At 37.1% G+C, this 72,089-nt stretch overlaps 2 long non-coding RNA genes across 3 annotated transcripts; both read left to right on the top strand.

The window, feature by feature from the left end:
- The first annotated feature begins 25,416 nt into the window (after positions 1-25,416).
- LOC116270281 lies at positions 25,417-34,731 on the top strand. Its single transcript, XR_004178263.1, has 3 exons — positions 25,417-26,856; positions 28,495-28,658; positions 33,819-34,731. It is a non-coding gene; the product is annotated as an uncharacterized LOC116270281 (long non-coding RNA).
- A 2,014-nt stretch (positions 34,732-36,745) lies between these two features.
- On the top strand, positions 36,746-63,019 carry LOC103876970. 2 transcript variants are annotated; one of them, XR_002516658.2, is made up of 5 exons: positions 36,746-37,202; positions 52,485-52,558; positions 54,924-55,092; positions 58,766-58,825; positions 58,934-63,019. It is a non-coding gene; the product is annotated as an uncharacterized LOC103876970 (long non-coding RNA). The 2 variants fall into 2 exon arrangements; XR_002516657.2 differs by lacking the exon at positions 36,746-37,202 and having other exon boundaries at positions 48,488-52,558.
- The last annotated feature ends 9,070 nt before the right edge of the window (positions 63,020-72,089 follow it).

Here is a 72,089-nt window from a genome sequence, read left to right as displayed (position 1 = left end):
GAGGGCAGGTGCCTCCTGCCAGAGGCTGCAATTTAATATCCTGCTATAAAAGCAATAGGAGGCTCCTGTTCATCTGAAACCTAGAACCTATAATAAAAACAGTGAACAATTCAAAATTGGCACATTACTCCTACTGGCTGTTCATGTGCCAGGATTTTCCACCATGCCAGAGTTGCAAACTGTGTACAGTCTGTGGAAACAACTAAGCTCTTCTTATTTGTGAGGTAGAATTGTGAGTAGTGACGGATTTACTATATAGGAAATTTTATTTTCTTTGTTTTAAGAAAATGAGTGTAATATATGTCCCAATGGTTATTTGGGAAACTCACTTATTGTGAGTTTATTAAATGGCTGAAGTACATGATTTCAGAGAAATAGGACTTCAGCAGCTAACAGCCTGAGGCACAGAAATGGAAAAGGTAAGCCAGAACTTATAAACATTCATTTCATCCAGGTGTACCTCACTTTAAACAATAAACACATCCCAGGAGTGATGTGAAAATAAAATACTTATACATTGGATCATATTTTAAATTAACTAGGGATACAGTTACTTAAAGGAAGCCTCAGCTAGTTCTTTGGTAATGTGGATGACCAATTTGCAATTTATCAGTTTCTGAAATACGAATTTTCAGATATCAAATTTTAAAGCGGAGTATAGATACATGTATTTATATATGTGTCTAACATAGAAGTATATGTATTTATAAATATTCTAAAAGTCATACAATTAAGATCAAAATACGTTAAAGGCATTACTGTTTAGCTTGATCCACATGGATTTTCTGGGTTTAAAGGAATATATGAAATATTTGCTCAAATAATGATGTATTAGAAAATAAAAAACCAAGGTTTACATGATTGCAGTTAGCTGTCTGTGAAGTAGGAGTGCCAAGCAGTAAAACTCCGTGTCCACTTGGCTGCAACAATTAATATGGAGCTATTTTCAAGGTGGGATTATGGGCACTGGAACCTCTAGGGATGGAATGTTTTGCCCATGCGTTAAATCCTCATTTTGTGTGAACTTAATGAAAAGATTGCAATATGTTCTGTCAATGGTTCCCAGAGCATGGAGGAGATACTTCTTTCTTTTACCCCTGAGAAAATGTAGTGAGATTTCTGCTGTATTTTATGGATGGAAATATAAAGAAAGTATGTGCTTTTTACTTTGTTTAGAACTCCTGAAGATAGGCTTAAAATTATGTAGGGAAATGCAGTTACTCTAAGGCTGTAGTATTAACTGGATGCACAGTGTATTTGTAAACTTTGCTGTATGGGGGGAAAACCTCTAACATAAAATACCAAGAAGAAAGAATCAAATTTTTCTATAGCATTTTAAATTAGGCAGTAGCTATTTTCAACAGAAGCTTGTTGGTCTGCTCTAAAAAAATTTTTTTATTTATTATTCTAATTTGGGCTCACAAGTAAAGTGTGCTCCAGTCAGAAAAAGGACTTGCTTTGCACAGACATGTTCACGTGCTGTAATACAGTCACATGTATGCTATTTACTTTTAATAAAAGAGAGGCTCTTTGAGTATAGCAAATAAATGTGCAATACTGATAAGTTAAAAAAAAAAAAAAAGCCCAGGGTGGAGTGGACAGGGGCAGAAACCAACAGATCACTCATGCTTAGTTAGCATTCCAGTAGGTGCTCAGTCAGGCTGCCCTCAGGCAGCCCTAGAATACTCCTAAGCCCTATGCCCCAGGCATACCAGTGAGGGAGCTCTCCTTGGAGGATGAACTGATGCTTGGACATCTGCAAGAAACCAACATAGTCAGCTCCTCTCCCTCCTCCATTCATGGCTTAGATGGAACCAAACTTGTTTTTTCTCAGAAGTGTTGAAGAGCACATCACCTTGGGAGTCCTGGGACCACCGAATATGCAGGGTCCAAGCAAACAACTCAGAGAGGCTCTTCATAATTAGCACCAGTGACCCAGTTACCTTAACCCTTGAATTCTGTCCTTTTGTGGAACCCAGACCTCAGAAACTTTGAAATCTAAGCAGGTCAGGTTTGAGGTATTTGTTTCTTTGTTTTTAGCATCACAGAATTCTTTGGTTGGAACGAGATTCTCAAGATAATTTAGTCAAACCCCTTCACTTTAAAGTTAAGAAAGCTGGCCAGGCACGGTGGGTCACGCCTGTAATCACAGCCTGTTGGGAGGCCGAGACAGGTGGATTACTTGAGGTTAGGAGTTTGAGACCAGCCTGACCAACATGGCCAAACTCCATCTCTACTAAAAATACAAAGATTAGCCAGGTGTGGTGGCATGTGCTAGATACTCAGGAGGCTGAGGCAGAAGAATCACTTGAACGTGGGAGGCAAAAGCTGCAGTGAACTGAGATTGCACCACTACACTCCACCCTGGGTGACAGAGCTAGACTCCACCCCAAAATAATAATAAGAAGAAGAAAGTTAAGGCCCAGAAAAATTGACATGGTTTGATAGACAGCTGGTTAGTGGCTAAGTCATAGGTGGAATCTCACTCCAAGGATAAGAAAATAACATTTATTAAGTTACGTATGAGGTGCTGTACCTAGGCTACCTCATTTAATCCTCATACACTCCCTATCATCCCCATTCACAGAGTAAAGCAAGTGAGATTTAGAACAATTTACCAAACTTACTACAAATCATACACTTTTAGGTCAATTTGATAAAAATCCATTCATCAAATGGCCAATTTGCCAAATAATAAAGTTGAAGAATGGCCAACTTGCTGAATTTACCAAGAAATTATTTCTTTAAATTATGTCCAACTTTTGTAGCAATTAATATTATTCATAGTAATTAAAGCTTCTGAAGATTATTTCTAGTTTTAGTTGACTGGTTTTTATTTTATCTTCATGGCAACAATTTTTAGGAATTTAAATTCACTTTGTATTGGTAATTAGTGTATATCAAATTTGAGGTCTCAATTACATGGTCCATTATAAAATCCCTTCTGGCACTCCAGCTTATTTTCTACCACTTACAATGGTATTGTCTTTCATCTCAAATCTTCCTATAAACCAGTACCAAGTTAACATACCAAAGAGACAGAAGCCATAAACTTTCTGCATTTTATAAAATTTCTAGCAAATTGCATGGGATGGTTCAATACCCTTAATGATATTTTGAATATTTAGTTTAATTGTGTTTAGTCCTAGTTTTAGTTTACTTTTAAATTTTGCCCTAGCCATTTCAGCCCAGCAATTCTGTAGCACATTTGTCAGTCCAAATCAGCTAAATGTCATTTCCTATATGTTTCATATTTCAGGCATATGTTTACAATATATTACAAGTAATCCATTTGATTCATTCAGTTAGCAAATCTGTGAATCAAAAATGTATAAACAACAATAGGTCAGATTAAAAATGAGTTAGATGATGGGAACTCACCTTATCCTTATGATTTAAGAAGTCTTTGATTTTAAGACAACACAACACTATGATTTGAAATACATAAGCTATAATGTAAAATGGCTGCAGCTCTAAGAAGAAATAAAACCAAACTGAACTAAACTAAAACTCTAAATTAACTCCCAAAGCTGATACAATCACCTTATACAGCAGGATTTGCTACAAACTTTAAGAAACCTAATAGAAGGAAAGTTTTTATAAAGCAGTGATTTGGCAAATTGATCATTCCATGAATTGTTCAGTAGGGGAATTGGATTTCGGTGAATTGACTTTCTGAGAAGTAATTTTTGGAGAAATACAATTCAAGGTAATTATCCTTCAGAAAGCTGTTTTTGGTGAAGTGACCTGCTTTTAATCACCAAATGGTGACGCATGAAAACCTGTCTGCTGATTCTAAAATTCACATACTAGCCTCCATACTTTTCTTTCCAATTAATCACATCACCATTGATGTAAAGTAATCAGGAAAGATTTATGAAGGTCCCCAAAAATGTGGACTGAAAATTTTAGACTACTGAAGCTACCTTTCAAAGTATCCAAATAAGAGAATTGAATAAAATCTCATAGTTGACTTCAATGCAAAACCCATACTATATGTCCCAGCAGAGGAATGAGATACAGTGATTCTGACTTGCCTAGTGAGAAAGCACTTTCCTTGATACCAAGAACCTTAATTCGAGCAAAACTTAAACATTTATATTCATATCATGTGGATCTGTCTGGCCACAGTTAATTTGAGCCTATCACTTTATTCCCTGTACAGAATATCTAAAGCTTTAAGGCAGATTCAGGGAGCCTTTTCTTCCTGAAACACAAACACTTACACTACGCTCTCATTAACTGGAACTTTCACATCTGCACTGCAGTGAAAATAGAACCGAAAGCTCTGTCCTACCTACTGTATGTCAAATAACACAGATTAGAAAGGGTGTATTTGACAATGGCATTTTATTCAAGCTTTAGAGGGAAAGAGTTGGACAAGTCATAAACTTGCATAACCATTAAATAAAAATAACTGCAGGGATGTTTAAGAGACATACTAAAATAAAAAAAATTTAAATACTTGATAAAGGCAAAATTTTACCTGTTATTCATTTTACTTTATCCCAATTTGACACAATTATTAAAAAACTTCAGGCCAGGCGCAGTGTCTTATGCCTGTAATCCCAGCACTTTGGGAGGCTGAGGTGGGCGGATCACCTGAGGTCAGGAGTTTGAGAGTTTGAGACCAGCCTGGTCAACATGGTGAAACTCCGTCTCTACTAAAAATACAAAAATTAGCCGGGCATGATGGCATGCACCTGAAATCCCAGCTACTGAGGAGGCTGAGGCAGAAGAATTGCTTGAAACCGACAGGCAGAGGTTGCAGTGAGCCGAGAGCTCACCATCGCACTCCAGCCTGGGCAACAAGAGCGAAACTCGGTCTCAAAAAAAAAAAAACAAACATTTTCCTCTACAACTTAAAAGCTAAAATCACTTCCAAGGCTTCTGGAGCCCCAAATGGAGTGAGTTTCCAGGGTAGAAGATGGGAGTGAGTTTCTAGGGTTGAAGAGAAAGGTAATTATTTGGTGACATCTTCAGGTTTAAATAATCTAGGCCAGCTTTTTTCACAGAAATACAATGTGAGTCACATATATAATTTTAATTTTCACGTTAAAAAAGTGAAAAGAAACAGGTAAAATGGATTTTAATATATTTTTACCCCAATGTTTCCAAAATATTATCAATTCAGCATGTCATTGATATAAAAAATTGAGATGTTTTGCATTGTTTTAGTAAGTCTTCCAAATCTGGTATGCATTTTACACTTAGAGCACCATTCAATTTAGACTAACCACATTTCAAGAGTTCAACAGCCACATGTGGCTAGTAGTTACCATACTGGACAATGCTTCTTTAGACTTACAGTCTCATTTGAAAAAGAAAGGTACTTCGAACATAATGGATGATTCTGTCTGGATTGAACCGGACTGCTGTTTGCTTATTGTTGATTGTGAATGCTAGACGTTCTGAGGATTTAGACGGGGAAAGCACAATGACAAGATCTCCAAACCCTGTACTGTAGGCCGGGCATGGTGGCTCACGCCTGTAATCCCAGCACTTTGAGGGGCTGAGATAGGTGGATCACCTGAGGTTGGGAGTTTGAGACCAGCCTGACCAACATGGAGAAACCCCATCTCTACTAAAACAAAATACAAAATTAGCTGGGCACAGTGTCACATGCCTGTAATCCCAGCTACTCGGGAGGCTGAGGCAGGAGAATTGCTTGAACCCAGGAGGCAGAGGTTACGGTGAGCCAAGATCATGCCATTGCACTCCAGCCTGGGCGACAGAGCGAGACTCTATCTCAAAATAAATAAATAAATACATAAATACATAAAATAATAATAATAATAATTCTGGACTATAAGGCATTTCTCAGTTCACATGCAATTAATACTGATATTTCCAAGTTGTAAAATGTTTGGGCTGTTCCTTAGTTTTCTAAATATTTTCCTTTACATCTAAATCCAGGTGGATAAGAAACACAGGAGCCCTGTTCTCTTTCTTGCACCCCACCTCCACCCATACTTCTACTGGATTCTCAAGAGTAGCCACTCTGAAGTGTAGTTTTCCTTCTATTTTGATGCACAAGGTATCTTTGAGTCTTTGCCTAGGCCCCTGTCTCTTCTTAAAGCGCCCTTTGAACAGTGCTGCCTGCATCCCTCATCTCTACCATCTGGCTGGCTCCTAATAGCTATCCGAAGTCAGCTTTGCCCTTCAAACCCCAAGACCACCCAAAGACCCAAACCCAGTGTTCTTTCTTCACATTCCCACGGCAAACATTGTGGGCTCTTATGGCAAACCACTGTTTCCATTGTGGTTCTAACTCCACGTATTATATCTGTTTATGATTCCTCTTCTCCAACTAGATAGTGACCTCCTAGAAAATATCTCATTTACCTTTGTAGTTACAATGCCTAGTGCAAAATAAGGATACTTAAAGTATGCAATAAAGACTCATAAAGATGAAACACGGAACAGTATATGGAAAGTATAATAAAGTTCATCTATTCAAAGAATAAATGTTTTAAAGTACATGTCTAACATCTTTTGTAGTAAAAATGCATTTAAAATGTACATGTCCCAGGCATTGTGCTAGATGTTGAGGATACAGAGATAAATGAGATTCTAACCTATAAGAGATGACAGTTAAGCAATGGTAAAGATGAACACTTCTCAAAAGTATGTGAATTCCAGTCTCCTGGGGAAGTCGCTGAAAACAGATTCTGATTCAGGGGATCAGGGCTAGGGCTTAAAATTCTGCATTTCTAATAAGTTCCCAAGTGACACTGCTGGTCCTAGGACTATACTTTAAGTAAGGAAGGACTATGGCCCGTAAGTTAGGAGACCTGAAATTTAGCCCTGACTCCTGTTGTATGAGTCATTTCTCTTAATATTGCCAGATCTGCTTGCTCAGCTCGTAAACTGTCTCAGAGAGGAGAGTAGATGATTTCTACATTATCTATAAGCTCTATAATCCATGATATCCATATTCTATCAGCCTTCAGAGGACAATAGGGACCAGACCCCTGGTTTTTAGTTTTGACTGCTCTTTAGAATCACCTAGGGCTAATTTCAAAATTCAGATGCCCAGAACACAGCCCAGCCCGTCTCTGCAGGTGGGGCTCAGGCATCAGTATTTTTAAACTCCCAGGGTTGAGTAATCCAAGCAGTATGTATTGATTGTTAACTCAATTGATGGGTGTTAATGAGGTCGGAGATAACAAAGGATGCTCCCCCTGCCAGATAACTTTGTCCTATTCTGCTGGCAGTACTACAATACCTGTTGGTCCAAAGAGCCTGATTAAAGGCACTGTGAAGTACTATTTCCAACACTGAAAAAGCACCCCAAAGCGCAGGCTCTGAGGTATAAAATTATGCATAAAGGAAAAGCTATGCTGATACCATAATAATTAGCCATGCTTCCCAACCTTTTGCAGGCCTCCCACTTGACAAAGGAGATCAAAATGAAAATGGGGCATTTATTTTTTCCCCCATTGACGAATGGAAACACCAGCATCCAAGACGCCATTAGATATATATGCTTTGCAAGTAAAGTCATATCCTAGATTCTTTTAAAATTAGTTTTGGAAATTTGAAAATTTTAAATAAAAAAGTACAAATGCTTTTTAAGGACGTTTCAGCAGTTTTCAAAATGGAACAGGACTTTGTCATCCTCACTACATCTCTTAGGTCTAGGTTAAGAATAGAGGAGAAACATCCAAACTTGTTCATACTTTTTAAGATATCTTAGTTTTAAACTTGTTGGTTTCTTCAACTTTAAAAAATTGCTTTGCTGAAGTAAGAAAAAAGAGAATTAGATTATTTTATCATTTAACTCAAGTAATGAATTGCTTTGTAGTGCAACAGTAGCACATCACTGAAATACTGATTATTTTTCCTTTATTAGTTTTCATTTTGAAATATACTGTGCACACTTTCCCAAAACAGATTACTTGTGTCTGACAAATATATCAACAAATAGCTAAAGAGTACATACTACAATCAAAATATTCTAGAATTTGAGAGGTAAGAGAGTATGATATTCTGTTATCTTCAAAGACCTTAGAACCTGTCTGAGGTGATTAAACTTTCATTCTATGAAAAGATAGCTAAAATTATGAACACAAAATAATAAAAGCTAAAATAGTAGTTTTAAAGCTGTCAGAGAAGAGAGATACCTCACTTCCAGCTGGGATGGGCTAATGGAAGGCTAAATAAAGAAGGGAAAGGTTTCACCCAAACCTTCAAGGATGGTAGGTATTAGATCATTAGCCCAGAAAAAGAAACTCTATGATCAAGAGTAAGAGGAAAGGAAATCATACGCTGGGCTCAAAAACAGTGATAAGACAAGTAATGAGACAAGAATGTCTCACCTGGGCCAGGTGAAAAGTTCCATATCAGCCAGGCTGAGATCTGAAGACTTAAGGACTATGAACAAAACAAAAGTACAGTTAGGCAAATTGCATTAGTACTTCCTGTCTCCAGGGACAAGGTAAAGTTGATATATATAGGACAGTATAAGCATAAGAGTTGACAAAGATAAGGTATTACGGGGCTAGAATGGAAGTAACTGAGGGCTCACTAGGCTGAAGACTTCTCTTCTTACATTTTCCTACAGCTAATGAGAAATCAGTGGAGACTTTTGTTTGCTTGTTTAAGTAATACTCTAAAAGCCATATTTTTCAGGAAGACAAATTTTGAGCCATATATAGCACAAATTAGAGTGGAATAGATCAGATTAGTAGACTGATGCAGAAAGGCTGATCTCAATTGTAGTGCTAGAAAGAGGGAAGTGCAAAGAAATTATGTAGGAATAATAAAACATAAGACTTATTGAATAATTAAATCTGGGGAGTGGGGTAGCAGAGCCATGGGTGCCCCACACATAAACTCCAAGCACTCATTTCTTCACACTGAAAGCTGCTTGCTGTGCACACCTATAATCTTTGCTTGAGGTATTCAGCCTGGCTGGGGGAATATGCTTGGCCCACATGCAAGACAAGCCAGCAGTGCCAGAGAGATAACACCTTTAGAACAGCTCAAACCAATAAAAACAGAGATTTGGAGGACAAATGCCACAAACTCCTCACTGCTCCTTTAGAATAACTCTTAGTCCTACACTAACTCTCAGAATACCCCAGTGGTAAGTTGCTTGCTAATACACCTTATCTTGTATTTCTTTAATTTCCTGTCTTTTCTCTCTACTCCCTTATCAGCATTTTTTGGTGTCACTCCCAAAGAAACTTGTATTTTTAAACTTTAAAGGCATTGGGATCCTTGCTTTGGCCACTGCTTCTAGAGTTACCTAAACTAACACAGTTAAGAAGAAACCAGAATTAAAGATTAGGCAGAATAATAGGGCAACAAAGGTATTCACATCCTAATCCTTGAAACCTGTGAATATGAAACTTTCTGTGGCAAAAGGGACTCCGCAAATGTGATTAAGGTTAAAGACTTTGAGAGAAGAAGACTATCCTGGACTATCCGGGTACACCTAATCAAGTCACATGGATGCTTAAAAGCAGGAAACCTTTCTCAACTGTAGTTAGAGGGAAACGTGACTATGGAAGAGTGGTCAGAAACATTCAACATTGCTGACTTTGAAGATGGAGGAAGGGGACTGTGAGCCAAGGAATATGGGTGGCCTCTAGAAGCTGGAAAAGATAAGAAAATGGATTGTCCTCAGGAGCCTTCAGAAAAAAACTATGGCCCTGGTGATATCATGATTTTAGTCAAAATGTGTATCAGAGTTCTGACCTACAGAATTGTCAGATAATAAATTTGTATTGTCTTAAGCCACAAAGGTTGTAGTAATTATTTTATGACAGCAATAGAAAACTAATATATTGTCCTCAATTTGTAGACTACTGAAAATTTAAGGTAGTCATAACAAGTCAAATTAAACAGAAAAAAGATTGATTTTTCAGATGTTGGTCTGAATTTTTAATATGTTGAGTTCTGTCTGTGTTCTTGATTGAGTGATATTCTTAGAGATTCATAGAGCCTCTTGTATATATGGAACATCATTCTTTAATTACGAGATAGTAAAGATGTTTGATATTTGTTGTTTTGTTTCAGCCAGAAAGTTATTGTCATTTAATCAACTCTGTTAAATCTTATGTGATGTCCTCAGAAAGATACAATTAAAGAAATGTGTTGTTATAGTGGAAACTATAGCAATTAATAATAGAATGTCATTGTCAAACTCACTGTCTCTTTCCAGTGCTCAGTTTCACCTGGACTATATTTAGAATCTTTCATTTGGAAAGGATGGTTATGTGTCAAATGTGTTGTATGAGAATATTCCCGAATTTTAAAATTTCATTGAGTTGTGACACACACAAGGGCTTGATATAGGAATTTTGACATAATTAAGAGTAAGTTAAAGTTAACTTTCAGTGCATTGTTGAAAATACATAATCTTGGACCCATGATTTTATTTGAGCATATGGTTGTTGTTTTCAGATACTGTACTTCTGGAATATTATATTATAAATGTTTAATTATAGTTAATTCTGCAGTCTCATTGGGTTATTTCATTTTATCAGTCCCCATCGTTTTCCACCCTGTTTATCCAATCTTTGCAGCCATACTCAGTCTTCACCTCTTTCCATAAAACATGCACAGTGGGGACATAATAGAACATTAAAAATCTAATCCATTGGTGGAAATGGATTTGGCAAGAGGGGTTGGGTCTGCTGCCCCTAAACAAAGGGTTCTAGAGTGAGAGCAAAGTCCAAATACCCACACTTCTCCTAATCTCCACATGAAGTCTACCTAGCTCTCTGAGACATCTTCTACCTGGTTCCTAGCTTGTATTCTGGTAGTAATGGAGCCCAGGTGCAACCAAGACTGGGACTTTGGCATCTCAGTGAAGTTCAGCCAGCCTCCTCCTCCAACAAAGTTCTGCTTCCACTAGCTCTGGTACTAACTGGCACAGAGCTCTCTGATTTATGTATCTGAAAACCCAGTGATGACAAGAGCTGCTGCTCCTTTGAAACACTGTCTACCCTGTTTTCCCTTGATGCAGATTCTGCTGATTTGAGTTGGCCTAGCTCTGTGGTCATGGTTGTTGATATTGCTGTTTTGCCTGAGATGGGCAGGAGTGAAGATTTGGGTTGAAAGGGAATGTTTTGCTGCCCCACTTTGTTTTTCACAGCCTGTGACTCATAGCCCTTGCTGGTCTCCCATTCCTGCTCCAAGCACACAGCATACCACAAAGCCACCTTAATTAAGCCAAATTCTTATTAAAAAAAAAAAAAAAAAAAAAAAAAAAAAAGATCTACAGATTGCCGTCAAATAAAAGCCAAATGTTTTGCTTTTACGTCTCCCTGTCCTACATATACCTATACATAAGCTCTTGCCAGATAAATTTAAAATAACTCACTTTATATTTACACATTATAAGTTTAAAACCTACAATGTTTTTATGTATTACAGCTTCAGTTCAGTCCCTGAAGGGGCAGGACAGACAATAAACATTGCTCTCTCTCTCTGGTGGGCTGTGTAGTCAGGTGTTTCAGAAAGGGATCTGCTGACAGCACATCCTCTAATTCTAAAGATACGATACCAGATGCACCAGCACCCTTAAAAGGAAAAAAACTTGCCCTAAATACCAAGATAATTTGTTGAAAGGCTATATGGTTACAAAAGCAGTTTGGCAAGGCTTAAGGAAATGAAATAAGGGAGAAAGCAAGTGCAAAGGACATGGAATTTCAAGTAAGAATGGGCTCAAACACTTTAAAACAAAAAATAATCTGTGTACCCTAGGGCTTGGAGACTTGTACTCAGCAGATCACAATTCTTCAGCCATGTGTCCCTGAACGACTAAAGAAGATGATTCAAGAGGATTACCTGTTGGTACAGGGTTTTAATGTCGACAATGTGGCTAGTTTTGAAGGCAGGTGCCTTCCTCAGCTTTTATTTGCTCTAGAGTTTTTAATGTACTTAATACTTTTTAAATTTAGTTTCTACAAGACACTATTTTCTCTGAGACTGGCATTGTGAACTGAGGATTTGCCAATTACAGTACCTTTCAAGAACATCATCCTGGGATATTCAAATGGAATATTATCTATCATAGCTTTCTCACCATCTTCTTCTTTACCCTCCCACAATCTTGCTCTCTGATTTATACCCTCAGTCAATGCCCATCATAAGGTTATCAATGATCTCCTCTTTGACAAATTCAGTGGCCTCTCATGATTTGGGGAACCATTCCTTTGTTATTGATACTACCAGGCTTCCTCAACACACTTCTTCATCTTGATTTCAGAGGCAGAAAAATATCCCAATTCTCCTTATATTTTTCCATAGACTAATTCTTAGGTTTCATTACATTTTTATTTTTGCTTGAATTTCAATAAATGTTTACCAAGTAATAGATCCAAAAAACCCTACCAGAAATTGTTACTTTGGGGCCTAGCTGACACAAGAACAGATTGAGTTTAGAATGACGTTCCATGTGGAACCATCTAGGCAACTCTTAATCTATTATATGATTAGGAGTATAAATCTTGCAAGCTCCTTAAGCAGTTTTCCCAGCATTATTGACATACTGATTACCAAATGGTGAGACTAGAGCGTACTTACTGATGACACCCAGACTACTAGGACTGTAATTACCTTGAAATGCTCTAGAAACTTCAGGAAAACCAGGAAAGAAGAAATACTTCATGGATGTAATAACGCAGTCTAGAGATTGATTTCTAGCTTAAACTGATCACAAATATCTGCTTCACTGGAGCCTACATTTTACACTTCCTAGCAGACAAGGTCTAGACTTTGACTATTCTACACAACAATTTCCAAAAACTAGCATTGGAGGTTTAAATATCATACATTAAATTTGTCTGTCATTCAAAGGCACACACAAGAGTAAGAGGATGCTAGCTACCAATGAGAAGGATGTACATTCGAATTCCTTAATATGTATATATATTATACATATTTTTACATTTGGAGATGGTGTTTCTAACGATATATTTGTGTATTTTGCAAAATTCTTTCATCCCATATTTTGCATCCCAAATTCATATACAGTTACGGTATTAAATTTTCTTTTCTCTATAGAAAGACTTATTTAACTAACCTCCTCAGTTTAAAGAAAAATAGGCCATTATGAATATTGATTGACCTTGGGAACCAAAAAGTAAACATAAAAACAATTTCTTACTCTAAGATCAGGCTTAACAATGTGCTAATAGCCCATAATGAAGATAGCAGCCATGAGTTAATCAACCCATTAAGATGGGATCAGAAGTGTCAACTCAAGTGCAGTCTACTAATTTACTGACCCTTAATGGGTCAGCAAGATCTATAACCCATAGGCTGATCTTTCTACTTCTGTTAAAGTCATTGTGGAAGCCAATTCACTTTCTTCCATGATTATGATCTCTGAACTGATATGGACAGGGAGTCAACATAAAATCTATTTATGAGAATGTGCCTGGGGTCACTGAGTAATGGAATCTCAAGCTAACTGGTGAGTTAAGTGTCTGGGTAGAAGCTCTTTATGAAACCACCAGCTTTGTGTTTCTCATGTCCACACAACTGAAAATACACATGTGCAATCTTCACTGAAAGTTTCTGACTCCAGTAAGTCCTGAGTTCTTGAGTTAGCTAAGACTCGCTACCCACTCCCATTTCTATTCTGCTCTCTGAAGATAAACCTTACTTTTTAAACTGTCAATGGGTCAAAAAGAACTGAGTAGTGGGATGGTAAGGTGATGGGCTATACCTGCCAGATAGTAATTGTGAAATAAGTTTTGCTTTACTAAAGATGTAGTGAGTTGGATAGAAAGTTGCTTTGGTGATTAAGCAAAAAATAGATATAATTTGCTGTAATCTAACAAATGAAAACCAATCACCAAGTGTTTGCCACTTTCAAGGGGAAGAAGAGAAACAGTAGGTGCAATATCTTCTTCCAGATGGGCCTTCCACAGGGTATAATAAAAATTATGAATCAAGAATTCGCTTGAATCCTTTTTTGTATACAACATATGATTGCTATGTAATGCAAAAGATTGTTTTTAATGTCAGCATTTTCTTTCTCAGGTAATAAAGCAATTCACTGTACGATTTACAATGGTGCATTAGCAAAACAGCAGCAGTATGATGTCAGAGCCTCAAAAAGGCGAGAGAAGCAACTGGGCCTGGTTCTGTTGCCCTGGTCCCCAGTCAAGGCTGCTTAAATGTCACCACCTCCAGTCCCGCTCTGTTCCACAGCTAGTCCTGGCTGTGATTTTCTCCCAAATAGGACACAGATATTAACTAAGGTTCTGGAAAGAGGAAGCAAGAGAAAAAGAAAAAACAAACTACTGAATGCATTAAACATTTTTTTAAAGTTTTATTGAAAGGGAAATAGAGGTTAACTTGAAGGACCTAAGGATTTTTCTCTGTACAAAGGAAATATGTCAGTTGCATGCCGATGATGCTGGAAGGATTCCGCAAAGGAAACCATCTTTTCTGGGAACACAGAGAGCCCCCTCTGTTGTTGGTGACATTGCCCTCTCTTTTTCCCCCTATTTGTTGCCTTTGTTTTCCTCCCCTGTCATTACCTAACCTCCTAGTACTGCTGTGCCAACCGCAGCACAAAGACACGCGTCTAAAAAGCCTCTGTAGGAGAAAGAGAGTTCCACCCTACGGAAAAAAGTGAACCCTCGGGCCACAAAGATGAGGAAATAGTCAATCTTTGCAAAAGCTCTCACAGACGTGGGTGGCTTTGGCAAGGTCAGCCTTTGGAAGGTCACGTGACCTCTTGAGCAGGTTCTCAACCTTAATGACGGTCTGAGAAAAGCAATGAGGGGTGTAGAAAAGAACGGGGAGAAGAGAGAGAGAGAAAAGGGTCGGGGAATGGAAGGTAGGATAAAGAGGGGCTACAGGTAGGGGACAGCGAAGGCGGCGGCCCCTCCTGGGATTACATCTTTCGTTAACCACCCCCGCCCTCCGCACTGGCACTTTGCGCGGGGTCACTGCCCGGCCCCACCTCCTGGGCTGAGTGGCGCGCTCTGCCTGGGTCCCGGAGGCAGTGGCGCAAGGCGAGCGCGCACCGTGGCCGTCCGCTGGGCTGGCCCAGCCGGGGAGGTCCTGACCCCAAGAGGCAACAAACGAGTGAAGGGGCACTGCTCTCCACACTGCTCTGCCGCCCCCACCCCAACTCTCCCCACCCCTTCCCCCTGGCTGCAGCAGCGGCGGCGGCGGCAGCAGCAGCAGCAGCAGCAACAGCAGCAGCAAACGAACAGAGCCACAGCGTCACCGAAATCCAAGCGGAGCCCAGCTGCGCCGGGGGCAAGAGGAGGGGGCTGGGGCGATCCGGTGGGGGAGGGGGCAGGGGACGGTGGGGGGGCTTCGGGGCCGCCGGGGGCGGGGAGGCAGCGGGGGTGGCGCGCGCGGCAGCCGCGCCCCGGGCCCGCGGCCGGCGTCACTTACCCGGCTAGGGCGCGGGAGCAGCTCGGCCGACTCCTCGGGGCCCGCGGCGGCTTGGGGCCGGCGGTCGGCGCAGCCCGGGCGCTGCCAAATGTAAACAATCCGCCATGATTTCTTTGTTTAGCTAATTGAACCTGCCGCCGTCTCGAGTCCCAGGCGCTCCCTCTCCCTTCTCTCCCCTTCCCCCCTCGCACTCTCTTTTATTTATTTATTTGTCTCTCCCCCCACCCCGCCCTTAGTCTTTCCCTCTCTTTAGTCTTAGTAGCTGCTTTTAATGGAAGTCGAGGCAGTTGGGTAGTTGGTGCAGGGAGTGCGGTGGTGGTTTTTATAAATACAGGTAAAATAATACCCAAATCTCAGGCTGAGGTGCAGTTTCTGGAAGAGGAGGACGGTGTTCCTCTCCTTCCCTCCCTCTTCCCCCCTCCCCCGTTTATTAGAGTATCCTCGGTGGAAAGTGCCAGAAAAATGCGGTGTATCTCTGAGTCACCTTTTCTTCCCGCCGAACTCTCTAGCACCCAAGTTCGCTGGCGGATTTTGGACTCTGCCAAAGTGCTGAGTTCGTCGTTTACTTTGAAAGCCTGAAATATAACTGATGTCCAACAGCAGGAGGGTGCACGGAATCGCCAGCACCATCCCGGAGGCGAATCACCGCCCTGCAGCCGTCTCCTCAGGGGAGTGACCTCTTGGTGTCAACTCAACTCCTTCGGGGAAATACCCGGTTTTTCCGCGCGCGCGCGCGTGCGCGCGCACGCACACTTACGATCCAAACTAGCACCAACACAGTGGAAAGCTCCCAGAGGAGCCCAACTGTTAGCCTCATATTTGCATAAATTATTGGTCCCAATAAAATAGCTGCAGAAATATTGGGGAAGGAGTATATTCTGCGCCTTGAGTTTCAAACTTCCAGGAAATATTTAGGTCCTGGTGAAAAGAAGGGCTCAGCATTCCTTCACCTGGGTTTCTGTGGGCAGAAATGCATTTGATCACCAGTTTTGACTATGGTTAATGCAGGCATCATTTAAATCCTGTTCTAGGTGAACTTGTGATGAGTTTCAGGGTAATCCGTGGCAGAAAATTCTAAGGTTATGGCTTCATTTATTTAAAAAACTACTCCCTCAGTCTCACTTCTATTTATAACCACCATGTTGATGACCAAAAATGATTCAATATTTTAATTCATAAGGAGGTTTGAAAGTCATCTACATCTTGCAGTAAAACTGCCTTTTAAGTTATCATCGGGATTAATCTCATTAAAAGAAGTTATTTCCTTACCTATGCTTATTTCTCTGTGGGGAGAGCACTATTGAATAGAGTAATGTCACCCTTAGAAGTTTGGACAAACCATTTATGCGTCACATAATGTATTGATCGTATGGGTAAAAGGGTCATCTGATCCAATCAAGAGAACTGAACTAATGAGTATTTACACTAAGCCCAGTCACTGTGGTCGTCTTACCCACTGGGTCAATTAATAAATAGGTGTTCAAACATTCTGATTAAATATAAAAGAAAGGAATTGTATTGCCAAGCAATCAAAATGACCCCAATCAAATCACCTATTTACACTTAGGTCTAGTCTATTCCCTCATGCAAGTTTAACAGAGGTTATTATCATATTATTTTCCACACTTTTGATTTTTTGTTTGTTTTTTAAGGCAGAGTTTCGCTCTTGTTGCCCAGGCTGGAGTGCAATGGCTTGATCTCAGCTCACCGCAACCTCCGCCTCCTGGGTTCAAGTGATTCTCCTGCCTCAGCCTCCCGAGTAGCTGGGATTACAGGCATTTGCCACCACACCTGGCTAATTTTATATTTTTAGTAGAAATGGGGTTTCTCCATGTTGGTCAGGCTGGTCTCGAACTCCCTACCTCAGGTGATCCGCCCACCTTGGTGTCCCAAAGTGCTGGGATTACAGGCATGAGCCACTGCACCTGGCCTCTTTTTTTATAGCATGCCAAATTTTACATGTTTCCCCAAATTCTAGCCTATATCTCACCTTGCAAAACCCACCTTGATATGTATGTACCCTCTCCCAGTGATTGGACCTTATTCTCTTGGCATCAGATGTGAAACTAATGAGCTTCACAACTGGTGATCAAGGCCCTTGAATAGGGACTGATATGCCAATACATGGAAGGATTTTTTTTTTTTTTTTTTTGCACAAAATTTAGGTTTAAGAAGCTATAATTTCACTTTTAAATAATTAATTTCTTTAAGTCCCTGCCCTGCTTGTTTAGAATTAGTGTCCATATTCACATTAACTTTTTGTTTTTCTTTGTTTAGCTTTTAAGTCCAGGAGTACATGTGCAGGATGACGTTAACTTTTTCTAACACATTGAATGTTGCATGTTTGCACCATTCCCCTGTCCATCCTCAGGTTTATTTCATGTGTCACTTGCCATGAACTGAAATTTGTTTGGAAATTAGAGAGTGAGGGGCAAGTAGAACTTCTCTTGAGCCTATTCCAAATTCTCATATCTCTCTTTAACAGGCAAGATCACATTATATTAATAGATTTCCACATGTGTAGCTTCATACCTAACAAAATGTAATCACATACCGACACTCCTTGAAAATACATTTAAAAAAATGGAAATTCGTACATAGCTACATTTCATTCGTAGGCTCTTCTGGTCGACTGACACATTGATGGCTCCCAATCAATCACACTATTTTGCATGAATACCCTCTTTTAGTCTCCTTCCACGTGGACCATGGGTTTGCCCATGTAAATTGCTGTGGCTTCCAGAAGTTCCATAAGCACTTGCACATTGGGGTTAGTCCTTTTGGAATGCTCCCTTTTGGAATCTTAAGGAACCCTGCTAGAGAGACAGAGACCGTCTAGAGGAAAAGAATCAAGGTACCCTAGCCCAGCCACCAGCTGAGTGCAGATGCATGAGTGATCCCAGCCAACACTACATGGAACAGAATAGTCAATTCATGGGAACATGACAATAAATCATTGTTTCAACCACTAAATTGGGGATGGTCTGTTATACAGCAGTAGGTCACTGATACAGCTTTCTCCAGCTAAAAGATTAGCGACATGGTCAGATAACTGCTGGAGGTGAGAATTTAGCAAAAAGACATAGGGATGGAGGAAGAGAAACTCTAGAAAAACTGCCTAATAGAGCCTCCCAGAACTAGAACTTCCCTTTGTCACTTCTTAGAGTTTAATGACACTGTTATTTCAATGATGTAATAGCCATTCTGGGGACTGTCTTTATGTCATCACTTTAGAATGAAGAATCTTTGAGTCTGTAAAGCAAGGAGGTCAACAGACACAGGCTCTAGAGTTCAGCTCTCCTGCCTTCAAATCCCAGCTCTGTCCCCAGGTAACAACGCAGAGTGAATGAACAGGAGTTCTTTCCCAATTATTGGGACTTCTAGAAATTAGGCATATTTTAAAATACACATTTTCTCCAGGAAATTGTTCAAGTGAGACAAACAATGAGAAGAAATGAGTAACACATGGAAATTTTGGGTTCAGACACAAACTCAATACATGAAAGTGGTTACCTGGTTACCTAGAAGTCATCTGCCTGTGCTCAAAAGGCCTTGGATTTGATTTAGGCACCAAAGGACCTGGGTCCTGTAACATTAAATTTGGCTCTGTATTTGCAGCCGATACACACACACACATATCAGTTATCCAGATTACAAGTGGGAGGGAGACAAGAGAGTCAATATCTCAGACTAGCAAAGGACACAGTTTGCTAAACTTCAGAACTCAAATAATGTTTTGTTTTTAGAAGAATTCTCTCAGACCCCCATATGCTCAAAAGTTTTATACAACCGTGAAACAATATTCACACATTTACAAATTAAAGTTAATCAAATCTATAAAACCAAGAGCTAAATTACCCACATTAATTTAATGTGACATTATTATTATTTTGGGGGGGATGGAGTCATGCTCTGTCACTGGGGTCTGGAGTGCAGTCACGTGATCTTGGCTCACTGCAACCTCTGCCTTCCAGGTTCAAGCGATTCTCCTGCCTCAACCTCCTGAATAGTTGGGATTACAAACATGTGCCACCACGTCTGGCTAATTTTTGTATTTTTAGTAGTGACAGGGTTTTGCCATGTTTGCCTGGCTGGTCTTGAACTCCTAACCTTAGGTGATCCACCTGCCTCAGCCTCCCAAAATGCTGGGATTACAGGTGTGAGCCACCGCACCTGTCTAATGTGATATTATTTTGCCAACACTTAGCTGCCTCTAGTCTCATAAATATGGTGCTGGCCATTACTAACAATCCTATACTTCTGTGCTGTTGTACAATGAGCTGATCACTTTCTCTGTTCAAAGTTATGTGAAAACTTCCTTACCACAGTGCTCCCCTACCTCATTTGGCCGCCACTTGGGATGCATTAAGTTCTTATCTGTTTCAGTCCAAGATAATTAAAGTTGATAATTAATAAAGATAATTAAAGTTGGCACAACTCTAGACACAAATACGGGCATTAAAAGGGTCAAGAATATTTTTATTTTTTAGATTAGCATTGAGTTAAAATTCCATTTCGAGCAAGATTACTATTAGATAATAGTACTGGGGTGGCCGTCAGGTGACCTGGGTTCAAATTGTGTATTTGACACCAATCACAATGTAACGTCACTAGAACTGTTAGATATTTTGATTTGGGAAGAGGAAAGCTCTGAGAGCCACAAAAGGATTTTTGTTAAAAATAAAATAAAATAAAGACTTTTTAAATTGTGAAATCTCAGCAATGTGGTAGAGATGAAGGGACTTTTTCTGGCAGGATGACTTCTCAGTATTTCTCGTGCAATGTTTAACTTCTAACTCTTCCTAGGATTAAAGCGTATCTTCGTTTCTTACTCTTTGATTTAATTTTTCCGCCCTTAATTTTCATTCTATAAAACAATTTTTTTCTAAAAATTCTGGCATATAGTAGGATTATTTTCATCATTTCTTTAAATTATACTTTTTACTTCCAAAATATGTCCATTAGTGATGAATAAAACAGTTCTATTATTATGGTTCCCAATTTCTTACTAGGTTTCCAGGAAATAAAATTTCTTTCTGTCAGTCTCAGAAAAAGTTTTGGCTTAAGAAGATTATTTTTCAAATCCCAGGAGAATAACAATTGGAAAACCCATGCATTCTATAGTTTTTGGAATGAATATAGGGTTTTAATAGGCAGAGTTATGAAATGATCAAATTCTCCTAACTCAGTTTCATTATCCTTCGTTTTTTGGAAAACTGTACCCACAGCATCCATGACAAACCCAAAGAGAAGAATTGCAGGGTCTTGACAATGCTTCTCCCTGCATTTGGCGCAGGTAATCGGGAAACATGAATTTCCTATTTCCAGCCAGGCACTTCTTGGAATAGGTACAGGATCATCTACAGGCGCAGCTGCTGCTGTACTTGACGGGTCCCAGAACCCAGGCACATCTCTTTGAGCAGCCAAATGAGTATCTTCCCAACCACTACCACCTCATTCACTTCTTTTTCAGCCTGAAATATTAAAGTAAGCCCAAAATGTCTTTAAAATTTTAAACTTAATTATACCCCTTGGAATCTATGCTTTGGAAAACTGTTATTTTTTTCCTTTGAATAAACCAATATCTGGAATATGTACATACATACATGCACATATGCATATGTATATTAAAATATGCTCAGAAAACACACTTTACTATAGCTTGCAGCCTAGTATGAAAAAGAAAAATCCACTGTTCACTCTTTCATATGCTTTTAAAAAGCTTTTCAGAATATACCTAGTGAGCTGTTGTCTGTTCAGTGATGCATACACTTGTTTGTGAAGCAAATCTCATTTCTTAGCAGTAACCTATAGGTGCATGGAAAGATGAAAATGATTTCTACCTTTATATCATTATATTGTGTGCTCTTTTAAAGGTGAGTCTTGTAATGTTCTCTATTCTACACAGAAGTAATAAATACTATCTTTAGGAGATGGTGGTTATAATAATGGTGTTCCCTTGCCAAAAAAGTAACAAAGGTATTTTAAATTGTATTTTTATCCTAATAGGGAGATTTCAAATAATTTAGCTAATTTTAACTAATAACTACTGAGAATTAACATTGTTATTTAATGCAATCAGTAGTTGAATAGAACATAAATCCAAGAACTAAGCATTAGGGAAGATGTATAACAGATAATACTGAGAGATTTGTAATTCTCAAAGATAAAAAAGGGAGAATCCAAAGGAAATTAAGTGCTGGTTTTCTCAAATAAGATTAGATTTTCTTATTTCTTAAAATTACCCTGCAAAGCATATATTTTATGACACATATATTTTTATAATCTTCTTAAATCTCCAGTGTAGATGATATGTGTTTTCTATATCAAGACTTTTTATTTCTATTTCTAGTTACTCTTTCTTTGCCCAAACACCAAAATAAACCATTAGTTTATCTTGTTTTCATAGACTATTTGAAAATATAAATTTTAAATATTTATATGTTATAAATGCTGTATCAACTTGCTCACTCTAATAAAGGCACTTAGCATTGTAGTTGCATTTGAGAAATATGTAAGCACAATAAAAATTCACTTAATATGCTCTAGCATTTCTTCAATAAACAGTGTGAAGTCAAATTCCTATGTAATTTAACAGTTGCTAGTAGCAGCACTCTGTGATACTAGTTGAAAATAGCTAGTCTGAAACATGAAGCACAACACAGAGAAATTATTCTGTAGGTTTGCTTATTTCCCAGGGTTCTGTCCGGATTGAACCAACTGGTGCAGAAGCATGAACTTGAGAAAGAGCAGTATGAGCAAGCTCAGGTGTTGAGCTATTTTAGCTGTTTCTCTGTCTCCGCTCCTTCTGTTCTTCCCCTCAGGTCATTTGAAAACACAAATAAAGGTGACTAGCATTTTAAAATACCAAATAAAGTGGAAAATTTCATAAAACAGTAGTTTCCAAAGTAGAATGCAGAAAAAATATTAAAACTTCTATCTACAGACACTTTTTATTATTTTCATCTAAAAATAAAAATAAATTGTGCATTTCAGTGGGCATTGCAGCTATTCTGTCTGTCTGATATCCTGGGTTCAGCTCTATTCTTTTATTGATCCCCAGATCCAGGAAAAAACGATCCAGGGGCTAAACCACATTCAGGAGGAGCCACATATCCTCTATAGGCTCCAACCATCCAAAAGGAAGGATATCTGATCTTCTAAGTGTCTTTCACTCTGGGGACAGTGTTGCAAGGATAGAAGCTGGACCTTTGGGGCCATTTTTATCTTTTCATTTCTGACCACATGCTATTTGAGATTTCCTTCCTTCCTTCTTTCATTTTCCCTTCCTTCCTTCCATCTTTTCTTTTTTCTTCTTCCTTCTTCCTTCCATCTTTCTTTTTCTGGCCAACGTTAGAGTACTTAATTTAGTTCAGCTATGTCTGGGAGAAAATAAAACCAACTGTAGAAGTCTTAGTAGTCATTTTGCCCACATAAGTCACATAAGTCATTCTGTGAAGCTGAATATGCTTCTATCATGAGTTCTCACACAACAGTGCCTGTCACTAAGAGGAGATGCTGATGACTTATGAACTTTGTTGACATTATAATGAGACTGACTAAATGTGTTTTTGTATTAGAGACTCTAAAGTTTTCAGATGAATGCCTCATCAGGAGAAACAGTCTGTGAGAATGAATATCTTAAAATATATATTTAAATACATTTAAATAGAATTGTTAGATGCATAAAATATAACATGTTTATAGTACATAGATACCTTGTATAAAATGTATAATGTATAACTATAAATACATCGCATAGATTTAACTTATACATTACATTTAATACATACTGTATTATTTATGGACACATCACTGTACTAATTATGCATTATGCAAAACATAAGATTTTAAAATATAAGGTAAAGAGTAAATAAATAATATCATTAAAATTTTTTATTCTGTTCATCAATGGTAAATTCATACCTTTTTCTCTCACATATGGTGAATACACTGTGTCCCTAATATTCTGAATATGTCAGTCAGGGTCTAAGCATGAAAACAAAAGCCCATCTATAATTTTTTGTGTGTATGTAAAATGAATTAGTACTAGGGGTTGCTTACACAGGAAACAGAAGAGGTGAGAAACTGAGCAGAGGATGGTGCAACAGCTCAGAGGTTAGCAACTGCAGGGCACCCAGCACATCTGGGTTAGAGGATCCAAGGGGGAAGACAGGGGACCAGGGCCCAGTCACCTGGTGGGAACTGACCAGGAGACACAGCTGCTGCCAGAGGCCCTGGCACAGACAAGAGTATGGGAAAAATATTCTGACCACTGCTTGCCTTCTTGTCTGCAGTGTCTGGCCAGGTCCTCCCAGTGGCAAACCTGGCTTCATGCAAATGTTTGGACAAGATAGCTGTAGCAGTAGCTCTCCCATGATACAGTGTTGAACAGGGAAAGAGTGAGAATGGAAACGAGGCAAACAGGCCCAGTACCTGCCTGTGGAACTTTCCAGTTTTCCGGATACTTTCTGTTCTTTCATATTTATACATCTTGAAACCTCTCCATCCATCTAGCAGGAATGCCCTTCTTTATTCTCTGTGCCTATCAAACTCCTATACATCCTTCATGAATGAAGCCATTTAGTCCATGAACATTTATGGAGCTTATTCATGAAAATAAGTCTATTTTCAAAACGTTTTTGATTATTCAATAGCCATTGAGCCAGCATTGTCTAATAATTCTTAGTAAAGATTCAGGATTGAGACATCCTGGGTCAGATCCTGGCTCTGCCACCTGCTAGCTGTGTGAGCATGCCTCAGTTTCATCTGTAAACTGGAGATTATAACAATATGTACCTTATAGAATTGTTAGATGGATAAAATCAGTTAATGTTTACAAAGCACTTAGAACAGTTTCTGGCAGTAGTAGTTTCCTTGTATGTGTTTGTTAAACTAAATATATGAATTTCAAGTCACTTCTTTTTCTGTGCTTCTCCAGCCCTCTATCCATATTGCTATTCATAGAATTTATTACATTCAGCAGTAACTTACTTATTTATCGTTACTGTTAAAATATGAACTTTCCAGGAAAAGTCTGTGATTAATCAACTTTGTATTCTCAATGCAAAGGGCATAATAGATGCTCAATAAGTGTTAGTTTAATTAATTAATCACTTTAAACCTTCTCTGTGTCACGAATCAAAAATCAAATGAGGAGTACAAAAGCAAAGATACTTTTAGGAGGTCAGAGAAAAGGGTCTGTTGGACTTGAGATTTATGGAGAAGGTGGCATTAAGCTTTTAAAACTTAGCTGGGATTTAGCCATGTAAAGCTAATCAGAGAAGCTGGGGGGAAACATGAGCAAAGGCCTAGGAGTAGGAAAATGTGGGGACATGTGCAGGAACAGTAGGTGAAAGGTGCTCCATTAGAAGTGGTTCAAAATGGTAGGTGGGAAGATCCACTTTATAATGCAGGCCAAGAGCTCTCAATCTCTAGTTCACTGTGATACCATTAATGAATACAAATTATAGCTGCATCATTCACCTTTGCTTGCTCAAGACAAACTACAGCTCCTTGATTGCCATTCAAGAAAACATCTACCTATCATCTATCTATCCATCCATCCATCCATCCATCTACCCACCTACCCACTTACCCATCCATTCATACATCCATCCATCCACCCACCCACCCATCCATTCATCTGCCCACCCAGTTATCTATCTATCTATCTATCTATCTATCTATCTATCTATCTATCTATCATCTATCTACCTATCTTTCTATCAAAACCTTAACTGTTTTTAGTATCAAATGTGTGTATTCTCCAAATTATTCCATGGTTAAGAATTGTTACTGCAGATAGGCTAGGCGCGGTGGCTCACGCCTGTAATCCCAGCACTTTGGGAGGCCGAGGCAGGCGAATCATGAGGTCAGGAGATCAAGACCATCCTTACTAACACGGTGAAACCCCGTCTCTACTAAAAATACAAACAATTAGCCGGGCGTGGTGGCAGGCGCCTGTAGTCCCAGCTACTCGGGAGGCTGAGGCAGGAGAATGGCGTGAACCCGGGAGGTGGAGCTTGCAGTGAGCCAAGATCATGCCACTGTACTCCAGCCTGGGCGACTGAGCGAGACTCCGTCTCAAAAAACAAAAAAAGAATTGTTACTGCAGATAATGAGAAACAGCTGTAAACACTTAGTTGGGTATGTTTAGATTAACTTTCAAAACATTTATTGAAACAAAAATCTGTAAGTTGCTTGTTAATAACAGAATCTGGAGTAGTTATCATACACCCAAATTCCCAAAAAATGGAAGTGTGAAGAAGAAAAATCAAGCTACAGGATAAAATTCATGGCCAAAAATCTTACTGCAATCATTCAATAAATGCAAAAAGATTATTCTTTACTTCATTCCAGCTACAGAATTCATTCTAAAATCTGAGAATTGAGACTCTTCTGTAAGCAGCTTTGTTTTTCCTCCTTTACATGCATGGTGTACTGCAAAGCTCCTGAGAGCTGTTATTCAGCTCTGACCTACTTTGAAGCACATTTCATTTTTGACTAGGAACTGTGAGAATGTACACTTCCTCAGGACAGTGAGAAATACCCATCTTTGGGATTAAACCAAGTTTCCCACAGAGGTACTCAATGGTGAATTGGTCTCAAATAGTCTAAATCCCTTGCCTTATGTGATGAGGTTGTTCTGTTGCTTGGTTTGGTGGTAAGTAGCTTCAGGGATCCCTAGGTGAGTTGCAGTCCACCTTTAGGGTAGATCACCTTTCTGCCCTTTTACGAACTTCCTATATCTCTCAGTTCCTCTACTTCCTTCATGGGACATCTTTTCTCTATCTAGCAAATGAAACTTTGTGACCTCCTCTGACTGTTACCAGCATCTCTCTATGAATTGATCAGCGGGATGAAGATATTTTCAGAACAATTCCGCAAGCATATATAGTCCCTTCTGGTTACCAATTATTTCAAACTTGACACGAAATATGTCCCCTGATACTAGGAGAGAATGTCTTTCTACATTATATGCTTCCTTATTATGCTTGTTGTTTGTTTGTTTGTTTGTTTGAACCTAAGTTGAGAAATTTTAATAGTTCCCTTGCTTTTCAAAAGGGTAAACAAGTGAAGGTTTTAGTCTATTATATTGTAATCTATCAACCAGGTGCAACTGGTGTACTATAGGCACTTTCTTGTACGCTGGCCCCAATGTCCACTTTCTTTCCTGGAAGAGCATGTGATCTTGGGTGATCTGGTAGCCAGTTTCCAATATGGCTCCCAGTAAGTTTTGTCTCTTGGTATTTATGCCTTCGTGCCATCCTCTTCCACACAGAATAACTTCTAATACTGCAGAAATGATGAAGTATGGCGTTTGGGGTTAGGCCATAAATGATATTGTGCCTTCCACCTTGCTTTCTTGGAAATTACTTTGGAAAATGCCAGCTGTGCCATGAAGACCCTTAGCTCTATGGAGAGATATGCATGGTGAGGAACTAAGGACTCCTGACAACAGCCAGCACCAGGCCTGTGAGTGAACCATCTTAAAGGTGCCTTTCTTGGCTCTCATCCAACCTTCAGATGACTGTAGCCCCATTTGACATCTTAACTACAAACTCATAACAGACCCCAAGCCAGAATCATCCAGCTTAACCAATTCTAACTTCCTGTCCCACAATAATTATGTGTGATAACAAATGTTTTGAACCCACAGAAAGTCTGTAAGATAATTTTTATTGTTGTTTTAAGGCTCTAAGTTTTAGGATAATTTGCCATGCAACAATAGATACTAATACATGGGGCCTTCTAGTCTTAGCTACAGCAGTGTTACCCCTCAACTATACACATTAAAAAACTCTCCACTAAGAGAATGAATTTTCTCCCCAAACCTTTTCAGCTCTGTGAGAAAATGATAATTCTCTTATTAGCATGCTTTTGACCATTGTGAAGCATTCAACATTAGCTATCAGTAATTGGCACCCATATGCCTTACTTTTTTGTTACTGAGGTCCCCCCTAACCTCTGTAAGGGGTAGCAAGGTGACCTATGTGGTAGAAATTTAATCTCAGCCTGCTATAAAAGAAAAGCAATGCACACGATATGTTACCATAAAGTTTTGTTTGTTTGTTCCTAAGAAGAAAATTATCTCCTCTCGAAATCATGTTTGATCTTATCCCCTGTGTCAGTAATCAATGGATATCCTGTTATTTTCACAAATTTTACTATTATTAATGGATTAAGAGCTAAAATCCTAGGTTCAGACTTTATTTGTACTAACTTGTAGCCTCTGACCTTGAACAAAGCAATTTCTCTGGCCTTTAGTTTTCTTATCTGTAAAATGGAACAATTAAAGTCCATTGTTTCGTTTAGCCCCAAATCATGTGTTCATTTAGTGTCTTCTATATGCTAGGGCCTGTACCAGAAGTAAACAAGACAGCATGACTCCTGCCTTCTTGGACTTTGTAACTTACATTTAATATTGCATGACTTTATTTTTGGAATAAACTCAATCTGTGAAGGGGTCTATAAAAGCAATCAATCCAGCACATATATTTTTAGCATCTATGATGTTAATTAACTCTGAACTAAGTGCTGATGTTCATAATTATACATTCCAAATTAATAATACTAGAATGTATCTAGCCCTTCATACTTTGCAAGGCACTTTCTTATAACCATTATACGTGAGGTTCACAAAGCCCATTTGTAATTGCTAGGGTTTTTTTCATCTGGACTATCCACCCACCCACCTCTAACTGTGCCTTTGAGTATATGAGTCCCCTGCTGTATATCCTCAAATATGTTGCTCAAGAGCACTTATCCCACCTGCAACTAGATAGTGAACCAGAAAATGTATTAAAGTCTGCCCCTCCTTCTAGGTTGAACCATATTCTAGCTTATTACACTATCCTGGTATTTAGAACATAGAAAGTATTCAAAATATGTTTATTATGTAAATGAACTTATTTTCACTTTTTAATGTTTGTAGATGAAGAACCTGTGTCATGTTAAGTGGCCAAAGTCATACGTCGAATTCTGCAAGTACTAGATTTAGGCAGGCACCCTTGCAGAAGGTTTGTGCTGCTTGGATTAGATAGGATGTGAGTTTAGATCATTCCTGTCCTATGCCTCCTGCTTTGATTCTTTTTTTTTTTTTTTTAATTTTAGTTGCAGCCACAGCAGGGATAACAGAACACATAGAGAGGAGTTCAGGGCAACAGGAGGTGACCAACTACATAATCCCTGTTCTTCAGGAATCCTGCTGACCCCCTCAGTGAAAGAAATTTTGCCAGTGATAAGAATGGAAAATTGAATTAAAGTTAAATTTTCAGGTGAAACTATTATTTTCGATATTAGATCTCATACAATGTAATATATAACTGGACAGATAATTAATTTCTTTGAAAATTAGCTATATTAAATAATTTTTTAAATATTAGAAAATGTAGAAATTGAGACAAGAAGTTTGTCTTGATATCTTGTCTCCATTTATTATTTTCCCATTTTGAATTATAGAATCCTAATGGGTGGATTGTCTAAATTGAAAATATGCCTGTATAATGATAAAATTATATCTTTTCTTTCCCCCTTCAAAAGCTAGCTCCTTTGTTTAGCAAACTGTATTTACTTGCATTTTGTGTTTTTGCTCAAGTGTCAATTTCCCTGTAAAGTCTAACTCTATTAAAATATATTTGCCTGTGGCCATGCCATCTTTAAATTTTCCTTAATTTGCATGCACTTCATATCTCAATGCAAAGCCTAAAATGTCTGACACAAAGTCTATACATAACAATACTTTTGATTGACAGGAAGGTTTATTATGCATTGATATGACATCATATTTATGTATAACAATGACTTTTTGACTGACAACTAAGCAATGATAGAATTTTGGACACCTTCTATATACCATTTTTTATAAGACAAACTAAAATATCCAGATAATTGGCTGAATTTTTTTAGTTTTCATGCCAATTTCTTAGCATTGGGTATGGAAGGACACAATGAACTAATGTCTCATTCTTTACCTTTTCCAGTAGTGAAAGATACTTTGTTCCATATGATTCTGCTTCCTTTTATAAAAAGGGATTTATCTGTTAAAAGTTAGTAATATCAATATTGAATGTATTGATTTTTAAAATAGGCAGGATTACCACTGTTCTGTGGAATATTTTCAAGATCTCAAGGATGAGAACAGAAAATCTTAATGGAATTCTTCTTTTTGGTCTCATGATAGGGTTTTCAAGAGGCAATATCCACATCACTGCATATTTTTGTCAGTCAATTAACATGTTTCTGGAGCACCTACCATGGAGTCAGCAGTCAATAGATACAGGCATACTCCGGAGATATTGTGGGTTCAGTTCCAGGCCGCCCAATATTGCAATAAAACAAATCACATGATTTTTTTGTGTTCCCAGTGCATATAAAAGTTATGTTAACAGCCTGGTGCAGTTGGTCACACCTGTAATCCCAGCACTTTGGGAGGCCGAGGTGGGCAGATCACATGAGGTCGGGAATTCGACACCAGCCTGACCAACATCATCTCTACTAAAAATACAAAAAATTTGCTGGGTGTGGTGGTGCATGCCTGTAATACCAGCTACTTGGGAGGCTGAGGCAGGAGAATCACTTGAACCCAGGAGGCGGAGGTTGCAGAGAGCTGGAGTGCCATTGCACTCCAGCCTGGGCAACAAGAGCGAAACTCTGCCATCTTTGTGCTGATGGGTTTGCTACGATGGTATTTTTTTTTGTTTTTTGAGACAGGGTCTCACTCTGTCACCCAGGCTAGAGTACAGTGGCATGATCTCGACTCACTGCAGTCTCAACCTTCTGGAGTCAAGCAATCCTTCCACCTCAGCCTCCTCAGTAACTGGGACTACAGGCACATGCCACCACTCCTGGCTAATTTAAAAAGTTTTTGTAGAGACAAGGTCTCACTATGTTGCCTAGGCTATTGCCTTGATGTCAATGGCTGCTGCCTGATCAAGGTGGTGGTTGCTGAAGATTGGGGTGCCTATGGCAATTTCTTAAAATAAGACAACAATAAAGTTTGCCACATCTATTTGACTCTTCCTTTCACAAAAAATTTATCTGTAGCATGTGATGCTGCTTGATAGCATTTTACCTCCAGTAGAACTTCTTTCAAAATTGGAGTCAATCCTGTTAAACCTTCCTGCTATTTTTTATCAAATAAGTTGATATAATATTCTAAATCCTGTGTTGCCATTTCAAAAATGTTCACAGCATCTTCACCAGGAGTAGATTCCATCTCAAGAAACTGCCTTCTTTGCCTAAACATATGAAGTGACTCCTCATCTACTAAAGTTTCATCATGAGATTGCAGTAATTCAGTCACATCTTCAGGCTCCACTTCTCATTCTAGTTCTCTTGCCATTTCTACCACATTTGCAGTTACTTCCTTAGCTGAAGTCTTCAAATCCTCCAGGTCATCCATGAGGGTTGAAATCAACTTCTTCCAAGCTCCAGTTAACATTGATATTTTGACCTCCTTCCTTGAATCATGAAAGTTCTTAATGACATCTAGAATGGCAAATTCTTCTCAGATGGTTTTCAATTTTGTTTCTTCAGGTATATCAAAGGAATTACTATCTATGGCACTATAGCCTTCCAAAATGTATTACTTACATAATAACACTTCAAAGTCAAAAATACTCTTGGTCCATGGGCTTCACAATGTGTGTTGTGTTAGCTGGTGTGAAAACACCATTAACCTCCTTGTACATCTCCATCAAAGCTCTCGGGTGACCAAGTGCATTGTCAATGAGCAGTAATATTTTGAAAGAAACCTTTTTTTTTTCTTTCTGAGCAGTAGGGTTTAACAATGGACTTCAAATATTTAGTAAACCATGCTGTAAATAGACGTGCTGTTATCCAGGCTTTCTTTTTCCATTTAGAGGGCACAGGCAGAATAGTTTCAGCTTAATTGTTAAGGGTCCCAGGGCTTTCGGAATGGTAAATGAATATTGGTTAAAGTTAAAGTCACTAGCTGCCATAGCCCCTAACAAGACAGTTAGCCTGTCCTTTGAAGCTTTGAAACCAGGCCTTGACTTTTCCTCTCTAGCTATGAAAACACTTAATGTCATCTTCTTCCAATAAAAGGCTCTTCTGTCTATATGGAAAACTATTATTTGGCACAGCCGTCTTCATCAATGATCTTAGCTAGACATTCTGGATAACTTGCTGCAGCTTCTTCATCAGCACTTACTACTTCACCTTGTACTTCTGTGATAGAGAAACTTCTTCCCTAAACCTCATGAACCAACCTCTGCTAGCTTCAGACTTTTCTTCTGCAGCTTCCTCACCTTTGTCAGCCTTTATAGAATTGAAGAAAGTTAGGGCCTTGCTGTGGATTAGGCTTTGACTTGAGGCAATGTTGTGGCTCATTTGGTCTTCTATCTAGACCAAGACTTTCTTCCTATGAGCAATAAAGCTGTTTTGCTTTCTTTTTTCCTTTTTTTTTCCTTGTTTTTTTTTTTTCTTTTTTTGGGGTTTGTGTGGGGGGGGGTGGGGGGTAGAGGAGACAGAGTCTCACTCTGCCACCCAGGCTGGAGTGCAGTGTCATGATCTCTGCTCACTGCAACCTCTACCTCCTGGGTTCAAGAAGTTCTCCTGCCTCAGCCTCCCAAGTAACTGAGATCACAGGTGCACCACCACGCTCAGCTATTTTTTGTATTTTTGGTAGAGACAGGGTTTCACCATGTTGGCCAGGCTGGTCTCGGGCTCCTGTCTTCAAGCAATTTACCCACCTCGGCCTCCCAAAGTGCTGAGATTACAGGCATGAGCCACCATGACTGGCCTATTTTGCTTTCTTATCTTTCATGTGCTCACTGGAATAACACTTTAAATTTCCTTCAAGAACTTTCCCTTTGCATTCACAACTTGGATATCTTTGGCACAAGAGGCCTAGCTCTTGACCTATCTCAGCTTTTGACATGTCTTCCTCACTAATCTTAATCATTTTTAACTTTTGATTTTAAGTGAGATGTGCAACTCTTTCTCTCCTTTGAAAACTTAGAGGCCATTGTAGGGTTATTAATTGGCCTACTTTTTTTTTTTTTTTCTTTTTGAGACAGAGTCTTGCTCTGTCGCCCAGGCTGGAGTGCAGTGGCGCAGTGTTGGCTCACTGCAAGCTCCGCCTCCCAGGTTCACGCCATTCTCCTGCCTCAGCCTCCTGAGTAGCTGGGACTACAGGCGCCCGCCACCATGCCCGGCTAATTTTTTGTATTTTTAGTAGAGATGAGGTTTCACCATGTTAACCAGGATGGTATCGATCTCCTGACCTCATGATCCTCCCGCCTCGGCCTCCCAAAGTGGTGGGATTACAGGCGTGAGCCACCGTGCCCAGCCAATTGGCCTACTTTTAATATTGAAATGTCTCAAAGAACATGGAGGCCTGAGGAAAGAAAAAGGCTGCAACTGGTCTGTCACTGCAGCAGTCAGAACACACACAACATTTATATATTAACTTCACTGTCTTATATGGGTGTGATTCATGACACCCCGAAACAATTACAATAGGAACACCAAAGATCACTGATCCCATGTCACCATAACAGATACAAAAATAATTTTATATATTGCAAGAATTATCAAAATATGACATAGAGAGATGAAGTGAGTACATGTTGAAAACATGGCACTAATAGACTTGTTTAACACAGGGTTAATACGAATTTCCAATTTGTAAAACCTGCGTTAAAAGGACAATAAAGCAAAGCAAAATAAAACAAGGTATGCCTGTAAGGCAAGGTCCAGACACAAGAGTTATTTAGGGAGTATGGCCAGGCAATACATAATTAAGTGTTAAATAATGTAGTAGACTGTAAGAATCCAGAAAATGGCAAAGTCATTGTGGCCTGAGCCATCTGAGACCCAAGCTCAGTCTGAACTTTTATACTAACCAGCTGGATGATCTCAGGCAAATTGCTTAATAGCTTTCCGTTTCAGTGTCCTATCTGTAATGTTGCTAAAGTGATCTCCCAGCTCTGTTGTTCTATGACTGTGTCTAAGACAGGCTTCTCAGAGAACACAAGATCAGCATGGAACATGGAAGTTGGATGTTCAAGCCAATGCTGAAGTGGGCATGAATGGATGAGTGAGGATGCTCATGTCAGGAAGGAAGCCTACATATATCGGAGATTTGTGCTGTGTAATCAGTGATAAAAATGACTCTGTTCTTCACAAAATCAGCATCTAATTTAACTCAATTAGAAAATAGAAGAATATAAGCACTACAATAATAGAATGCTTGTTTACTCTTCCAAATAAATATATAGTATTTTAAAAGCTGTTAAAAAGATAATCTGAGCATGGTAGTTAGCATAGTAAAATGACTGGGGCTTCTATAGGACTCTATGGCACTGGATTTCAACCACCAGATGGGAGCATATCACTCAATCACTCCCCTGGGAAAGAACTGCAAGAGGCTCATATTGCAGTCCTAAATTATCGTTTTCTAATTTCTATAGGTTCCTGGAATGAATGATACCCATTTTCCTGTGATCTTTGCAGAAAAGATGACCAAATCTATAGCCACATTTTGAAAATCAGGAAGTGGGACATGACTTCTGGCTTTGGCCTTGAGAACATCTGGGGAGGGATCAAAGATTCTGCTCTGAGTGAAGAGGAAGAGCAGCATTTTGCTCACATTAGGGTGTAAGCAGTAGAAGATTTTTGACCCTCTTACAAAAGTGACAAATCTGCTCATTGTTTGCATGTTGCCTCTTCTTGTAACTTTGATACCCATAAAATTAGAACCAGACGTTTTGCTTTTATAAACAATTATACACTGGGTTAAAAAGGGACACAACCAAACAATTTGTGTTCAATTGTTATTTATAACTCACAACTTGCTTTATTTTTGGCAAATAAAAGCTGCTTTAGAATAATTCTGCATTGTTCTATTTGAAAACAACATGAGACCCATGTATCTATGGCCATTGGCAGTTACAACTTATCTTCAACAGTAAATAACAACATGACTTTGTACAATTGGCCAAGAAGCATGAACAAATGTTCAACATCACTAATCATCAGAGCAATGCAAATTAAAATTACAATGAGATATCATGCCAGTCAAAATGACTATTAATACAAAGGCAAAATCAGCTTATGTTGGTGAGGATGTGGAGAAAGTGGAATGCTTATACAGTGTTGGTGGGAATGTAAATTGGTACAACCTCTATGAAACACAGTGTGGAGATTTATCAAAGAACTAAAAATAGAACTATTATGTGATCCAGCAGTCCTACTGGGATTACTACTAGATACTGGGTATCTACTTAGAGAGAAGAAATCATTATATCAAAAAGATACCTGTACTCATATGTCTATTGCTGCACCATTCACAATAGCAAAGATACGGAATCAACCTAAGTGTCCATCAACAGATGATTGGACATATCACATTTTCTTTATTTTCTATATCTTTTAATATATCACGTCTTTCTTTGTATGTGTACATACACACACCATGGAATACTACTTAGCCGTAAAAAGAATGAAATTGTCAAGTCTTTTGCAGCAACCTAGATGGAACTGGAGGTCACTACTTTCAGTGAAACAACTCAGAAACAGGAAATTAAATACCACATGTTCCCACTTACAAGAATGAGCTAAATAATGTGTGTACATGAACATAGAAAGTGGAATAATAGACGTTGGACACTTGGAAAGGTGGGAGGGTGAAGGCAGGGTCAGGGTTGAGAAATTGCCTAACTAGTACATTATTTGGGTGATGGTTACACTAAACACCCAGATTTCACAACTACACAATGTATCATTGTAGGTTGTACCCCCTAAATCTATAAAAATGAAACATAAAAAAAGAAAGGGACTTTGGCTTTTTTTTTTTCTAAGAGAAACTAAGTTCAGTGTTACATCCTCAGAAAAGACAATATAAAACAGATTCCATTTTATTTTTTTTAAAAAAGGATAGTTTAGTAAAAGTAATGATGTTCAAAGCTATTTATATAGGCTAAGGAGTAAAATATAAATAAATATCACAACTTTTACGTTTTTTAAACATTTTATTTTTTTAGAGCGTTTTTTTTGTTCACATCAAAACTAAGAGGAAGATAACAGAGATTTCCCATATATCCTGTATCCTGACACACACAGAGCCTCCCCCATTATCAATATTCCCCATCAGAGTGGTATATTTATTACAATTGATAAACCTACATTGACACATCATTATCATCCAAAGTCCATAGTTTGCATTAGAGTTCATGCTTGGTGCTGTGCATTCTATGCCATTTGGACAAATTTTAAATGACATGTATCCATCATTACAGCATCAAATAGTATAGGAATCGCCCTAAACATCGTCTGTGCTTGGCCTGGTCATCTCTCCCTCCCCATACCTCCTGGCAACCACTGATCATTTTACTGTCTCCATAGTTTTGTCATTTCCAGAATGTCATCTAGTTGAAATTGTAAAGTATGTAGCCTTTTCAGATTGACTTCTTTCACTTAGCAACATTCATTGCATTTTCCTCTGCATCTTTTCGTGGCTTGATAGCTCATTTCTTTTTAGCCATCCATTGTCTGGATATGCTGCAGTTCATTTGTCCATTCACCTGCTGAAGGACATACTGCTTGCTTTCAAGTTTTGGCAATTATGATTTTTTTTCCATGAGTTATAATGACATACTTTGGGTCATTCTAATTTTGTTCTTTTTGTATCTGCATCATTAAAAATTACTTGATAATGCTGAAGTTAAAGATTTTATATATAAATAATTACGTCCTCCAATAACATAGGCTAAAATTTCCCCAAATTTGGAAGTGCAAATTCAGGATAGACACAACTAACTTAGCGCTTTGGAAAAAAAAAAAAAATTGTCTACTGATGTAAATTAAACAACTGCAACCAAAATAATAACATCTTGCAAACCTGAGTTTCTACAACAGGCACCAAAGGGAGCTTCTGAAAATGCAGTGGCAGAGCACCTGCGTCACTGCTGGCAGCCAGCCAGTGGCAAAGGAGATGGGGTGGGGGGCATACAGCAGCCAGCAGCACAGACGTGTTTGGCCCCCATGAGACACCCCCTGAAGTCTTCCAGAAACACTTCACAGAGAAAGCTTATCATGTGCTGGGTTCTGCATAACCAGGTTTGCTGTTGTTTTGGGGGGCTGCAGGAGGATATAGGGGCATATCCAAACAGCAAAATTTGAGAATACATTCTTTTTTTTGAAGGGAGTCGGGGGGACGGAGTTTCACTCTTGTTGCCCAGACTAGAGTGCAATGGCACAATCTCAGCTCACTGCAACCTCCGTCTCCCGGGTTCAAGCAATTCTCCTGCCTCAGCCTCCTAAGTAGCTGGGATAACAGGCACATGTCACCATGCCTGGCTAATTTTGTGTTTTTAGTAGAGATGGGGTTTCTCCATGTCAGGCTGGTCTTGAACTCCCAACCTCAGGTGATCCACCCACCTCGGCTTCCCAAAGTGCTGTGATTACAGGCGTGAGCCACCGCACCTGCCTGAGAATACATTCTAATACAGCCAAATTTATTTCCATAGGCTGCTGAGCTCGGGGACAGCAGAATAACACTAATGAAGCTTATAGTATCTTCCCAGGACTGAAGGACTCCAATCTGCAGAGACAATCACTTCAAGATGGAAAGTCAGAACTGAAGAGAAATTCATGTGAATGCACACTTTATCCAGGAAGGAATTATATGCACATGAGAAGAGGAGATGGCATCTGAACTGCCCACACCCTGACCCAAATTCTTTACGCATTTTGGAACTGTGAATGATTTTGCTTCATTCAGAACTGTGGGGTCTTTAAAAAGCATATTTAGAAACATGACCTCATACTAATGTTGGACACAAGGAGGAAAGCAGGTAGGAAGAAAGATGGGGCTTGAACAGTTCATGACTGGAAATGATCTTAAGTTTGCATACATGGAATTAGCCCATCAATTACTGACTCCATCAGTAAGATGGTGCTGAGGGAAGTGGAAATGAGGCTCACAGAAATACTGGCCTTGCGAGGTGATACATGCTTATAGTCCCAGGTACTTGGGAGGATGAGGTGGGAGGATTGCTTGCACCCAAGCCTGGGAGATCAAGGCTGCAGTGAACCCATGATCATGCCACTGCATGCTAGCGTGGTTGACAGTAAAGCCCTGTTTAAAAAAGAAAAACAGAAAAAAAAAAATACTAGCCTTGGGACATCCTAAAAATATTCACTCTCTGAATTTTTATCTAAACGTTCTTCCCTAGTTGTCACACAACACAACGGGCGAGCTCCCTCACTGCCTTCCAATTAAGGGAATAAAAGCTCCTTGAGGACCAGTGTTGTATATACTGCCATCCTCACAGTTAGCTAAGTGTCCTTGCATTTAGCAGAGACTTAGTACCTATTTATGGAGTCAAAGAAAAAGAAAGAGAAAATGGTAATATGCTATTTGTTTTCAAGTTAGTTTTCTCTCTCAATTCTAAGATTTCCACTGCAAAAGAATCTCTAAACATTTTTGTTCTCCAAAATTTGCCGTCACCTTTTCTATTATATATATACAAAGTGAGACTATATGCTGTCTTTCCCCATTTTCGCTGCCCCTTCCCTGATATATCTTTATTAGGTTTAAATTTAAAATGGCCCTATGGGGAAATGCACTCATTTTTCAGTCTTTCATTGCTCTGTTTCTGTTCATTCTCAACTTAGTAACTCATTAGTTCTTCAGTTTCTGTGCATTCCAACGAAATAACTTCGTTATTTCATGCACACACAAACACACACAAAACCATCAGAAATTAGTTTTTTCAATAAGGCAAGTTAGAATCACATCACATTTAAACTCACAAATATTTCTATACAATTTACAAAATGAATGTAAGTCATTCTGAGTTTTAAAAAATGGAAAAAATGGTTCAAGTGATGGAAAACGTCTATAGCTCCCTAGAGGCTGAAATATTACGGTAATCATTTTCATAATTCAAATGAATATATAATTACTAGAACAGCAGCAGGGAGATTTACAATTCACTAAACTAAACCAAAAAATCAGTAGCAATCAGTATGGGAAAATGTACCCTCTTATATCTGAGGTAAATTAATTTTGTTACTGAAATGTCATTATGTTGTCATATTTCCACTCTTATCACTTATTCAAACATATCCACTTTTCCTTCCTAATGTTTCATTGCTAAGATAATTGAACTTTGCAGTTTTTATCTCAGGCTTATATTACTTAAAAATCACTGTGTGCATTATTACAAGGAAAGGGCAAAGGCAGAGATAGGACTTATTTAGCTCTCATGGTTTATGATTGTATTGAAGCTCACAATTGATTATAACTTCCTAACCTTTCTTTTCCTACTCATTACCCTCTTCATTTTATACTAGTATTTCCAGCTATTAGACTATCTTTATTTAGGAGGCACAAAAGGAAAATATCAAGAAGAATTTGAAAAATAATATATTTTTGTTTTGATGTTTCAATTTAATGCAGGTTTGAAAATGCTGAACTGTCTAAGGTATACTAAATATTCATTGGGCAGTTTAGATTTTACTAAGTTCTAAATGAAAATGACCCAGCAAAATCAAATTGAAATTTCATAGAGTACTTTTCAAGTATGGTTCTAAAACATACATTAAACAAAATGAATTCATTTGAATGCAAGTCTTTCTCTTTCTCTAGAATACATACACACCCTAGGGTTTATTATGCTTTCAGTTCAATGCCTCCTAAATGTGTGTGGTGTGGATCAAATAAATAGTTCAACAGCTTTCATAAGCAAACAATCTTATGGTCTGGTATGTCTATAAACCTCTTGTGCTATTTCTTTATGCTTTCCCACTTACAAAGGTTAATACAAATTTCATTTGAATTCAAGCAAAATATTCTGCATAGACAAATCTGTTCAGAAAGAGCCCATCAGAATTTATCCATGTGAATCCAACAGCTCTTTATGGACTTGTAAAGGCATAGCAAAATGTGCTCACTTTTAGAAATCAGACTTGCTACTGCCCAGCTCTGAAATCATAGACCTTAGTGCAGGAAGGACTTTAGAAATCATGTAGCGTAACTCTCCCATTAAAAAAATTGTAGAATTTAGCACACATTTAAAATGTCCTTTACCTTTGGTTATACCCCTTGTGTTGATGCCTGTTTTATTTGATATTAACATAAACACTCTAGCTTTCTTATGCTTACAGGTTTCATGGTATATCTTTTTCCATCTTTTTCATTTTAATCTCTGTGTGCTTTTAAATTTTAAACGCACCAATTTTAGAGAATTTACAGATGAGTTCTGCTTTTTAATTCAGTCTGATAATCTCTACCTTGTAATTAGTGGCATTAATTTACATAAACTTTATGTAATTATTTAGTTTTTGTCATTCTTGTCTATTTGTCCATCTTGCATCTTCAAACTTTCTGCTCTTCCTATCACCTTCTTTTGGCTTAATACAAGATTTCTTTTAAAATGAATGTTTTATTTTAGAACAGTTATAGGTTTAGAAAAAAATTGTGAAGATAGTTCAGAAAGTTCCCATATACCTCTCACCCAGTTTCCCCTATTATTATCATCTTACATTAGATGCTCCAGGATACTCTTGTACATTTCCCATCCCAATCCTAGAATCAGCCATTTTACCAGGAAGCCTTGCTTCTTTTTATTGGAGAGTGGCATGAGAAACCAAGATCTACGTGTTAGGTATGTTTGTTACTCCTGGATTATCATTGCTTCTAGATTTTCTCAGTTGATACAGCAAGAAAATATATGTGTATACTAATCCAGGTATATGTACATACATATCTATAATATTTATGTTATAATCATCTATATATAGTAAGCTAAACATGTGTTCATACTGATGTCCTCAACTGTGGTCCATTACCACCACATGGATCTTTCTAGGCTACTTCCCTGGTATATCAGCAATCTCATGCTCCGACAGTAAGAAACCTGGCTCCTACCATTGGTCACCCATTTACTTAATTGTTTAGTTTCAGTATACATGCAGAGCGCTATCAGAGTTGTTTAGCAGTAACCTCATGGGAACCACCTTTATCAACTAGAGTATAGTGCTTACGTACAGATTCTTTTGCCTTTTGTCTAACAAACTGTACTCATTTCCAAAGTTACTTAGCTTGGCAACTTTTTCCCATAATGCTTCAGTGAAATTGTTTTAAATGTTGTGATAAAGGTATACTGTCTTGTCACATTCCACATTCCATTCCGGGATCCCACAACCTCTTGAATGATTTTTTTAAAATGTGTATACATTAAAGTTTACTCTTTGTGCTGTAAAGTTCTATAGGTTTTGACAAAGTTTCATGTATTTACCTTTACAGTATTATTCAGAATAGTTTTACTACCCCAAAATATCACTGCCCTGTGCTTCACCTATTCAACTCTCCTCTCTCCCCTAAACTCTTGGCAACTACTGATCCTTTAACTGTCTCTCTAGCTTTGCCTTTTCCAAGACAAATCTAATTGAAATCACAGAATATATAGGCTTTTCCAACTGGCTTCACTTGTGTAGCAATGCACATTTATGATTCATCCATCTATTTTTGTGGCTTAACAGCTCGTTTATTTTTTATTATGGACTAGTAATTCCTAGCATGGATTATCACAGTTTACATACCATTTCTTCTATTGAAGGACATCTAGCTAGCTTCCAGTGTTTTGCTGATTACAAATAAAGCCGCTATAATAATTCATGGGCAGGTTGTGTGGAGCATAAGTTTTCAAATCAGTTAGGTAACTAAACACAAGTGCAGTCTAAGTTGTATGGTAAGACTTTTTAGCTTTTTGAGAAATTGCCAAACTATCTTCCAAGTGTTTATACCATTTTGAATTTCCATCAGCAAAGAATGAGAGTTCCTGTTGCTTATCATTGACAGTAATTTGTATGGTCAGATTTAGAGGTATTTTGTTTGTGTGTTTGTTTGTTGTTATAACTAGTGTATAGAAATTTCTCCCTAAAGTTTTAATTTGTAATTCCAAAAAGATAGAAAACATTGAACATCTTTCATTTGCTTATTTGCTATCTGTGTATCTTCTTTAAAGTAGTGTCTTCTCAGATATTTTTGCCTATTTTAAAATTGGATTGTTTGTTTTCTTATTGTTGAGTTTCAAGAATTCTTTTTGTGTTTTGGATACAAGTGCTTTATCAGACATGTGTTTCGCAAATATTCTGTCTAAGACTGGGACTTGTCTTTTTATTCTTTTGACAGTGTCTTTTAAAATTTATTAAGTTACAATTTGCCAGATTTTTTTTTCATGGTTCTTACTCTTGGTGTTGTATTTAAAAACTCAACACAAACCCAAGGCCACCTAGATTTTCTCTTATGTTTTTCTTCAAGAAGTTTTATAGTTTTGTATTTTACGTTTAGGTCTATGGTTCACTCTGAGGTCATGATGCGGATTTATTTTTGTGAAAGGTGTAAGATCTGTGCTAGATTAACCTTTTTTTTTTTTCTTTTAACACGTGGACAGCCAATTGTTCATGCACCATTTTCTGAAGTTTATTCTTTCTCCTGAATTGCTGTGGTAAGCAAAAAAAAAAAAAAAAAGAAAGAAAGAAAGAAAGAAAGAAAAGAAAAAAAAAAAGAAAAGAAAAATCCACTCCTCCCCCACAACACCACAACACCCTGACAAAGATGTTTACATCCTAATTCCCAAGACCTCTGAGTAAATTAGGTTTAGGTTACGTGGCAAAGGAGAATCAAAGCTGAAGATAGAATTGAGATTGCTAATCATTTAATTTCGAGATGGGGAGATTATTCTGGATTATCTATGTGGCCCTTCAAAGTAACCACAAGACTCCTTAAAAGTAGAGGAGAGAGGTGAAAGAATTAAAGGACAAGATTTAATGATGGAAGCAATGTCACAGTGATGCAATGTGAGAAAGACATGACAGGCTATTGCCAACTTTGAAGATAAAATTGAGCCATGAACCAAGAAATGTGGTACCTCAAGAAGCTAAAATAGGCAGGGAAATGGATTGTCCCCTAGAATCTTTTGAGAGGAACATACCCCTAGAGACAACTTGATTTTAGCCATGTGAGACCCATGTCAGACCTTTGAACTCTAGAACTATAAGATAAATTTGTGTTGTGCAATCCATGAAGTTTGTGGCAATTTTTTACAATAGCAATAGTAAATTAATACAATTGCCTTTCCTCCTCTGTCAACAATCAGTTAACTATATTTCTGTAGGTCTTTTTCTGGGCTCTCTATTCTATTCAATCGATCTACGTATCTATTATTTCACCAATACCATCTTGTCTTGATTACTGTAGCTTTAAAGTAAGTCTTGAAATTAGACGGTGTTCTTTGTTTTTTTGTATTGGCTATCTCAGATCTTTTGCCTTTCTATGTAAATTTTAGATAAGTGTATTAATATATGTAAAATAGCTTCCTGGGATTTTGATTAGGAGTGTGCTTATGGATCAAGTTAGACTAATAATATTGAGTCTTCTTTCTATGAACATGGACTATCTCTTCATGTATTTACCTATTCTTTAATTTCTTGCATCAGACTTGGGTAGCTTTCCACATATAGATCCTGTACATATTTTGTTAGATTTATAACTAAGTATTTCTTTCTCTTTTTTGTGCTATTGTAAGTGTTTTGTTTGTTTAAAATTTAAATTTCAATTGTTCATTCCTGGCATATAGAAAAACATTCATTTTGCATGTTATCCTTATATCTTGTGACCTTGCAATACTCACTTGTTAGATCCACGAGTGTGTATTTTTTTTGTCAAGTCTTTGAAATTTTTTACATAGACAATCATGTCATCTGCAAACAAAGATATTTTATTTCTTTTTTTCAATCTTTATATATTTTCTCTTCTTTTCTTATATAATTGAATAGGCTTGGTCTTCCAGCACAAAAAATTGAATGGGTACCTGGAAAGAAATGATGCCCTGTCCTTGTACCCAGTCTTAGGAGTAAAACATTTAGTTTATCACCATTAAGTATAATGTTAACTGTGGGTCTTTTTGTGATTTTCTTTATCAAGTGGGGAAGTTCTCTTCCATTCTTAATTTGCTGAAGAATTTTATTATGCATGGATGTTCGATTATGTTAAATGCTTTTTCCACATCAATGGATGTGATTATGTGACTTTTTTTGTCTTTAGCCTAACTGGTGAAGTACATTGATTGATTTTTGAATTTTGAACCAGACTTGCACACTTGGAATAAATCCCACTCTATCATAGCATATTATTTTCTTTATACATTTTTGAAATTGATTTATGAATATTTTGTTAAAGATTTTGTATGAAATCTTTAACAAAAGATTACTTTAGCTTTCTATGTTCATGAAAGCTATTTGTCTTTAGTTATCCTTCCTTGTAATGTCTTTGTCTGACTTTGGTATAGGTTAATTCTAGCTTCATATAATAAGTTTAGAAATATTCTGTCTGCTTCTATTTCTCGACGAGAATGTGAAAAATTGGTACATGTAATTTCATCCTTAAATGTTTGGTAGAATTTAGCGATAAAACCATCTGGGCCTGATGCTTTTTTGGGGGGAAGATTATGAATTATTGATATAATTTTAAAAATAGACATAGGCCTATTCAGATTATCTATTTCTCTTTGTGAATTTTGGTACTTTGTGTCTTTCAAGGAATTGGTCCATTTCATCTAAGTTATCAAACTTGTAAGCATACAGTTGTTTGTGGTATTATTTTATTATCCTTTTAATATCCATGGGATCAGTAATAATGACCTTCTTTCATCTGATATTTGTAATTTGTGTCTTCTCTCTTTTTTCTTGGTTAGCCTGGTTCTTTAGGCTAATACATGTATTAATCTTTTCAAAGAATGAGGTTTGTGGTTTGTCAATATTCTCTTCTTAGGCTGGGTGCAGTAGCTCACATCTGTAATCCCAGCATTTTAGGAGGCTGTGGTGAGAGAATTGCTTGAGCCCAGGAGTTTGAGACCAACCTGGACAACATAGTGAGATCCTCATCTCTACAAAGAATACAAAATTTAGCCAGGCATGGTGGCACATACTTGTGGTGCCAGCTGTTGGGAGGCTGAGGCAGGAGGATCACTTGAACTGGAATTTGAGGTTGCAGTGAGCTATGATGACCACTGCACTATAGCCTGTGTGACAGAGCGAAACCCTGTCTCAAAAACAAAAACAAAAAATCTCTTATTGTTTACGTCTTTATAATTTCATTGATTTCTGCTTTAAATTTTACTATTTATTCCCTTTTGCTTGCTTTAGGCTCAAATTGCTCTCTTCCCTAGGGTAGTAAATGGGTGGCTTTTTAAAAACCAGCATTACCATTTTTATTTATTTGGAGCATTCAGTATATTTATATTAATGCTAACTGCTTATGTATGTAGACGTTTCTACCATATTTTTTGTCCTTTTCGTATGTCTCTTTCTATGATTTTTTCTTTCCTTTCTTGACTTTCTTATAGTAGGTTTTTAAAACACGTATTTCTCCCTTACTTGTTTGGGTTTCTTTTTTCTGCTTCTATTATGTAGTGCTTCCTTTAGAAAGTTTATATACATTTACAAACATTTAATTTACTTATATCAATATTATAGCCTAAAGTTAATCAATATTTCCATCCTCATTCTGAACAATTTAAGAACTTAGAGCACTTTATTCCAGTCACTCCTTTCACAGTAAATGCTATTATCATTGGAAATTTTAGCTCTCTTTTATTTATTTATTGTTTATATACTTGTTATACCTTTATTTTTGTTTTACGTAGTTGATACTGATTTAGACTTACTCATATATTATTTTTATTGCTCTTTATCTTTTTATTTCTTTATCTGAGATCACTTTTTCCCCTTGCCTGAAGTTACATTTTTAAGAATTTTATTCAGTGAAGTTATATTGATGGAAAAATCTATCAGATTTTTTTTTCTGGGGAATGTCGTTTGTTTACCTTATTCTTTTTTTTTTTGAGACGGAGTCTGCTCTGTTGCCCAGGCTGGAGTGCAGTGGGGCGATCTCGGCTCACTGCAAACTCCGCCTCTCGGGTTCACGCCATTCTCCGTCCTCAGCCTCCCGAGTAGCTGGGACTACAGGCCCCGCCACCACGCCCGGCTAATTTTTTCTATTTTTAGTAGAGACGGGGTTTCACCGTGTTAGCCAGGATGATCTCGATCTCCTGACCTCATGATCCACCCGCCTCGGCCTCCCAAAGTGCTGGGATTACAGGTGTGAGCCACTGTTTACCTTATTCTTGAATGACATTTTGCTGCCTATGGAAAGGCAGGTTGGCCATGATCTTATTTCATTTCATTGCAGATATTCTATTGCCTCTGTCTCCCATTTTTGTTGTTGAGGAGTTAGATGTCAGTCTAACTTAGGGGTGAGCAAACTGTGACCCACCTGCCAAATCTGGATCATCATCTTTTTTTTTTGCTTATTTCTGTATATAAAGCTTTATTGAAACACAGCCATGCTTAATAATTTACACATTTTCTATCGCTGGTTTTGCTGCAATGGCAGAGTTTAATATTTGTGACAGATATTACACAGCCTTCAGAACCTAAATCATTGACCATCTCACCCTTCACAGCAGAGTTCATTAATTCCTGGTTTATCATTGCTTCTGTTAATGTAATGGGTCTTTTAAAATAATATCTCGACCACGTAGGCCTCTGCAATTCCAGTAGGATTTGTCAGGTATGAACTTTTTTATGCTTGTAATTTGCTGAGCTTCTTGAAGGTGTGGATTATTGTTTGTTATTGGTTGTGGAAATTTTTCAAATCTCGCTTCTGCTATATCAATTCTCTTCTTTTTCTTTTTTAAAAGGTAAATTTTCTCACTCTATGCTCCGTGTTTCTATTATCACTTTTATATATTTCCTGTTTCTTTGTCTCTCCATTCTACATTCCAAATAATTTCTCAGATCCACCTTCCAGTACACTTATTGTTTCTCTAATTTAATCTACTGTGTAGTTAGTACAATCCACTGAATTTTAAATTTATTAAAATTTTTATTTCTAGTTCTACTTGTTTTCTTTTCCAAAAATGCTTGTTCCTTTTTTATATTTCCTTTTTTCCGCTCATACTTTCAAGCTACTGTCTTGTTTCTTAAACATTTAACATGGTTGGTTTATAATCCATAATCGATGATTTATGTATCTGCCATTTTTTGTAGTCTGTTTCTGTCATATGTTATCTCATGTGAAACATCATCTATTAAAATTCTTTGAGACCTATGATTGAGGTAAATTCCTCCAAAGAGCACTTGCATTTGCTTCTGGCACGCCATTTTAAGATTTTTGAAGAACCCAGTCAGTGTAAACTGACTTATAAGCTCTGAGGGTTGGCATTTCTTTAGCAAATTTCAAAGGAGAATTTTTTTTCTCTCTTATTGACCATCATGCTATTTTCCTTGCATTCTGAGTGGCAGGGGGTGGAGTGTGGGGTGCAGGGAGGAAGGAATCTGGTTTGTTTCTAACTTACTCTTATTCTTACATAGGAACACTTCTGAAATCTTGACTTCACTTAGTTTTTTATTTGTCTTGTAGTCATATTACTAATGCACTTAAGGAGTTAAAAAAGAATTGTTTAGCATTTAGTTGCGTTCAGCAGAAGGGTAAGTTAGGATACCTAGTCTTCAATGTTGATGAGAAAGGAAGCCTACATTTCCTTGTTTAAACAGCACACTTGCCACAAGAAGGCAAATGACTTAACTGAGGTTACACAACTCTAATTGTCCAGATTAAAAGTTTACTGTTCAACACTACAGTTAAATAGTAAATTCTTAAAGAATGTCCGTTAAAGGAAAAAAAATTAGAGAAACACTTTTTAAAGATTTTGAAATTTTGAATACAATGATGACTAGGATGGATATAAATAGATATCAATATTCAGTAGGATAGATTACTTATTAAATAGATAGTCAAATAAGGTACATTTCAAGCCACAGAAGACTATTATTTGATTAAAGATTTAAATCAGATTTGAGGTCATTTCCACCTCAAATCAGCATGCCTCAGACAAATGTCTTTGTTTCATTTAAAATTTTCCCAACTGCCCTACTTCCTAAACACCAAGGGAATCACCAGCTGCTATCCCGGTATTTAAGCCCAAATCTTTGGCATTATCTTTACTTGCAAATCTTTCTCCTTCCACATATACTCATTTATCAACTTTAGCAGCTTCCTTTGCTCTGTCAGCCCTTTTTTGGGACCTGATTACTTCCTGATTAGAATATTATCAGTTTCATTCTGGCTTTCTAGTGGGCGGCATCTACTTATGTTTCTAATCTTATATGAAACACATATATACAAACTACACATACAGTACACATACAATTAGTTCATATGCTTTATCTGGGCACCTTTTAATGTAAATATTTAGGGAAAATCTACACCATGGTTCCTCTAGGATGAATGTTCTAAAATTGAGGAGGATAGTAAAGGGGTTTTGACTTTATATGTGATGTTTTTATTTTTTGCAAAGAAATGCAGCTTCGAACCACTACTTAGGTAATACAAATCAAAATATAAAGGAAACACTCATGCTTACTATGAAAGCAATGTCTATACACTTTAGTCCTTTGTAGTGACTCTCCTTTATCCCTACATATCTATAGGTGTTCATAGTGCCTTCTTTAACATTTAACCTTTAAATTGTGAAGCCTAGCTAATAAACTTTATTACTAGTCAAGACTTTTCTTCCATTTTTTAAAATGCCATCTATTCTCTGGTACAAAGCAGAGAAAAATTCAAGCAGGATGTGCTCTTTACTTATTTGTCAGAGTAGGAGATTGAACAAAACATTTTTTTACATATAGGTTTCCCATTATTCTCTTTTCAGAAATAATTTTCTAAATGATGACTTGAAACATTTCAAAACCTGCTCTTTCTGCTTCCCTTCCTACTATCCATACTTAGTTAGTATTCGCTACTCTGTACCTTTTTTTCTCTCTTATCTAGAGTCTTAGAATTTTCAATTCTTGCCAGGCACTGTGGCTCATGCTTGTAATCCCAGCACCTTAGGAGGCCAAGACAGGAGGATTGCTTGAGTTCAGGAATTCAAGAGCAGCCTGGGTAACATAGCATGACCTCGTCTCTACTAAGAAAATAAAAAAATTTAGCCAGGCATGGTGATGCACACCTGTAGTCCCAGCTACCTAGGAGGCTGAGATGGGAGGATCACTTGAGCCCAAAAGATGGAGGCTGCAGTGAGTTACGATTGTGCCATCGCACTCCAGCCTGGGCAACAAAGTTAGAACCTGTCTCAAAAAAAAAAAAGAACTTTCAATTCTAAATCTTCACCTTGTAGCTTTCAAACCCAAATTCTGACTGTACTAGTGGTTATCTCAATTTAACTGTATCCATTTTCAAACTCAGAGACAATGAATTATCCAGAATGAAGCTCAGAAAGACATAGAAATAGAAAATATGAATGTTGGGTTAAGAGTATAGAACTCTGAGTGAGAAAGTTCAACACATGGAGTTGCATAAAAAATTAATAAAAAAAGATAATAGAGACAATTGTGAAGACAAAACATTGAAGAGATAACTAATGAGAAATACAAGGATTTTCATACTCAAGAAGCAAACAAATCCCCAAACGCTTAAATAAAAAGAAATGCACTTAGAAATAATACAGTGAAAATAAAGAAAACCACAGACAAAGAGAAAGTTTAAAAGTAGCCAGAAAGAAAAGACAGAATGCCCAATGAAGAATAATTAATTAGTCAGATATCTGATATTTGAATGAGAAAGAGGGGAATATCTTCAAAGTACTGAGAGAAAAACAATTGTCAACATTAAATTGCACACTCTGTGAAATTTTTCAAAAACAAAGACAAACAAAAGGCAAACAAAGAACCTAAGTGTTTCATAAACATATGCTAAGTCAACTACCTTCTAAAGCTCACTTCAGAAAGAAAAACGCTAATCCTAGTGTATTAGGTTCTTCTCACACTGCTATAAAGAACTACCTGAGACTGGGATATTTATGAAGAAAGGGATTTAACTGACTCAGTTCTACAGGCTGTACAGGAAGCATGGCTGGGAGGCCTCAGGAAACTTACAATCATGGCAGAAGGCCAAGAAGAGGCAAACGCATCTTACTGTGGTGGAGCAGAAGAGAGACATCAAGCTAAGGAGGAAGTGCTCCACGCTTTTAAGCAACCAGATCTCGTGAGAACTCACTCACTATCATGAGAACAGCAAGGGGGAATTCCGCCCCCATGACCCAATTACCTCTTACCCAGCCCCAGCTCCAACACTGAGGATCACAGTTCAACATGAGATTTGGGTGGGGACACAGAGCCAAATCATCACCTAGGAGGGTCTAAAATTCAAAAAGAATCATTGGCAATAAAAATGATAAATATACAGGTAAATTTGAATAATATCTAATTGTATCAACCAATAATAATACTTTAATAGTTTTCTATTGCTGCCATCACAAATTGCCACAAATTTGATGGCCTAAAAGAATATAAATTTATTATCTTACAGTTTAGCAGCTAGGAGTTTGACACAGGTCTCATTGGGTTAAAATCTTCATGTCAGCAACACTGCATTCATTTCTGGAAGCTTTAAGGGGAGAATCTTTGCCTTGCCATTACAAGCTTTCATAGGCCACCTACATTTCTTGGCTCATGTTCCTCTTCCTCCATTTTCAAAGCGTATTTTCTGACCATTCTCTGCAGTCACATCTTCCTCCGATCACAGCCAGTAAAGGTCCTCATTTTTAAGTATTCATGTGATTCAATTGGATCCACTTGGGTAAAACAGGATCCTCTCATCTCAAAGTCCTTAACCCTAATCCCATCTGCAAAGTCCCTTTTGTCATTTAAGGTAACATATTAAGAGGTTCTGGGAATTAGTACGTTGACATTTGGGGAATGGGGAAGGGGCATTATTCTGCCTACCACAAATGCTATCTAAGTTTTTGATTTCATGTTTTTCTGGATAAAATTGTAAAACTAAACTGAAAAACACCAAGTAAGTACAAACAAATGGGTAAGAAGCCTTTATATTATGAGGATGTCAATTTCCCCCAGTTTATCTATTGCTTCAAAGCAACTTCAATAAAATAATCTCATAAAGTTTTTCATAAAATTTGTGAGGCTGATCCTAAACTCTGTATAGAAGAGTGAACATCCAAGACAAGAACTTCTTGACAAAGCAGAATAAAGTGGAGGTTCTTGTTCTGCTACATGACAAGATTTATCCTAACACCAGTAACTAAAACCATCTGTACTGGTACAGGGATAGATGCTTGGAATGGAATAGAAACTCCAGGTGTATTCCCAAACATATTTGGAAACTTGATATATGACAGATATGGCAATGCAGGTCGATGAGGAAAGGCTGGATGTATTCAATACATGAAACTTGGACCATTGTTTATTCATGAGGCAATGAATTGCATCTTTCTTAACCATACAAAAATTAATTCCTAGGTTTTATTAGCTGGGCATGCTATTTTTGTTACCTCCACAGATTACAATGGATTAACATGAAACACATTTATTTCCTATCTGTGTCACATTCCAATGTATATTTGTGGGGGAGAGGTATGTCAATGCTCTGATCTCCATTGTCATTCAGAGATCCAGCTCCTTTAATCTAGTGGCTCTGCCATCCCCTTGGCTTAGTTATCCTCTGTGTCTTCTGCAGCCGGCTGGCAGATGGGGAGCACTGAGGATCTTGCAAGAGATTTTAGGGCCCAGTACGTGTTCCCATGGCTCCACCAAACTATGAAGCTGGATGGAAATGTAGCCTTTTTGGTACAAGTAGAAAAATAAAATGTGTGTTTACTACATAAGTGGATTAAGTAATTAAATATCAAAGGCAATGCCAAAACTTAAAGGAAAATATGAACCATTTTAAGAGCTCAGGATAAGTAATATTTCCATAAACAGGGCAGATAAGTACTAGCCATAAAGGAAAGATTGATTGATACATTCAAGCATATTAAAATTAAGAACTTTTACTAATTAATAGATACCATAAAGAAACCTAAATAATAAGCCACAAAATGAAAGAAGTTATTTGTTGCGCATAATGGACAAAGGCTTAGCTTCCAGAATATATAAACAAGCACTAAAAATCCTTAAGAAAAAAAATCAGTAGTTTAAAAAAGACAAAAAATATGAACTGACATTTCAAGAAATATGGAAAACAAATAGCCAATGAACATATGAAAAAATATTCAACCCCTTTAATAGTTGGGAAAATGCAAATTAAAGTTCAATGTGGCTTTAATTTCATACCCACCAGATTGTGAAAAATTGAAAAAATTTAACAAAAGGAATTTCCTTTTAATAATGCTGATGGGTATATATATATACACACACACACACACACATATATATATATAGTTGCAACTGCTTTGGAAAACAATATAGAAATAACTTGTAGAGTGAAAACAAATGCAGGAAACACTTATGGGCAAAAGAAAATCACTAACACATGTTGATCAAAGGATACATTCAAGAATATTTATAACAGAATTAATTTTAATCATGGAAAAAACAGAATAGCAAATAACCCAGGTATCTATTGATAGATGAATGGATAAATAAAGTCAGGTATCATCAGAAAGTCCACAATAGTGAAAATGAATAAGCCCCAAGTACATACACACAGAACATAGATTCATCTCACAAGCATAAGGTTGAGTAAAAAAGGAACTCACTGAATATATGCAATTTAATTCCATCTATATGAAGTATAAAGACAAGCAAAGCTAAATACATTGTTTCAGGATACATATACATGAGGCCAAATGATAAAGAAAAGCAAGAAAATAAGAAACACAAAATTCAGATCTGTACCTACATTTGGACACGATGGAAATCAGGATGATGCCTCAAGAAGGGGATGTAGAGGACTTTCAAGCTGTTGATAATGTTCCATTTCTTACACATAGATGTTATTTAAAAAATTTACTTATGATATTATATAAAATATTTCATAATCAAAGATTAAAAAGTACTTATTATTTCCTGATATACTGAAAATATGCTTTTTTAGAAGCATAGCATAATGTGTAGCACAGAATCTATGTAAAACATGTGATAGCAACTTATTTTTATTGCTATTATCTTTTCCTTAAGTCCTTATTTTTGTCTCTTCTCCCCGTTAGCCATGTCTCCTTTGTTCCTGCCACCACATAGTAATATATTGTTTCACTCTTCAGATGGTAAATCATAACATTTCAGGATCAGGAATCCTGAGACAAAAGCAATTTGGATCCGGGAGCTATTTCACTAGGTATGTTCCATAGGAATAGATACAGCTACAAATAAGAGTGTAAGTCTATTATCTGAGAGTAATTGGCTTTGCACTGTAGTAAGCTGACCACAGGATACAAAGTAAGCTTGATAGGGACCATTTAGTGAAAGTATGAGATTACTAGCATCTAGACAAATAAGAGAAGAGTGCCAAATAAGATTACAGGTTGTCCGTAATTGTTTGCATTAAAATAGAATTTTTTTACGGTTTTATAAATAAATAGTATGCAGAAATCTATGCATTCTATAATTGGGATCTTTCTGAATCAGAGAAAGATAATAAGGAAGTAATTTGGTGCAGTAAACGATCACTATGCAAAATTTGTATCTTAAAACATTTTTTTGAGCTCTAAAGTATGAAATTGTCTTAACAGTAGCCATATTATTTCACTGCACACTCAGAATAAGGAAAATATACCAAGCTCAGAATTCTAATATACAAAGACTTACTGCTTCTTGGTTCTTCTAGTTGGAGATGGAAATAGTATAACAGCTCTCAGAGGTAAGATACCACTAAACTCAGATAGCAGGGCATATCAGTTAGAGAAGCAAAGCCATTAGGAGATTTTATATATGTACACACATACATACACACATAGATACACAGATATATACATTTTAAAAAGACATTTGTTACTGGGGTTTGATATTACACAATTGTGGAAGCTCACTGGATTGTCTCTGCAAGGCTGTTGCCTTTGAGAGCTATGCTGGAGCTCAAGGTCTGCAGGGAAAGCAGAGTTAGGAAGAGAAGATGGAAAGTAGGAAAGTGCAAGAGCTAGCTGGAACCCATAAGCATGAGCTGGCAATTTCTATCGTTCTGATGTTCATAGTATGAGTGTCTATAGGAGAATCTGGCATTCTTCATCATCTGGGGATTCAGGGGAAGATAGGGCAGTTGCAGATTTGGCTACTGCTCCATGCCAGTGACAATGTGTGTGAGCATTCAGAACAACTGCTGCTGCTTCTCTTCTTCTGCCCTCCAAATCTTGCATAAGATTCACTTGTGGCCTACTCTAACTGGCAACATGCTGGGAAGGGAATTCTGGGAAATGTCATTCATTCTAACCAAGTTGACACGTTACAAAGCTGCCAGTCCACCACTTATCACTTTGGCACCCAGACATATTTTCTTAAACTATACTTAATCTCCAAATAGAAACAATAATGACATTATGTCTAATACAATACACTGATTCTGCCTACAAAGAAAACATGCTAAGCCTTTTCCCAGAAGACAACACAAAGTTTTGCTTTTGTCTATGGATAATGGTTATTCTTTTTCTAGTCTAGGGGTTGGAAAACTATGGCCTGTAAGCAAAATTCATCCCTTCACCTGTTTTTATACAGCCTGAGAGCTAAAAGTTTTTCTTCAAAGTATTTTATGATAATTTAATAATATACCAATAGGATGAAAATAACAAATAAAATATAAAATAACATTATTTTTAAATTAAAGGTTGTCAAAAAAAAAAAAAAAGAAAAGAAAAAATATGCAGCAGAGACTGTAAATGGCCCACAAAGTCTAAAAAAGTCCAAAACATTTACTGTCTGGCTTTTTACTTAAAAAGTTTATCAAAGCCTATTCTAGCTCATTCATATTTTTTTCTTTGTTATGATGTAACTTGAATACTGAGATACGAAGTTAACTACTATTAACACATGTTAGATGGTAAATGGATGAAAGAGAGAGGAAGTAAACAAAAATATTTGGTCAATATATATACAAACATATTCATATCAAAATATGCAAGAAATATAACTATTACAGTTCTCATTTATGTAACTGGTCGCTTGGTCATAGCTTGTATTTATAACCACCTTCTTTCACCACTTGTTTCATATTCTCTTTGCCCTCAGCAAAAAGCTAACACCCAACATAGTTCACTGTCTGATGGATGGGGTGAGGCAAACTTTTATTCCTGAAGGGTCTGGACTGTTAACAGTTCTGCCTCAATTGGGTTGTGGTAGTTTTCCATTTATTTTAATCACAGGACATAGAAAATCCTGCAGAGAATCTCTTGCATTCCAGACTTATTCCTCCTTATTTCCATTGTGTAGTAGCTACTCGATTTCCATTGATAGGATCAATTACTACAGCTGTTCACTGCCTTGCCTGTTGATTCACAAGCATGCAAGCTCAAACTGACTAGATGGCAGTCTCAGCTTCCTATTCAATGGAGTCATTATTGTGTCCCCTGGTGGAAGCTGTCCTCTCTTTGAAAATAATTGGTCTCTATACCAGCAAAGCCCAAAACTGTAGAAACAGGAAGCCAAACTTTTGCTACAGGATCACTAGGGGCAATATCACTCTCATTTCCACCTCTTGATTCCTGAACTTGCAGATTTTGGCTATCACAGACACAGGACAATATATTAGACATTTCATCACATTGTAAAGGATGTTACCTCAGCTTCACAAGGTGTTGCCACCCAGCTGACACCATAACTGAGTCTTCAAAAGGCCATCACACCCTTCTATGAAGCCAGTAGCTTCAGGATAATGGGAATATGGTAAGACCATGAATAAATTCTGTGAGTATGACTGCATTGCTGCACATTTCATTTGCTGTGGTTACTTCCATGGGCAGAAGAGATGCTGTGTGGAATTGCATGATAGTAGATAAGGCCGTCTGGTAGTTTTACCTAAAAAATTGCAGTCAGGGTATGGAAGTCCATGTCTATTCTGTTAGGAACAAGTGCCACCAGCCCCATTATTGAAGTGGTTTAATGTGGCCAGGAAGTTGATTAATCCCTCCAGGAGATGCCATATGAGGGTTTCTGTGTTGGTCTCTGCTATTGGTAGACTAGGCATCCAGGAATGGCTGTAGCTAAATCAGCCCTGGTGGGTGAAAGTCCATGTTGTTGAGCTTCTGCAAATCCTTCATCCTTGATGCTTTGTTCATGAACCCACTGGACATCGGCAGGAGTGACTGAAGAAGGAGGCTGATTGAAATCCACATTTTATGGTCAATGGTCATTTTATCTACCTGATTAATAAAATCTTATGGTACTGAGGCACCCTTTGGTGAACCTCCACATGGAATGTAAATATCTTTACACTCTGTTCCCATCTGGAAGGCTTTATTCATATATTTCTTCCTTATACATCATTCCCATCCATTTTCCAATCATGTTTCATCCAAGTCCCTGCTCATTCAGTCAAACCATTAGACAGAGCCCATGAGTTGGTGCATATCAATATCTCTGGGCATCTTTCTTTCTAGGAAAAATAAACAGCTAGGCACACTGCTCAGAGTTCTGTAAGTTAGAGTATTTCCCTTCACCACTGTCCTTCAGGATCATCCCCGAATGAAGCAGAGGCTGCAGTCGTTCACTTTTGGATGTTGTCTGAATATCATGCAGAATCACCTGTATATCAAGCTTAAGTATTTTCCTTCCTTGTAAACTAGTCAGGAGAACTCCACATGTACTCATTAGTGTGAGTTGAAGTACAGTCTAAGACAGAAGCTACAGTCTTTTATAACCTACTCTTGGAAGTGACACAGCATCACTTCTGGCATACTCACATGGACCAACCCTAGAATAATCTGGGAGAGGATTAATATATGGGTGTGAATACCAGTAGGCAGGAATTGTTAAAGGTTGTCTTGGAGGCTGACTGCTTAACAAGGAGAAAGCGAAGTTAGGCAATATATGGCCTAGAGTCATTTGCCAGAATATCAGGTGTGACTAATGCCAAACTGTGGCTGAGTGCATTTAAAACAACAGAGACTGTAGGAATAATTTGATGAAACCATTTGAAATAAATGATTTTTTTGGCTTGGATTCAGGTACTATATAGTCCATAGTGATTTTTAAATATGAAGTCTGTTTATGTTCTCATCCCCTATGAAGGCCCAGGGCTTACTGTTGATCTCCATCGTTGTATTTCCTTTGACAGTGATCACTAGTTCCTGATGATGAGCTGTTTTAAAAGATAAGCTCTAACTTGGAGTTAAAATATTCTGTGTTTGTTTAAGTATAGCACACTTCCAAACACACTCACCTGCAAACTTAATTTTTGAATTGCTTAATGATATAAATTTTCAAATTCAAGTAAACTAATTTTGTTTTGGAAAGTTTTTGATCTCTTAAAATAGATGAAAACACCCTATCACAAATTCAGTTTTGGAAACTAATGCACAATATCAGGTATTAGGTCTATTTTCAATTGACCCATCCATCCACCCATCCAACCATCCATCCTTTAACCTAAATACATAGTACTAATGCTTGAACCTTTTCTAATATTTCAGGGGATTTCATAGACTAATTTAGCTAAGTTTTGCTAAGAGACTGAACTAGAATGGTGGTAGTGGAGTGAAAAGAAAGAGACAGATGCTAGAGATATCTTAAAAGGTAAGCAGGAAAAAGACATTTAGCAGGCAATAAAGATAAAGAAGATGAAAAAGATAGGGTGACTCAACTGTATTGAGAAGTGGAGAGTAGTCTTACCAGTGACAGAACTAAGGCAATTGAACAGCGGAACAAGGACGATATGGAGTCGTATGTGGGATGTGGTAAGTTTGAGATTATGGCAGGTTACCCACATAGAAGTTAAAACACAGGCATGGAGCTGATGTGATAAATTGGAATTATGAAGATAATTTTTGTTCAATTTATTCTGCAAATATTTGCTATATATCAGTGGCAATAGCCCTATAAAACTATAAAGATAAATATGGAATAAAGGTAGAAAACTAACATTTATCAGGTACCTTGACACATGGCAGGCAACCTACTAGAGACATTATGTTTGGTTCTCCATTTTAAGAGTGCTTTAGATTTTTTAGAGTGTTTAAGTAAATTACTTCACCCATATCAAAGTTTGCACTCTTTCAACTGCACCAGTCTGTCTCACTCTGTTTTCAGCATGCTTGCATTCTAATAACGGAAAAGAATGCATATGCTAAAATAACATTAATATAAAGCTATATATTCACATACAGTGGCATAAAGCAAGGATCACCAGAATCCAGATGAAAAAGATAAACTCTACTGGCTCATTCAAGGTGTTCAGGGAAGTCTCAAAGGAAGTGGTGAGATTGGAGCTTAATCTACACTGATGGGAAATATTTTAATACAGAAATGGGAAGCTTTGTGACTGGTACAGTTTGGTTGAACATTGGAGTGTTTGGGAGAAATGGTTAGAGCTGCTAAAATATCCCTTGTTTATAATCTAGGGCCTTGAATGTCAACCAAAATCTGTAAGCTATTCAGAAAACCGTGGGAAAACATTAACGGCTGCTGAGCAGGGAAATGATATGATTAATGCTGCTTCAGGAAGATTATTCTATCCTCTGGCCACAACGGTTAGTTCAGGATGGTTGACTGAAGATGCTAGGAGCTCCTATTCATTCATTCATTCATTCATTCATTCATTCCATATTTATGAAGCATTTGCTCTGTGCCAGATACTTGTCTGAGTTCTGGAGACAAACTAATGAACGAGATAGATATGGCTCTTACCTTTGTAGTGGTTATCTCCTAGTTGAAGAGAAAGATAATAAACTCAAAACATAAAATGAAAATAAGTAAGATAATTTCAGATAATGAGTTCCACAAAGAAACTACAACAGGAAAGCAACATAAAAAGTGAATGGGAACTTCTCAGGTTAATATTGGGAGGTTGGGTTGAGTACTATGTTAGATAAAGGGTATCACTTGGTCACTTTGGGGAGGTAACAATTTAGTTAAAATGTAAATGATGAGAAGAAAGAAAAATTGTTATGAGCAGACAAAACAGCATGGGCAAGATTTCCAATATGGGTCAACATTTAGACTGTTTGAAGTGCAGAAAGCAGGTTAGTGGAACAGAAGCAGAATGAATGATGGCAAAAAATAAGAGAGGAGGTATTATCAATTCCTAGTTTTGTATTGGTTTTAAAATTTTATGACACTGTGATAGTTAATTTTATTTGTCAACTTGACTGGGCCAAGGGGTGCCCAAATATTTGGTCAAACATTATTCTGGGTGTGTCTCTAAGAGTTTTTGTATGAGATTAAGGTGTGAATTGGTAAATCGAGTAGAGCAGATGGCCCTCCCCAATGTGGGTAGGCCTCACGCAATTAATTGAAGGAAGAAATACAATAGTTTCTCCTTATCTGGGGTGGATATCCTCAGTGGATGCCTCAAACCCTGGATCAGACCTAATCCCATAAACACTGTTTTTTTCCTATACAGCAACAGGTGGGTTCCATATGCAGCATGGTACACTGGACAAAGAGATGACTCACATCCCAGGTAAGACACAGAGAGTATATGTGAGATTTCATGTTGCTACTCAGAATGGTACACAATTTAAAACGTATAAATTGTTTATTTCTGGAATTTTTCATTTAATGTTTTCAGATGATGGTTACTTCGAGTAACAGAAACTACCGATAAGGGGGGGACTACTATAGAACACAAAGACTAAGCACGAGAGAATTCCCTCTCTCTGCCTGAGTGCCTTCAAGCTGGGATATTGGTCGTCCCCTGTCTTCTGTCTTGTACTTGCGCTGGAACTATACCATCAGCTCTCCTGGGCCTCCAAGCTTGCTGACAGCAAGTTTTGGCATTTCTCAGCCTCCAAAATTGTATGATCCAATTCCTAATAATAAATCATCCTATTGGTTTTGCTTCTCTGGAGAACCCTTACTAATACAGACCCTCATGAATTACTTCTGTACTTAGGAAAAAAATGTTATATTTTAAATGTAAGAAACAGACTTCATGCTAAAACTAAGGGGTACAGAAACTTTGAAAAGATATTGGGCAAATTACCTGGGCAAGTAATTTGATTTCAGTTTCCTCATTGCCAGATGACAGTAATAATAATCTCTACCTCATAGGATATTGTGAGGATTAAGCAAAAAAATTGTTTTCAGAACAATGATTAATATAACAGTGCTGGTTATCTATCGTGGTTGCCAAAGAAGAGAATTAATATTGAATCTTGCTTCCTGGGAGAAAGGAGAGCTGGCTAAAGAAGCCAAGAAAGAGAGAAAGCATAAAATTTAGAAAATAATAGTATCTTGAAATCTAAGAAAGAGAGAATACCAAAGAGGGAGCAATTAGCCATTTTAAATGTTGCCGAGAAAGCTATACCCAGGTTCTTATTACAATTAACTTCTATGTACTCTCCTCCATTGGCATTCAAAAGTCCTTACTATACTGTCAGGCACTTAGGAGCTCATGTTACTGTGTTAGCTTCCACTTGTATGTGTTTTAAATTATCTTCATTTACATAACATCTGTGTGTCATTCTCTTCTATGTATGTTCTCTGCAACCAGACTGTAAACTCTTCCAAGCAATGCATTTTTTTCCAAAAATAAACTTTTAACTTTCTACTCTCCTACCTCTTTTTGAACATACACACATACACACACACACATACACACACAAATGGACCCAGGAGGCCACAAAGCTTTGACATTCAAATATTAATATAGACACAAGTGCAAATTTTTAAAAATTAGTTTTAAACGTAATATGTTCTTTGAAAATTTTTTAAGAAAACATTCAAACTTAAATGCTTCTGTCAAGAGCATTGTTTTCATGAATTTTAGATTATATATTTGTTGCTGAAAATAATAAAACAAACACCATCTCTTTTGGATGTATTATGGGGTTTTCTCTTCATCTACCACTAGATATCTTGCTGGTACTACCTTAAAGGAAAATTTTGTTTAAATAATTTTCTTTGTTTCCTTCTATTAACTAATTTCGTATGTGAAATAAATTATTTTCCATTGTTTGTTTCTTATCTTTTCTGCTTCATTCAGTTGCTTGACAAATTTCTACCCAAATGAATAGAAATGAGTGAGGCTGTCTAATTTTGAAATAGATCACTTTTATGGTTGCAAAAATTATTAAAGTTTTATAAAAGTTTGGCTTATAGACCATCATATCTATAATGAGCATTTTCTTTTTTAAATCCCAAAAAGCACCATTTAAAGTTTATATAATAAAGTAAATCATCCCCATTACAATGTTTTTCTTATATCCTTAAGGAAACTCAGAAATACACTTTCATAGTGGAAAATTCCAGAGTCTTAAAAAATATTACAGTATAGACTTGTGTATGATGAGTATAGAAAACAAGTGATACATGATAAAGTAAGTCTTCATTATGCTATTATAAAGTGAGTAATTGTGCGTGCTGAAGTCTTCATCTTGGCCTTAATTTGGAGGACTCCCTTTCAGTTGATGACGCTGCTTCTTATGTCTTTGAAATAACAAACAATTCATATGCTTCCAGCAGCAAAACAGCAAATTTATGCACAACTCAATCCACATTGATATCCTTGCTTTCCTGTTGTTACTAGAAATAAACTGTAGATAGAAGTTATAGCTTCAAACTAAGGTCAGTGCCTCCCTAGATCCAGTTCCCTCATATTTACTCGACTGCATCTACAACTGCCTCCTCTGTCTCCTGTATCATTGTTTTTCCTTCTCTACTGGTCATCTAAAAAGTAACCCTTTGAATCCAACTTTCCCTCCAGCTTTTTTCTCTGCTTCCTTTCTTAGCAAATTTCACCCCATGAGATTCACCTGTGTGCAGTATGTCCAATTCTTCTCAATACATTCCCTTGTGAATCTACTGTAGTCAGGATTTTGTCCTACCACTCTTATCAACAGTTCTTGTCAAGATCACAAATGGCCTTCACATTGCCATATCCAATGGTTAATAACATCCTCACTGTATTTGGTCTACCAGGATCTATTGTTCTTGAAAGACTTAAGACTCAGAATGATGCCTTTTTCTAAGTCACAGGCCAATATTTCTCAGTTTTCAATGCAAGTGCCTCTTTAGTTTTCCAATCTCCAAACTTTGATTCTACTAAAAGCCAAGTCACTAATTATTCTCAGTCTCTGTATGATCTTATACAGTCTCATGGCTTTTAATATAATTTGTCATTGATGACCCCCAAATTTATATTTCCTGTCTGAGCCACCCCTCTAGAGTCTATATTTGTATATCCAACTGCTTATTTGTCATCTCCATTTGTGTGTCCAACAGGCATCTTAAAATTGATCAAAACCTCAAATCTTAATTATTCCCTCAAAACTTTTACTTTTTAATTTTTACCACAGCAAATGGTGCCTTTATTGTTCCAGTGGCTTAGACCAAAAACTTGGAATAATCCTTGATAACATGTCATATCTATCCATGATTTCTGAAAAATGTATCTTAAAAAAATATGCTCAATATCTCATCACGTCTCACGTTCCTTCAATACTACTGCAGTATCATCTCTATCCTCCTTGCTCTACTTTGTTTTCTTTGTAATATTTACCAATACCCAATGTTATAGATTAGGTTGTGTTCCGCCAAAAAAATACATGTTGAAATCCTAACCCTCAGGACTGGAGAATGTGACCTTATTTGGAGTCATTTAGTGTCATTTAGTGTCATTTCCAATGTAATTAGTTGAGATGAGGTCATACTGGAGTAGAGAGAGCTCCTAATCCAATATGACTGATGGCCTTCTAAGAAAATAGTCATGTGCAGACACAGAGAGACACACAGAGGGAATGCCATAAGCAAATGGAAGCAGAGATTGGAATTAGGCTGCCACAAGCCAAGGAACACTTGGGGCTACCAGAAGCTAGAAGAGACCAGGAATGACCCTCCCCTAGAGGCTTCTGAGAAAGCATGGCCTGGCTGACACCTTGATTTCAGACTGTTAGCCTCTAGAACTGTGAAGGAATAAATTTCTGTTGTTGTCATCCACTCAATTTGCGGTTCTTTGTTGTGACAGCCCTGAGAAATGGATATGACTTACATGTTGCATATTCATTTTATATATAATTTAGGTACTTGTTCATTGTCTGTCTACTTTAACTAGAAAGTAAGCTCCAGCTCCCTGATTGACTGAGATTTTTCTGTTTTTTAAAAATTGCTATATTTTCTCACCTGAAAGTGTGAGTGATTTTTTGTAATTAGTAAAACATCAGAGAGTAGGTCTTAGATGATATTCTATCCAGTTAGGGACCAAACGTTTTACATTTTTTATATTTTTGAAGTTTGTGTGTACTTTGAAAAAACAATATTCAAAATGAACATGTTAAGAAAAGCTTTAACGTAAAACCAGGACAGATTTCATTAGAATATGTTGAACAAAAAAAATAAAAGGCACAGAAGTGGACTATCTACAAACAAAAAAATTAACAGATACAGAGCTGAGACTGTCATTGTAAAACGATCCTGCTAGCCTAGTAAAAATAAACAAGCAAGGATAAATCAAATGTCAATTAAAAAAAATATTTATCTAGAAGAGAAGGGGGGAAATATGGTAGAGGAAACAGGAATGAAGGTAAGACTTTTCTGAATATTCCATGTTATGTAGGTTTGATTTTGGAAATACAAGTATTTTGCCTTCTCAAAATAAATAATTAAGAAATAAATTTTGGGCTGCGTGCAGTGGCTTATGCCTTTGATCCTAGCACTTTGAGAGGTTGAGGCCGGCAGATTGCTTGAGTCTCGGAGTTGGAGACCAGCCTGGGCAACATGGCGAAACTCTGTCTCTACAAAAAAAAAAAAAAAAAAAAAAAAATACAAAAATTAGCCTGGAGTGGTAGCATGCACCTGTAGGTCCAGCTACTCAGGAGGCTGAGGTGGGAGGATTGCTTGAGTGTGGGAGGCAGAGGCTGCAGTGAGCCAAGATCACGCTACCGCATTCCAGCCTGGGTGACAGAGGGAGATCTGTCTGAAAAAAAAAAAAAAAAAAAAAAAAACCCTCAAAGAATAAACAAATAAAAGTGTTTAACCAAAGTACATACCAATTGATAACAAAACCACTCAGAGAAAATAGTTTATTTAAATTCACTTAAGAAAGACTGTATGCCCTTATTGAAATATATTCTAAGACAAATAGAGCTTCAAAGAAATGTTAATCTTATTTAGTAGTAGTAGTAATATTGGTATTATTATTTTGAAATTATTTTATGTATATGATAGAAAATTATTTTATGTATATGATAGAATGATGCAAATGAGTAATTGTTATAACTGTTAGGAACCAAGATTCTCAAAGTAAAGGAAAAAGAAACAAAAATAAAATCCAAAAAATTAGGTTAAAACCCTACCATTTTATTTACGTTTAAATTAGAAAAAACAACATGAATTTACATAACCAAGTTTTTTTCCCAAATAAATTCTTCTTAGCTTTGTCCACTAAAAAAGCCTAGAAGCAATAGCAATCTATAAAAAAATGAGTATTATGAATTAAATTGTGCCCCATTTTCCAAGTTCACATATAGAAGGCCTAACTCTCAATGTGACTACATTTAAATAGAGCTTTTAAGGAGGTAATTAGGTTTAATGAGGTCATAAGGGTGGGGCTCTAATTCAACAGGACTGTTGTCCTTATAGGAAGGCAAAATACACCAGCGCTCTCTCTCTGTCAGTGTGCACGCAGAGGGAAAACCTTGTGAGGTCACAGCAGGAAGGTGGGCATCTGCAAGGCAGGAAGAGAGGCCTCATCAGAGACCTGCCTTGCTGGAACCTTAATCTTGGACTTCTAGCTTACAGAACTGTAAAAAAGTGAATTTCTGTTGTTTAAGCTATTCAGTCCAATATAAATGTTTCTACCTTTAAGGTAAATCAGTTACTTTTGTTTGATTTCTGTGAACCCGGAGCTTACTATTACTGTGAGTATATGCAGGGCCAGTTTGTAACATTTTAATGCCAATTCCCACTAAAAGGGATCAGGGTTTTGAAACCAGCCCAGTTGTCCCGTAGATGGACTTTGGATAAACATAGAAATTGACCCTCTCAGTATTAATGCTTGAAACTCACATTTGTCTTATCTGAGTTCCTTCCTCAGGAAACTGACTGTCAGGCTTCCCAGGTAGTAGCAAGCACAAAACTTGCCTTTCTTACCCCTTTCTAATTCCTGTTTCCCCAAACATAGCTACATTCTGTCCCTACTATATAATCCCCCAAATGTAGTCGATTAAGGAGATGGATTTGAGACTTATCTCCTATCTCCACAGCTGCTGCATCGAAATAAAGCCTTCTTCCATGGCAATACTCGTTTTCTCAGTGATAGGCTTTTCGTGCAATGATCAACAGGACCTAGATCAACCCCCTGATATTTTGGTAACAGTTTCATGGAAAAAAATTCCACATCGGGGGAAGAATTATACAATACGAGCCTGAAAAATCTTGCTGGGTTGGAAGGCAAGGTCTCCATCAAAGGACCCAGTGGACAACATGGAAGACTTCCAAGTAGCCAAAGATGAAATAATTTGAGCATCAAAAATAATGATGCAGTTGGTTAAAACCGTTAAGTACTGTCTTATGAATTTAAAATGATCCTTCACAACAGACAGAGGTGGAGAAAAATAGAGAATTCGAAAGTGAGAGGGTGGAGATGATATCTCATTGGATACCATTTATATTAACTAAATACCAATGCCTTACTTTCAAGACTGTCAATTAAAAGGAAAGAGGTAAGCATTTATTCTGCCTTTCCTGTATAAACATTGCAGGCCAACCAAATAGCCCTATTGATGAAGAAGGAAAAGTACCTGTTTACAAATAAACTCCAGAAATTTGCAATGGATAATAGAATTAGAAATTCAGTTTTCAAACTCTAATGATGTAAAGTGATTTAGGCAAAACCCGACATGGATGAACCATTAGGTGAACAGTTGATAGAGAGATCAGGCTGTCAATACTTGCACCCATTGATCAATATTAGCAGCACTAAAAATAGGACTTAAGACATTATGTGCCTGTTGATTTGATGTAGTCTGAAGCACATAGGATCACTTATAAATTATTTGCTATAAAATTCTAAGCTTGAATCTAAAGAAGCATCTAGAGGTAACCTCTACGTACAGCAAATACAACAGGAAAAGGAACAATCAAAATGATACCACAAGAAAGCAAACAGTCAAATCCAGACTGTGGGATATTCTTCAAATCAATTGACCCAGTTTCTTTAGCAAGTCAGAGGCAGAGAGAAGAAAAAGGAGGGAACAGAAGCTAGGGATAAATGCTTTTGATTATGACAGGCTTCAGAGACTTATCAAGAAATTGTCATGTGCATACCTTGTTTAGATCCTGATTCAAACTAAGCAATTATAATTATTTTGAGACAATTAGGAGAAATTTGATTACAGTACTAGGTATCAGATTATATTAAGGAGTAATTGTTAATTTTATTATAGTTGATAATGACATTATAATTATAAAAGAAAATGTACATATTTGTTTAGAAATAAAGTATCTAAATATGTAGCAGTGAAATGACATGATGTTTGGGGTTTGTTTTCTAGTAATTCAATAGAGGAAAGGAAAATGGAGCAAATGTGGCAAAGTAAATTATTCTTCAGCAAAATTTCAACTGTGTATGGGGGTTCGGGGCACAGAAGACAGACTGCAACGTGTTTAAGGAGCAAATTTGCAATGTTGAAGGGCAGGCCATGAATGTAGATTCATCTATACACAGAGCAGTTAAAGAAGGAGAGAAGTAGAATGGCAAAAGAAGTGAAGAGCAAGGTTGAGAGAACATGTGTGTGTATGTGTTATGTATTTGTGTATGTATCTGTGTGTGCATGTTTATGTTTGTGTGTTTTAGGCTAACTGAGCCAAGCATTAAACATTTTGACAGGTTAAAAATATCTAGTAAAGAGTAAAAAGCCTATTATGTGTTTTTATTTGTATTATTATGCTTTTAAGATCTAGGGTACATGTGCACAACATATACATAGGTATACATGTGCCATGTTGGTTTGTTGCACCCATCAACTCGTCATTTACATTTAAAAACCTATTATTTTCTAACATATCTAGATTTTGAGTTTTTTGGTTTATTCAGAGTCTAATCATTTTCTCCTATGTTTACAGAAATCAAGCAAACATATTGACTTAAAGCTGGAAACATTTATGTTAGACCAGATTCAGATTTTTGGTCCAAACGCATATTCTCCAGAGCTAGTTCCTCTCCCTGCACTTCCATGTCCATGGCAGGGTTCTGTAGGCTTGTAGGGTGATGGGCTCTGTGACTCCAGCTGCTTCCAGCTCCCACCAGCCTGTTCAACTGTGCTTTCATCTTGTCATTTGCGCACAGAAAACCTCCCATGACTCCCCTTTGGAAGAGTAGGCAAATCACTGAGTCTTATTCCTTAAAGTTTTCTACTGCCTAACTCCAATTTTACTTTTAAATTTTTCCTCTATTTAATTTCTTATTATCTCCCAACACTTTGCTCTAGGTAGTTGTTCTACTCATTCTTTAGCTTATTTGTCCTACCTTTCTATACTTCACTCTTATTGCTGCAGACCCAGCTTAAAAACACCTCCTAAAAGAAGCATTCTAGGACAATGTCTAGTGATCTCTACACTTTTCCCTTTCTCTGAATTTCTATCAGACTTACTATGTAAAACACTCATGTAGCATTCCCTAACTTGTATTTTTATAATTCAAACAATTATTTGATGTAGCATATGATTATATATACAATAATATGAACAGAACAGTTAAAGGTAAAAATCAAGTTAAAAATGATATAAAGAAATATATATTTGAGTCAAGAGCCAAGGGTGTCAGTAGCCCATAGTCATCTATTGCCTTGTATTATTTTTCAGTGGTTCACATGCCTATATGTTTGCCACTTTCACCAGGATATGTGATCCTTAAGGAGCAACGTGAATAAACATTATAATGGGATGTAAATTAAGCAGTTTGGTATTTCCTTAAGATCTTCAAAAAGAGAAAAGCCATCTGCCCTCATGATACATGTTCCTCTCCTGAAGGCAGGAAATCACGAAATGATCTTCAAGGTACCATCTAGTTATACTTTTTTAGTGATGGAACTACCTCTGCCAACAAAGTTCAATAGTGTACTGATCTAACTACTGAGCAAAGTGTGGTCTCTGGACCCGCAGCATTGGCATCACCCAGGAAGTTACTAGAAACGCAGAAGTTTAGGCCTCATACAAGATCTACTGAATCAAAATCTTCATTTTATACGATTCTCCTGGATATATTATATTCTTGTGCACATTAAAGTTTGAGAAGCAGATAGTGTAGCTACCTCATATAAAATATATACTGCATAAAAATGTCAACATTTCAATATTGTTAAGGAAAATATATTTTTGTTAAGAAAATTAAAGATTATAGTTTACCACAGTATAAACTATTTAATTTCTGCTCTTCTAAAAATTAAGTGCATCCAAAATGTTCAGAATTTTCACTGGCAGTTGAAAAATGTAGCACCTAGGTATTTAATATATATCTTTCATCACCTTCATTGCCTTAAGAATATTTGAAGCCTATATACTAGGTTTTTTTAATTAACAAAACCCCAACATTTTGCTCCATCTTTTTCTTAACAACTCTAATTTTACTCCTGGCAATCAAAAATGAAAGCAAGGTTTATTACTTGTTTTCTCGCCTTATTTACCTATTGATAGATCTAAAGGCCAGCAGCTGTGCGCATTTCCTCACTTTGAGTTCATTAAGCTACAAAACAATAGCCATATTATTTTCTTAAAAAATTCCCTCTGGCATCAGAAAAAATAATTCTTGGTAATACCGTTTAAGATTTCCTTGAAATTTCAACCTCACTCTAAACATGTTTTAAATCAGCATTTTTAAAAACCCGGAGTAACGAGTTTTTATATAAAAAGTTGCTGATAGAAAAAGTATCACTGAAACATTAAAAAGATAGGAAATACTTTCTGAAACTTCAGTTCATCCATGGTCTAATCTGGTTTTAGAAATTCTACATAAGGTGAACCATCTAAAATTATACTCAGTATTCATTCTTTTTTTCTTTTTCTTTTTTTTTTTGAGATGGAGTTTCGCTCTTTTTGCCCACGCTAGGGTGCAATAGCGCGATCTCGGCTCACTGCAACCTCTGCCTCCTAGGTTCAAGCGATTCTCCTGCCTCAGCCTCCCAAGTAGCTGAGATTACAGGCATGCGCCACCACCCTGGGTAATTTTGTATTTTTTTTAAGTAGAGACCAGGTTTCTCCATGTTGATCAGGCTGGTCTTGAACTCCCGACCTCAGGTGATCCACCTGCCTTGGCCTCCCAAAGTGCTGGGATTCCAGGCGTGAGCCACCATGCCCGGCCTTACTTCTGTGTACAAACTATTATTTACTAATGTGTTGGCAGGCAAACTCTAGGCAGAAAATAGCCAGCGTAGGACAAAAATAGAACAAGATCTCTGACCGCCTGAAGTTTAGATCCTGCTGAAAAAAACAAATAAAGATATAAATAAATATATAATTTAAACAGTTCCTGCGGAGAAATCATGGTGACTAGTATTGGTGTTGTGGTAAGGAGGAAAAGTGAACACATGTATTTTGGAGACAGGTCTTGGAGCAGGATTGCATTTTGGAAGTGAGAGGCGGAGAGATAACAGAAATCACTCCTAGAAGTCTTGCTTAATCAATTAAGCTCATGGTAGAACCATTTACTGAGGTAGGGAAGATCAGGAAAGATATACATTTCTAGGGGGTGATCTAGAACTGGTTTTAAGACTACATTCACAAAATGTCTTTTAGGTGGCCAACTAGGTATGCCAATTATAGTCTTGTTTATAAAATTATTTTTATTTCTCAAAGTAGCCAAGTTCAGGGTTGTTCTCCCTAGAAAACTCTTGCCCTAAATTTTAGCTTGTTCCTTCTTATTACTCAGATCCAGGACTTAAATGTTCACATCCCTACAAAGACTAGCCCTATTTTTCATGCCCTTTAAACTCCTGATCCCATTCTAGTTTTACTGTCACACTACCCTGTTTCTTTTCCTCAGAGCATTTATCACTATCTCAAATTATCTTTTTTACTTTTTCACCGTTATATTTTACTGGCACATAAGAATTGAAATCATTTATTTTTGTTTACTGGGTTCCTGTTTGCTTTCCTTAACTAGAATGTAGTTCTGTAAGAAAGGATCCCGTATCAGTTTTGTTCAGTCTGTATCCATGGAGAGATTACCTGGTGCCACAGGCTAAATTGTATCCCCTCACCACTCACATGGTGAAACCCTACCTCCCACCATGATAGCATTTGAAGACGGAGTCTTTGGGAAGTAATTAAGTTTAAATGAGATCTGAGGGTGGGGTGCTCATGATGGATTAGTACCCTTGTAGGAAGAGAAACTAGAAAGCTTGCTTCCTCCATCTCTCTCCACCATGTGAAAACACATCAAGAAGGGCATCTGCCATCTGCAAGCCTGGAAGAGAGCCCTCACCAAGGAACTAAATCAGCTGGTATCTTGATCTGGGACTTCCCCAACTCCAGACTGTGAAAAATAAATTCCTGTTGTTTAAGCTACCCAGTCTGTGGTATTTTGTTATGACACCTGGAATAGAGAAGATGCACCATATATGTGAATATACATATATATGAAGTTATATGTATAAAAATAAATATGAAGTTATATATGTATATATAAATATATATAATATATAATAAATAATAATATAAATGAAGTTAGAGCTTGGAAGATTGAAGATTGGTCTGAGAAAGAAATATAATTTGGAGGGTTTTCAACATTTTGATACTATTTATTTTTTAAAAATACATTTAGTTGTATATATTTAAGGAATACAACATGATATTATAAAAGATAAATATATATGTATATATACTAAAGTGTTGACTATGGTGTAACAAGTTAACATATTCATCATCTCACATAGTTACCCATTTTTGCCTTCCCAACTTCTCATGGCAAGAGCAGCTATAATCTACTCATTTAGCAAAAGTCCTGAATATAATACACCATTATTAACTATAGTTCTCATTTTGTTAGATCTTTTGACTTGTTCATCCTACATATTTTCTACTTTGTATCTTTTATCCACATCTTCCATTTTCTACCCTCCCAAACCCTGTCATTTTATTCTCTATCTCTTTACATTAGGCCTTTAAAAAAAGTGTCCATATATAAGTGAGGTCATGCAAGATTTTTTTTTTTTTTCTATGTCAGGCTTATTTCACTTACTATAACATGCATGGCCCTGGAGGGCATTATCCTAGATAGTATATAAAACTAAAGTAATGGATGAAATTAACTAAGAATGTTGAAATAGAAGAAAGACCAGAACAAATTGCTAAAGGAGTCTGAGAAGAAATAGCTAGAGGGTAGCAGAAAAATCAGGCAAGAGTACAGTTTATTTCAAGAAGGACATAGTGTCAATAGTGCCACAATCTATTGAGAAGGCAAGTAAACTGCTGTCAGCTGGGTCATTAATTCATTAGATATTTACTGAACAGAAAGCTGGATTCCTGATGTGTGGGGAGATGCACAAAGTATAACTACAGTTGTTTGATGGGTAAGTCACAGCAGTAAGGGTGAGTTCTAAAGAATACCTTAGATCCAGACAGAAGGTAGAGAGAAGGACTTTCATTCATTCTCTCACTCATTTATTCACCCATTCATATAACAAACAGTGTTTGAGTACTATTCCAACAAAAAGAAACCATGTTAACACAGGTCCATGACTGTAGAATAGCCCAGGCTTTTCATTAGAACAAAGAGCAGCATACTGCCCCCAGAGTTTTTGATTGGCAAATCCTGTGCTTTAATTTCTACCATGATTTCTTTTCTATGAAGAAAACAATATATTTTTCTGAGGATAAGGAAAGAAAATGATTTATTGACACTGAAGAACCCATTAATGCAGTGCCTTTGCAGAAAACCACAGAGGACTAAATTCATTCAGGTAGTTTTGGATTACCTAATACGTATTTTGCATTAAACTTAACCTGATAGTGATATAAGTCATAGAAATTGTATGACAAGGTTGTAATTAGAGAACAGAGTGCTAAATAATGGCATATTGACCAGAAACATAATCCAATAAGTAATAATTTAAACTCAAAATACAGTTTTCCTGAAAATGAAGATGTTATCCAACAATACATTGTGAATCATCAGAGCCTCTTCCATCCTTCACCTTACTTAACCTTTGCTAAAGATATAGTGATTTCTGTTCCATTGTGTGGGATGAGAAAAATATGCCATGACTTTACTATATTTTTCACTACGGTTAGGAAAGAAAACATCTTGGAAAGGCTGTTATAGACTATCTGAGGCTGGAAGAGTTTTAACATTTACATAGAAAATGACTCCATTTTCCCTCGAAGGACAAAATCTGGCTATGAAAGGCCTCCTCTCTGAGCTTTGCCCAGGCCATGATCTTGGGACTATTGGCTATAATGAGCACTATGTGGCTAAGTCCCTATGCATTGTACTGAATACTTATCCTGACAAAGTGTCTGTAGACATAACGAATGTAACAGCCACATTAGAATTACAGGCTATAAAAAACATTGCAGTATTAATTATTTGTCAAGAAATAAAAGATGCATTGTAATTTGCCAAGAAACAACTGTCTAATGTGTTTTCTTTTTTTAAAAAAAAATGTGCTTGCTTGCAAAATATTTGGAAAGTAAATTATCTATTACTATTGCTTGCTTGCTAATTGTCAGTAATAATCCCTTTCAATTACTATGGTGAAGTAGGTCAGCCAATTTTTAGTGCTTATGAAACT

The sequence above is a fragment of the Papio anubis genome, chromosome 14 (assembly GCF_008728515.1).
Source record: "Papio anubis isolate 15944 chromosome 14, Panubis1.0, whole genome shotgun sequence".
NCBI classification, from domain to species: Eukaryota; Metazoa; Chordata; class Mammalia; order Primates; family Cercopithecidae; genus Papio; species Papio anubis.
This window is presented reverse-complemented; position numbering and strand designations above follow the sequence as displayed.